General features: G+C 43.7%; 1 protein-coding gene and 1 long non-coding RNA gene across 3 annotated transcripts; both read left to right on the top strand.

Moving 5' to 3' along the window:
- Positions 1-6,197: 6,197 nt before the first annotated feature.
- Positions 6,198-21,582, top strand: LOC140197236 (uncharacterized). The gene is made up of 4 exons (XR_011885885.1): positions 6,198-6,245; positions 7,322-7,481; positions 16,741-16,841; positions 21,056-21,582. It is a non-coding gene; the product is annotated as an uncharacterized lncRNA (long non-coding RNA).
- A 9,780-nt stretch (positions 21,583-31,362) lies between these two features.
- Positions 31,363-59,541, top strand: LOC140197643 (uncharacterized). Of its 2 annotated transcripts, XR_011885984.1 has the most exons (3): positions 31,363-31,403; positions 49,852-49,952; positions 56,298-59,541. XR_011885984.1 is itself a non-coding variant. In XM_072257908.1 (2 exons), the coding sequence occupies exon 2, from the start codon at positions 44,116-44,118 to the stop codon at positions 46,000-46,002; it is 1,887 nt and encodes a 628-aa protein (XP_072114009.1). In that variant the 5' UTR covers positions 31,374-31,403; positions 43,923-44,115; the 3' UTR covers positions 46,003-48,814. The 2 variants fall into 2 exon arrangements, 1 of the variants encoding a protein (XP_072114009.1); XM_072257908.1 differs by lacking the exons at positions 49,852-49,952; positions 56,298-59,541 and adding an exon at positions 43,923-48,814 and having other exon boundaries at positions 31,374-31,403.
- Positions 59,542-72,089: the final 12,548 nt, after the last annotated feature.

Here is a 72,089-nt window from a genome sequence, read left to right on the forward strand (position 1 = left end):
AAAGGAATCCTCCGAAGAGTTTCAACAACTTGGCTCTGAAATTAAACAATTAAATACAAAACTGGATTCTATTCAATACACCTTAACTGAGCACGATAAATGAATAAAAGAGAATGAAGAAATCCTGTTGATTCTGGATCAGAAAATGGACGACCTGCAAAAGCATTATGAAAAACAGGAGGACCGTCCCTGTCTGCCAATGGAGTAGCAGTATTTTTCTGCTGCTCTTAGTTTTCTTTTTTTCCCCCTAGTTTAAGCTTTGAATTTAAAATTTTTATTTGTTGGTTCTTGAGGGGGATCAATATGTCTATGTCTACAAGAACTGGGAAGAATTTACCTGAACCTAGTGAAAAAGGTAATGGGAAGGGAAAGGTGTAAAAGGAAAGATCTGATGAAATGCCACCATAGGCTGAAGATATTGTTCGGACACTGAATTCAATTAAGGATCAGAATGGATCAATTAAAGACCAACTGGGAAAAAATAGTAATGAAATGAAGTCATTTCTGGGAAAACTTAAAGACCTGGAAACTCAAGTTATTTCACACGAAGAGGAATTGAAGGTAACTAAGCAAAAGTTGTCTGAAGCTACAACTCATTTGGAAAGATATCAAAATAAGATTATAGACCTGGAAACTAGGTCTCGACGAAAGAATATAAGAATTGTTGGGCTGCAGGAAGGAGCTGAAGATGGAGATCTAACGGCTTACTTTGGTAAGCTTTTCCACACTTTATTTCTTACCATTCTATCAAAGCCGCCTGCTATAGAAAGGGCACACAGGGCGTTTATCTCGAAATCGAAGGATTCTAGTAAACCAAGATCTGTTCTGGTTTGCTTTCGTCACTTTAAAATTAAAGGTCAAATAATGCGACAGGCAAGAAAACAGAGAGTTTTTAGATTTATGGAATCTGAGCTCCGCTTCTACGAAGATTATCCAAGAGAGATAATGGAAAAAAGATCAAAATTTGCCCTGGTAATGAAACAAGCATATGATAAAAATCTTTTCCCGTCTTTGAGGTACCCGACAAGAATTAAAATTTTCCCTGCTAATTCGCCTCCTTATACTTTTTTTGATCCAAAAGCTGCACTGGATTTTATTCAGGCTTTACCTGCCGCTGCCACCGACGCCGCTGTTGAATGATCCATCTGAAAGGCTGTTTGGCTATTTGTATATTATTCGCATTTTGGAAAGAAGATTTATGAAGGTCACTTGTATATTTCTTCGAGAAACCTATTAAACAAGACAGTGTTGTTGTTTATTGCATATTATTGGTTTTCTTTTGGAAAGATTTATGGTTTAAGTATCTCTGTTCAAATGATCTCTGGACATTCTATGATTGAGGGAAGAAGATAAGGCGATTTGTTCCTTTAATTTAATACTTGGTAGTTAATTAGTAGTTTTTTCCTACTAATAGGGTTTTTTATATATTTTTTTCTGTTTTATAATAACATTTTATAATTGAATTTAAAGCTTTTTTAGGGAATTAATATTAAACTTAAACAATGAGCTGGTTTTTCTCTCTAGGAGATAACATTATTTTGGTTCTTTCTTGTTTATTAGTCAATGGAATGTAAATACCTTTTTTGCTGAGACTTTATTGTCTTTTTCACAAGGTCACTCTACTTTTTTACTAACTGGGGGGAGGGAAAGAAAACACAGACAGAGCAGTCAGCAGCTTTGAATTCTATCGTAGATCGCTTGCCTCTTTCAGGTTTCTGAGTGTGGGTGGGTGGGTTTAGAGTTAGGAGTTTTTTTCCCATTGGGTGGTTCCAGAGTATGCGTGTTTTTTATTTGGTTGTATTCTTCTTCACCACTGTCTTTGATCATCCTGTATTGGTATTTGCTCTGTGCATGTATAAAGTAGAATGAAATTATAGTATGCTGTTCAAACGGATTAATATAATAAGTTGGAATGTACGTGGTTGGAATCATCCTATTAAACGAAAGAAGACTTTTAAAATTATTAACCGATTCCAACCTGATATAAGTTTTGCTCAAGAGACATATATCAGGGCGGGAGATGAAAATAGATTTTTTTAGATGGTGGAATGGTTTGCAATTCCACTCTACTTCTCAGAGTAAAACAAAAGGCGTGTCTATTTTCATTAAACCTAATATATTTATTCAAGAGGATATTGAATTAGATTCTTTTAATTGTTAAAGGAACAATCTGTAACAGAAAAGTTGTTTTGGTTAATTTGTATGGTCCTAACTTAGATGATCCTTCTTTTTTAAAAAGGTATTTGCTTTACTGCCTGACTTAAATGAATATATGCTCATAATGAGTGGGGATTTTAATTGCTGTTTAAATTCTATGATTGATAAGAGCTCAACCAATCAGTGACTTCCAAATCGATCCACGTCACTTATTAATTCCTTTTTGATTGATTTTGGGTTGATTGATTTGTGGAGGTATCTTCATCCTGATAATAGAGAATATTCTTTCTTCTCACATGTTTATAAAAAATATTTGAGGATCGATTATATTATAATCAATCCCCGCTCCTTGCCTAGTGTTAAAACTTGCGAATATGACGCTATTGCTATATCTGATCATGCGCCTCTGAGTTTGTCTTTTGAATTTGATGATGTCATTCTTGCCCGCCCACCTTGGTGCATGACTCAGACATTATTGCAAAACTCTGACTTTGTCAGTTTCATTGAAACCCAGATAAAAGATTTTTTTCTTTTTAATGATATAGGGGGTATGTCTAAACTAGTTATATGGGATACATTTAAAGCATTTTTACGTGGTCAGATTATTTCTTATTCAGTTAAACTTAAAGAACAAACTAAAGCAGAATTAGATAGAACTTCAAAACAAATTAAAGATTTAGATAATATTTATGCAATTTCCCCCAATACTGATTTATTTAAACAAAGGGTGGAACTTCAATCACAATATAAGCTGTTATTAACTCATCCCATTGAAGGTTACTTGCTTAAGTTAAAGAGCCAATTTTATATGTCTGGAGATAAAAATAATAAACTGCTTGCATTGCAATTAAAAATGGCTGCAGCCAAAAGGCAAATCATGAAAATTCGTAGGAAAGATGGTACCTTAGCTCGGGAATATGAAGAAATTAATAAGATTTTTCAAAATTTTTAAGCTGAGCTATAGAAATCTCAATGTCCGTTAGATTCCTCTAAAATGAATGCTTTTTTACGAAAGATTGTTTTTCCTAAAATCTTGGCTGAGGATCAAAAAACTCTCAATGCTCAAATTACCGAAGCCGAAATTCATAAAGCTATTTTTTCAATGCAATCTGGTAAATCCCCAGGATTTGATGGCTACCCGGTAGAATTTTATAAAATATTTGGAAAGTTGCTCTCTCCGTATATGTTGGAAATGTTTAAGGACTCTTTTGTGAAAGGTGACTTACCCTCTACCTTTTATGAGGCCTCTATTTCTTTATTTCTTAAAAAAAATAAAGATCCTACTGACTGTGCTTCATATAGATCTATTTCATTACCGAATGTCGACGCTAAGATTCTGTCAAAGATAATGGCCAATCGGTTGGAGAATATTTTGGGTAAAATTACTTGTAAAGATCAAACAGACTTTATAAAGGGTCGCTATTCCTTTTCAAATGTTCGGAGACTATTTAACATTATATATTCATCCTCTTCTAAAATTTCACAATGTGTGGTATCTTTGGATGCTGAAAAAGCGTTCCACTGAGTCAAATGGAAATATTTATTCAATGTTTTAGAGAAATTTGGCTTTGGTGTTAATTTTAATAATTGGATTAAAATGATATATAAAGCCCCTATTGCTACTGTTGTCACTAACAATCGTAGGTCTCCTTTTTGTCAGCTTTCACAGGGGACAACGCAAGGAGGTCCATTAAGTCCTCTGTTGTTTAATTTAATATTAGAACCCCTTGCCATTGCTCTTCGTGAGGCTAAAAATATCCATGGGATCTTTGTGAATGAGACCATACATAAGGTGTCTCTTTATGCTGATGATTTATTGGTTTACATATCTAACCCTGATGAATCCATTCCTGCCTTGCTAAAATTATTTAATGAATTTGGAGGTTTTTCAGGATATAAAATAAATTTTAGTAAAAGTGAATTGTTTCCTTTAAATGATTCTGTCTCTATATATGATAATACTCCTTAGAAAGTTTCAGACTCTTTTAGATATTTAGGTATTATAATTACTAAAAAATATAAGGATCTTTATAAAGCTAATTTTGTTCCCTTAGTAGACTCTATGAAGTATTTATTTAGTAGATGGAGTCCACTTACATTTTCACTTGTTGGTCATATTCATATAGTTAAAATGATGATTTTACCAAAATTGTTATATTTATTTCACAATATTCCTGTTTTTTTGACTAGGAAGTTTTTTGATCGGATTGATTCTATTATTTTATCTTTTATTTGGAATAATAAAAGACCAAGAATTAGTAAATGTCATTTACAAAAATTGAAAAAGGATGGAGATCTTGCTTTGCCTAATTTTAGAATGTATTATTGAGCTGTTAATCTGTGATATGTGTCTTTTTGGTTATACTGGGTTGATAAGAGTGATCGGCCAATTTGGGTAGATCTGGAACTGAAAGTTGTAAAACAGTTTTATTTAACCTCATTATTGGGAGTTCCTTTACCTATGCAATTAGGTAAAGTTGTTAATTTAAACCTATATCCTGTGATTAAGTATTCTTTACAAATTTGGCTCCAGTTCTGCAATTTTTTTAATCTTGAAAAATTTAAATTTTGTAGTTTAATTTACCAAAATTACTTTTTTAAGCCTTCTTTGAGTGATCCAATTGTTTTACTTTGGAAATATAAAGGTATGAATTCTTTTTTGGATTTATTTAAAGAAGATAGATTGATGTCCTTTGAACAATTAATTCTCTTTCATACTCACACTTGCTGCAATACCTTCAAGTTAGATATTTTTTACAAAAATATTTAAGTAATTTCTCTTACATATTGGAGGCTGACCTGTTAGATACTATTATGAGTATGAATCTTTTGATTAAGGGTTCTATTGGCAGTATTTATAATTTATTATTACAATGGGATAAGCGTCCTTTATCTAAGATTAAACAGGATTCGGAAAAGGAACTTAATTTGACTTTTATGACGGAGGATTGGATGCAGATATTGAAGTTGGTTAACTCTTCTTCAATTTGTGCTAGCCATTCATTGATTCAATTTAAAATTGTACATCGTTATCATTTGACAAAGGAGAGACTTTCTAAAATCTTTCCTAATGTTGATAGTCATTGTGATAGATGTAAAAATGAGATAGCTACACCGACACATATGTTTTGGTCTTGTTCTATATTGGAACAGTTCTGGAAGTCGGTTTTCTCAACAATTTCTAAAGCACTTAAAATTAATTTACAACCTAATAAATTAATTGTGCTTTTGAAATAGTTCCTCAAAATATTTATGGTATTTCTGTGTCTGACCAAAATGTTATTGCATTTGTTACGTTGATAGCTAGGAGGGCCATTTTGTTGAAGTGGAAGGATACATCAGTTCCCACTTTATCACAATGGTTCTCTCAAGTGATGCTATGTCTTAGTCTGGAGAAAATCAGAAGTCCAACCCTTGAATCTTTATTTGATTTTGAGAAAAGATGGGGCTCATTTGCTCGTTATTATCATTTGAGTTAATTGATATAATTTTTCCATGATCTAATTGTAAATTTTTTTTTAGTATATTCTCTTTTCTTGCTGGCGGTTTGATGTTTATTTTTAGAAGCTTTTTGCATGACGTATGGCTCCGGGGTTTTACACCTAATGGGTTCTCTTTTTTTTTTCTCACTTTTCTGCTCAGTAGGTTTTTTTTGTTATCACAAAATTTTGTTTTCAATCTTTAAGATAATGTTTTTTTTGAGGCATTGTAAGTGTTGTTACTTTGATGTACTCATTATTTTTCCTATATATACAATAAAAAGATTTGAAAAGAAAGACATTATGAAAAACAATCCAAGGTTAACAACGAACTAAGACAGAAGATTACTGATTTAGAAAACAGAAGTAGAAGGAATAACGTATGAATTCTTGGTCTCGAAGAGTTAACTGAAGGTGATCGTCCTACGGAATAGTTTGTAAACTTTCTGGTTCAGTTATTTCCTGATATTTTAAAATTGACACAAATGATCGACCAAGCGCACAGAGTACCCGGGAACAGAATGTTTTCAAGCAAACCTCATTCAGTGATAATCGCTTTTCATGAGTTTCAAACAGAGGACCGTATAATTCATGAATCTCGTCAGAAAGGTATGATTAATTTTAGTGGTAAGAAGATTAGAATTGTTAAAGATTTCTCAGCAGAGATTTTGAGGGAGCATGCTGAGTTTAAAAGCATCATGTCAGAGTTCTACAACAAGGATTTTAAACCTTTTCTATGGTATCTGGTGAAGCTCAGAATTACACTGCAGGATGGATCGCAGAAATGGTTCCGTTCGAGTCTCCAGGCCCAGGAATTTTTAGAGTCAGTAAAGTGATTGCTTATTATTCGTTACATGAATAACTGTCTATTTTACCTTTGCTAAACTTTGTACTTAACTCTTTCTTTTTGAACTTTTTAAGGATTTATTTTGAGAATAAGACTTTAATGTGCTATTACTTTGTCTGCTAAGTTTAAAAGTGTCATGTTAGAGCTGTTTAACAAAAACTTACATGAATAATTGTGTATTTTGCCTTTGGTGAATCTTGTAGTCAATTTTCTTTTTGAACTTCTTAAGGTTTACCTTTGAGAATAAGATTTTAATGAGTCAATATTCTGTGTGTCCATATTATTTGATATTATACTTACTTTTCTAGAGTTCTTGATATAAGAATTAACTGTTTCTTTATTATCTGTTGTTCTGACTAGGTTGGAATATTTCTAACTTTGTAATTTATTTGGAGCTGAGCCAGCAGGATTTTTGGGGGGATGTCGCTATTAGTTGTAGGTGTCAACTGTCTTTGGTCGACTTTCCCTCTTTGGGAAGGGGAGGGTGTTTGGGTTATTTTTCTTGGAAGCTGCTTGGGATTCTTAGCCAAACCAGTTGTTTGGTTTCCTTATCTCATAGGTCATTGTTTATGTAGCCCCCCGGCCAACCTCAGGGTCGCTCGGCTCGCTGTCATCTAGGGAAACAGCCCTCGGCCCCGCCAAACTGGGTAATTAGTTTGTGTGGATGCTGTGTGATGTACCCCACCCCGCCCAAATAACAGACAATACACCAGATATGATTAAATGATTTACAGTTTATAGATATTACTGGAACTATATAATTAATAGAGAATAAAATATAAAAAGAAAATAAAAGGTGCCACACTCATCAAAGTTCAACCTCTTCATGCACAAACAGTTGGAGCTCAGGACCCTTCTTCTTCACCCTGTGACCCTTCGGACCACCTCGACCGGCCACCTGGGACCAACACTGGTGGCCGACCAGACGCTCCACACGAGTCCATCTCCGTCTCCTCTCCTCACCCTGGACCTTGGACTTCTGCTCGGGGTCCTACCCGGTTAGTGGATTCACAGCACCTGGTCCATCCCCTGTCTCCCTCTCTCCCTCCTTCTGCCCAAAACCCCGCACATACAATATCTTACAGACACACCAAAAGCATAACAACTATCCCAATTGGTTCGTAATACCTTCTTATCAGTAACGTGTCCAAACAAACTGCTAGCAGGAGGACTTTCCCAGCAGTTAACATAACAAAGAAGCCCTTTCAATTATAACATAACAAAGAAGACATTTTAATTAGACTACGCAGTGACATAAAAAAAGAAACCCCTTACATTTAGTTTTATTAATCTTCTTAAGGATTATCCTTTTAACTTTTATTCTAAATAATAATAAAATGGATTATAATATTAATTGACAGTCTTAACATGAAAGGATTAAATCATTCATTGAAACGAAATAAGATTTTTCCTATATCAAAAAATTTAAGGACCCAATTATTTTTTTACAAGAAATCCACGTACGCAATTCTGGTAACTCACACCTTTTTAGCCGATGGAGACAACTCCACTTTCATTCTAGTTTTCAGGCCAAATCGAGAGGTGTTTCAATTTTTATAGAAAATACAGTTCCCTTTGTTCAACACAAGGTTGTTTCTGATACTAATGGATGATTTGTTATAGTATCAGGGAATTTAGAGAATAAATTGTTGGTATTTGCTAATGTTTATGCCCCAAATATAGACGATCCAGGATTCTTTGAGCGCTTTTTTTTTTCATTTTTACCTGATCTGAGTTTGTATTCATTGGTGATGGCAGGAGACTTTAATTGCTGGTTAGATCCAGTTTTAGATCTTTCTTCTTCTAAACCAATGACAGTTAATATATCAGCTTCATTTATCCATTCATTTCTAATGATAACTGAAGATATGGTAGTCAAATATACTTTGAGGGTTTGGATACAATTTAGAATACATTTTGGTTTATTGAGACTCTCCCTTTCTAGTCCCATTTTTAAAATTATCTTTTTAAGCCTTCTTTGACTGATGTAGTTTTTAAACAATGGGAAGGATTGGGCCTTACATGTTTCTGAGATATGTTTGTTGGAGGAAGTCTTTGTTCGTTCAAACAATTGTCAACTAAATATAGTTTATCAAAAACCCATTTTTTCGGTACTTACAAATTAGACATTTTCTGCGATCTCAATTACATACATTTCCTAATAGTCCTGATAAGAACGTATTAGAAGAAATTCTTAATAGGAAATCATTTTATAATGGTTCAATATCCAATATTTATGACATGTTGTTGGGAATGAGAAATGATCCTTTAGACAAAATCAAAAATCTTTGGGAACAAGATTTACAGACTTCAATTTCTGAAGAAACTTGGAATGAAATTTTTAAATTGGTTAATACTTCATCGTTATGTGCTCGTCATTCCCTCCTACAATTTAAGGTGTTTCATAGGGCTTATATGACCAAGGATAAGTTATCTCGTTTTTATATGGATATATCTCCCTACTGTGATATGTGTAACAATGGAGAAGCTTCATTTATTCATGTTTTGGACATGCCCAAGTTCTGGAAAATATTGGAAAGAAGTATTCCAAACTTTTTCTGTACTCTTTAAAGTAAATTTTAAGCCTAATCCTTTGAATGCCCTATTTGGTATTGTTGGAAGGAAAGATATCATCCTGAAGACATCTGATCTGCACTTTCTGGCTTTTATCTCTCTTATGTCTAGGAGGGTGCTTTTGTTTAAATGGAGGGATACTGTTTCACCTAATCATGCTCAGTGGTTACGGACGGGATGTTATGGCATGCCTAAGTTTAGAAAAGATTCATTGCTCAATTTCTGAATCTGACCAAGATTTTCAAAATTTGTGGGGGCCGTTTTTAAATTATTTTCATTATCTTTGACTTCTCATTAAAGTACAGAAGTTGGTTAATAGCATATTTTATTATCTGATAAGGTGTTTTTCCCAAACAGCTTCGACTTTGGTAGTGGGTGTAGATCTTTTTTTTTATATAAAATTGTTTATATTCTAATATACGAATTAATCTAATCTATGTGAATATAGAGTAAGTAGTTCATTAATGTGATTCAATATACTGCATCTGGTATTATTATATTTTTTCTATTGTTTTATAATATGTATTCTCTTGGACTCTGTACTCTTCTATATAGAAATCAATAAGAATATTGAAAAAGAAAGAAAAGAAGAGAATCAGAGCTGAGGATGCAGAGGAAATGACCAGGTTCTGAAAGCAATCCTCACTGCCCAGTTGAAGGGAAATATGAATCACTCCGCCAGGGATGTCAAAGGCATCCATCTAGTTCAAGTATCCCCTGGATTTAAGTGGAAGCCATTGCTTCCTTCTGCTTGCAGAGTATCATAAGTATCATTTCCAAACACATAGAACATTCTAATGGATGGAGAAAAATTGGCTGTAGACTTGACTCAATTTAATTTTCAGAATCAGAATAACAATAATAGAGCAGAGGAAGTTTGCAGTATATTTCAGGCAACGGTAAAAATACCTTCAATTTTTTACCTGTATAGACATATTGCAACATTAGCATCAAACACTTTCGTTGAGCAGGCTCTACTGACAAATTTCAACTTATGGTTCACTTCCAGCTCACTCTCCTGATTGTTAAGGATTAACATCCAGAGAGTCATTTAGAGATGCAAACAGATTAAAAATGTGTTTCATTTCCTTTATTATAAAGTGACTCACTTCCAAAAAATGCATACATTTGAATGCCGGGCCATTAAATATTCAGAAAATCTTAAATGAGAGAGCATTTTTATCTCTCTGAAATGTATATCAAAGATATATTGAAGTGCTTGGAGCACAGTTTTTACCGTGCATCCAAAGCATACATTATAAATAGGAAACAACAGGAGTTCTGCAGATGCTGGAAATTCAAGCAACACACATCAAAGTGGCTGGTGAACGCAGCAAGCCAGGCAGCATCTCTAGGAAGAGGTGCAGTCGACGTTTCAGGCCGAGACCCTTCATCAGGACTAACTGAAGGAAGAGTGAGTAAGGGATTTGAAAATTGGAGGGGGAGGGGGAGATCCAAAATGATAGGAGAAGACAGGAGGGGGAGGGATAGAGCCAAGAGCTGGACAGGTGATAGGCAAAAGGGGATACGAGAGAGTCATAGGAGATGGTAGAAGACATACAGCATTGCTAAGTGACATTTCATATTTCAATCAATAAATTCTGCTAAATAAATAATATTCACAGTCAGCTTTCAGAGACATAGAACAACATTTTTGTATATAAAAGCTTGCACATGACCAGAAAACAAATGATGTAGTGAGGTACGTGACGAAAAACCAAGTTATCAGAAGATTGATGCTAATGAGAGAGATAAGTGAGACAATAGAGCAGCATTCAAAAATGTTAATGAGAGAGGAGAAAGAGATAACGGAAAGAGACACCAGTCTGAGTATTGACAGACCGTTTGCTTTGAACCTGAACTGTTTGAAGTTTGATGGACAGGTGATACCCCAGCAGGGGGATAAAAAGAACAGGTTCGTGAAGGCAAGACACACACCACGAGATCACGAGATAACAAGACCCTGGAAGTGCGGTGTGCCCCCCCCCCCCCCACAAGTTGGTGGAAGTTTGCAGGTCTGGTCGCGGGACCGACCATAGACGCACAGGGTGTAAAGGTATGATCGGCGGGAACCTGGTGTGTGTGTCCGCCCTTGCCTGGGTGCCGGGTTCACCGTGGAAGAACGATCGTATCCGGAATGGAGGGGTCACAGTCGGTGACCTCCGAGGACAGTAAAAGGGCTCGCCCGAAAGCTAACTGCGGGGAGCATCAAAGGTCTGTTTGAATCAGAATTTGCATATTTGCTCTCTCTCTCTCCAACGGCACAACAGCGATTACTGCGAACTGTACTCAGCTGAACTGAACTCTGCGTCACTTGAGGCTGATCATTTTACCCCTAGACTGCGATAGAGCTTGATTGATTCCTATTATCCTAGTTCTGTGTACATGTGTGTTTTATCATTGCTGACCTGTTGCATTTATATCCTTACGATTAGAGTACTGTGTTACTTATTTCTTTCATAAAACTTTCTTAGTTCCAGTCATCCAGACTCCAACTAAGTGGTCCATTTCTGCTGGTTTGGCAACCCAGTTACGGGGTACGTAACATAAGTGGGGTTCTCGTCCGCGATCTTGAACGCTAAATTTGGGACTGGGTAAATTGATTGGGTTAAAATTCCCAAAAGAAAGAAAGGGCAAACAGCAGAAATGGAGATTGAGGAATTTCTAAAGGCGCCGACCTTGGAGGCATTAGAGGATGCCAGGAAATCAGAATTGGCAACTGTGGCCAAACGGTTGAATCTTTTGAAGGGGAAGTCGACAATGAGGAGAGTGGAGATGCACAGAGCTATCATAGAGCATTATGTATCTAAAGGTGTGTTTCTCCAAGGGGAGCTGGAGGTGGTATCTATGGGCAAACCTGGTGGAGAAGCAGTACAGCTGCAGATTGAAAAATTGAGACTCGAGCACGAGTTCCGGGTAAAACAGTTAGAGCGAGAAGAGAGAATAAAACAGTTGGAGCGAGAAGAGAGGGACAGGCAGTTAGAGCGACAAGAAAGGGAGAAACAGAGGGAAAGGGAATTTGAGCTGGAGAAGTTAAGGATGACACTAGCGCAGGGTCCCATGCCGAACCAAGGTGGAGGGTTCAGGGTGACCCAGGAGGTTAGGCTGGTTCCCCCATTTGAGGAGGCCGATGTTGATCGGTACTTTCTCCATTTTGAAAAAGTTGCTGCAAGTCAGGACTGGCCGAGGGATAAGTGGGCTGTTTTGCTTCAGAGCGTACTTAAAGGGAAGGCTCAACAAGCTTACTCGGCCTTGTCCGCAGAAGATGCCCAGAGGTATGATGTGTGAAAGAGGCGATACTCAGGATTTATGAGTTGGTCCCGGACGCATACCGGCAGAGGTTCCGGAATGCGAGGAAGCAATGGGGCCGCACGTATTTAGAGTTTGCCTATGAGATGCAGATGTATTGTGAGCGTTGGTGCATCTCGAAAGGGGTCAGTGGGGATTATGACAGACTGCTACAGCTAATACTGATTGAGCAGTTTAAAGGTGTGTCCCTGAATGTATGAGACCCTACCTAGATGAGAAAGAGGCAGACACCTTAGCCGCAACTGCTAAGTTAGCGGATGAGTACGCGTTGACACATAAAACGAAGATTATCCCGAGTAAAAGCTACCACAAGGGTAGTCAAGAGGGCGGGGAGAGTCTGCCAGAAAAGTCAGAAAGTAAGCAGGGGACTAGTGAGAAGGATAAGGAAGACCGGGAGCAGTTTGGTAGGTAGTCTTCTGGGGTTGTATGCTATAATTGTGGGGAAGCCGGACACTTTGCGTCCAGGTGCTTTGCCCCAAAGAAGGAGACGGGGAAAGGAAAAACGACTGTTCCGATTGGCTGTATTGAGCTGGTAAACAAACCGCTAGGGGAGAAGAGGTCTGATAAAGTTCAGGAAGGGTGCGAGAGGTTTATCTCAGCCGGATTGGTGTCGGTGAAGGAGGGGTTAAACCCAGTTCCAGTACGGATCTGGAGAGACACTGGAGCTTGTCAGTCATTGATATTAAAGAGCGTGTTAGACTTTAGTTCATAGACCCAGACTTGGGAGGTCAGGGTGATAAAAGGCATTGGGAAAGGGACTGAAGCGGTACCTTTGCACCAGATACACCTAAAATGCGACTTGGTCTCCGGACCAGTCACGATCGGGGTGAGGCCCGAACTACCGATGGAAGACATGGAGGTCTTACTCGGTAATGACCTCGCCGGCGGAAATGTGTTTTCAGCAGTAAAACTGACAAGCCAGCCTGCCAGCATTGAGGCCCCGCCCATGGACTCACAGGCTTATCCCGTTTGCGCAGTGACTTGGCGCATGCCCAGAAAGGCTGCCGAAGTGAATATAGATTTAGCTGAGACGTTTTTAACCAGCCTTGTACCAGGAGGGGTTAGAAAGTGAGAAGCAGTGTAGTGCAACGGAAGTTAAGGTAGACTTATCATTAGCAAGGAAGGAATTTGTACAGGCACAGGAGCGAGACGAGGAGCTGATGGTTTTGGCGGAGACAGCTCTCTTTGAAGCAGAATTAAAAAGGGAGCCAGTGGGCTATTATGTGAAGGAGGGAGTACTAAGGAGGAAATGAAGACCAAGTACCGTGCCTGCAGATGAGGAATGGGGGGTGATAGTGTCAAAAATTTATGGGGTGAGATTTTTAACCTGGCCCACAAGATACCCCTCGGTGGACATTTTGGGGGGAGGAAGACAGTCGATAGAATCATGAAAGAGTTTTACTGGCCGCACAGGAGGAAGGATGCTATTGACTATTGTAGACGTGAGCTAACACAGTTACAGGCTTTTGATATGCTAACAGCTTGCCACGATAGGCCAACAGACCTAGTCGGTGTTATCACGAATATTAATGAGGCTAGGGTGCCACCTGATAAGGGGAAAACTCATTTCGAAAAGATAAGTATGGTGCCGACCAGATGGGAGAACTCTATTGTTTTGGCTAACTTTGCTGATGAGCTCTCTCACTTAACCCCCGAACAGAGCGAGCCGCCAATAAAGCTAATTAAACGGCACGCACACGTATGTCCGGATGTCCCGAGGCGACGCAAAGAGCCAGGACATGGTGTTGTTGTCACATCAGGTCAGCCTAGTGAGCAACACCCCTATAGGATGATTAATTCTGTGACAAAAGGGCTAAAGAACGCAGAAGCGTATACTGGTGATTTAGTGGTCTGGAGTGACACATGGGAGGAGCTGTTTAAAAAGCTGTTTGAAGCCAGCCTGACAGTGAACCTCGCAAAAGGTGAATTCAGCCACGGAAAGATCACTTATCTGGGTTTTGTGGTAAGACAGGGGCAGCTGGCACCGATGCAGGCTAAGGTGCAGGCTATCTCTGAAGCCCCCACCCCGACAGACAAGAGAGCCCTGAGAAGGTTCTTGGGGATGGTGGGGTACTGTCGGAAGTTTTGCAAAAACTTTGCGGATATTACCCCCCCCCCCCCCACTCTGCTCTTGCCAAAGAATGCTAAGCTGGTGTGGGACGACCCTTGTTATCTTTGTCCGGGACGAAAACCACTGAGAAGTTACACTGATCACAACTCATTAGTGTTTTTGGCCACTATGAAGTTTGCTAAGTTGGAGCCTGGTCTTAGAGGATTATTAAAATAACACATATAAAAGGAACGGAAAGGTGATTGCTGACTGTCTGTCAAGGTGTTGACAACTTAAAGTTCTCTGTATTAGCCGAATAGCTGATGACCCTGTATGTTTGTGTGTATCTAATAATGTATTCATGCCTATAATTTTTACCCCGGTAAAAATCCTTTCAAGGATAGGGGTGTGACGAAAAACCAAGTTATCAGAAGATTGATGCTAATGAGAGAGATAAGTGAGACAATAGAGCAGCATTCAAAAATGTTAATGAGAGAGGAGAAAGAGGTAACGGAAAGAGACACCAGTCCGAGTATTGACAGACCGATTGCTTTGAACCTGAACTGTTTGAAGTTTGATGGACAGGCGATACCCCAGCGGGGGATAAAAAGAACAGGTTCGCTAAGGCAAGACACACACCACGAGATCACGAGATAACGAGACCCTGGAAGTGCGGTGTGCCCCCTCCCCCCCACAAGTTGGTGGCAGTTTGGAGGTCTGGTCGCGGGACCGACCATAGACGCACAGGGTGAAAAGGTACGATCGGCGGGAACCTAGTGTGTGTGTCCACCCTTGCCTGGGTGCCGGGTTCACTGCGGAAGAACGATCGTATCCGGAATGGAGGGGTCACAGTCGGTGACCTCCGAGGACAGTAAAAGGGCTCGCCCGAAAGCTAACTGCAGGGAACATCAAAGGTCTGTTTGAATCAGAATTTGCATATTCATTCTCATTCTCTCTCTCTCTCTCTCTCTCTCTCCAACAGTACAACAGCGATTAGTGCGAACTGTACTCAGCTGAACTGAACTCTGCGTCACTTGAAACAGATCATTTTACCTAGACTGCGATAGAGCTTGATTGATTCCTATTATCCTAGTTCTGTGTACGTGTGTGTTTTATCATTGCTAACCTGTTGCATTTACATCCTTATGATTAGAGTACTGTGTTACTTATTTCTTTAATAAAACTTTCTTAGTTCCAGTAATCCAGACTCCAACTAAGTGGTCCATTTCTGCTGGTTTGGCAACCCAGTTACAGGGTACGTAACAGGTATAAGTGGGTTTCCCAGGAATTATTGCTATTAGTTTATCAATGTATTTTCCCCGATTTTCCCTTGTGTCACATATAACCTCAATTTGATGGTGTCTGCATTCTCAATTTGTATTAGCAATTTGTGATTCCAAGTTGTTTTGTGCAATCTCCAATACAGTTTATCACATAACAGAGGGCCAAGTGCCAGGAAAGCTATTGTCAGGAGTATTTTACAGAGGGGAGTGTTTGCAGAAATGTGGGAGTGGAGCACTCATCCAGTCAGTCTGGTTCCAAGTTAATACACTAGTCACTGTGACAAAGATTTCAGACCCTGCAGAAATGTGTATACCATCTCCACATAAAATGTACCTTCCATTTAACTCTTGAGCCTCTGCAGCACTAAAAGGATTCGGATTCAGATCAATTTATTTATCACATGTACATCAAAACATAGAGTAAAATGCATCGTTTGTGTTAACAACCAGCACGACCTAAGGATATGCCGGGCGCAGCCCCTATACATTCCCGCACCTACATAGCATGCCCACAATGCTTGGCAGAACACAACAAGCAATAAAATGACAACAGCAAAACAAGCCCCATTCCTCTCTCCCTTTCACCCACACAGACAGCCCTCCAACCCCAGGACAGGACTCCAGGCTTCCCGCAGACTTGCAGACAATGAGCCTCTGACTTCCCTAGAGGACTAAAGACTCGTAGACCCAGGGCTTCGGCCATTGAGCTTCAGCTTCTGGACTTCTTATTGACCTTTGGGCTTTTATTAAAGTACATGTATGTCACCCTGAGATTCATTTCCTTGCAGGCATTCACTGTAAATTCAAGAAACCCAATAGATTCAATGAAAGACACCACCAATAAAATGGACATCAGCCAACAAACAACAAACTGTGCGAATACAAAACAAGAAAAACAAAACAAAATATTAATAATAAATAACTAAACAATAAATATTGAGAACATAATCTGCAGAGTCCTTGAAAGTGAGTCTGTAGATTGTGGGAACAGTTCAATGTTGGACGAGTAAAAGTGAGTATATTTATCCGCTCTGGTTTAAGATCCAGATGGCTGAGGAGTAATAACTATTCCTGAACCTGGTGGCGTGGGTCCTAAGGCTCCTGTACTTTCTTCCTGATGGCAGCAACAAGAAGAGAGCAAGGTATGGATGCTGCTTTCCTGCAACAGCGCTCTGTAGATGTGGTCAATGGTGGGGAGGGCTTTACCCATGATGGACTGAGCTGTATCCACTACTTTTTGCAGACTTTTAAATTCAAGGGCATTGGTATTTCCATACCAGTCCATGGTACAGTACAACCACTCAATATACTCTCCAGTGCACATCTATGGAAGTTTGCCGGATTTTCAGAAAATTCTTACAAAGTAGGGATGTTCCAATGCTTTCTTCATACTGCCACTTATGTGGTGAATCCAGGACACACCCTCTGAAATGATAACACAGAGGAACTTAGAGTTGCTGACCCTCTCCACCTCTGATCCCCAGATGAGGACTGGGTCATGGACCTCTGGTTTTCTCCTCCTGTAGTCAATAGACATCTCCTTGGTCTTGCTGACAGTGAGTGAGGTGTTGTTGTAGCCAGATTTTCAATCTCTCTCCTACATGCTGATTTGTCACCACCTTTGATTCAGCTGACTGAGGTGTCGGTGAAATTAAATAAGGCTTAGCCTCACAGTCATAAATATAAAGTGAGTAGAGCAGGAGGATAAGCACACAGCCTTGTGGTCTACCCATGCTGATGGAGATTGCGGAGGAGTTATAGTTCCCAATACAAACTGAGTGAAGTCTGCAAGTGAGGAAAGCGAGGATTCAGTTGCACGAGAAGGTATTGAGGACTAGGCCTTGAAATTTATTGATTAGTTTTGAGGAGATGATAGCATTGAATGCCCAGCAGTATTCAATGAAGAGCATCTATGGAGACTCTGTGGGTGGAAGTTAGGAATAGGAAGGGGTCAATCACTCTACTGGGTGCTTTTTATAGACCACCCAATAGTAACAGGGACATCAAGGAGCAGATAGGGAGACAGATTCTGGAAAGGAGCAATAATAATAGGGTTAATAATAATAGGTGGGACATTTTAATTTCCCAAATACTGATTGGTATCTCCATAGAGTGAGGGGTTTAGATGGGGTAGAATTTGTTAGGTGTGTTCAGGAAGGTTTCTTGACACAATATGTAGATAGGCCTACAAAAGAAGAGGCTGTACTTGATCTGGTATTGGGAAATGAACCTGGACAGGTATCAAGTCTCTCAGTGGGAGAGCATTTTGGAGATAGTGATCACAATTCTATCTCCTTTATGATAGCATTGGAGAGGGATAGGAACAGAGAAGTTAGAGAAATGTTTAATTGGAGTAAAGGGAAATATGAGGCTATCCGGCAGGAACTTGGAAGCATAAATTGGAAACAGATGTTCTCAGGGAAACGTACAGAAGAAATATGGCAAATGTTCAGGGGATATTTGCGTGGGGTTCTGAGTAGGTATGTTCCAATGAGACTCGGAAGAAGATCCATGGTGTACAAAGGCATTCCATTGCGATACTATGCATGTGCCCTACGCTTCTCCCTCACAAATTGCAGTAGAATTCAATCACAGTATGATCACTGCCTTCTAATGGTTCCTTTACATTAACCTCCCTAATAAGATCTGGGTTATTACACACACCCAATCTAAGATAGCAGTTCCCCAAGTAGGCTCAACCATCAGCTGCTCTAAAAAGCCATTTTGTAAGCATTCATTACATTCCCTCTCTTGTGATCTCACACCAATCTGACTTTCCCAATCCTGCTGCAGATTGAAGTCACCCACTACAATTGTGTCATTAAATTTATTACATAAGTGCATAATATTCAGGAGTATCTGGGGCAGAAATGAGGATAAATACTTTTACCAAAGAGAGAAGGTGTTTTGGAAGCTGACAGGCCTGAAAGTAGATAAGACTCCTGGACCAGAAGGTCAATACCCCAGGGTTCAGAAAGAGGTAGTTGAAGAGATTGTGAAGGCATTAGAGTCAGAGAACACTACAGCACAGGAAAATGCCATTCGGCCAATCTAGTCTGTGCCAAATCATTAATCTGATGAGTTCCAAAAACTTCCACCTGGACCGTAGCCTTCCATATTCTTCTCATCCATGGACCTAAGCAAACTTCTCTTAAAGGATGAAATCATCCCTGCCACTTGCTCTGGCAGGTTGACTGACATTAAGAAGGCATATAGTGCATTGGGCTTCATCAATCATTGGATTGAGTTTAAGAGCCCAGAGGTAATGTTGCAGCTTTATAGGACCCTGGTCAGACCCCACTTGGAGTACTATGCTCAGTTCTGGTCACCTCACTATAAGAAGGATGTGGGAACCATAAAAACGGTGCCAAGGAGATTTACAAGGATTTTGCCTGGACTGGGGAGCATGCCGTATGAGTATAGGTTGAGTGAACTCTGATTTGCTGTTGGTACCTAATGGTGTTCCGTAGGGGTCAGTATTGAGACTGCATCTTTTCATGTTAAATCTGAATGATATGGATGACGGAATTGATACCTTGATGGCGAACTTTACAGTTGATTCAAAGGTATGTATGGGACAGGTAGTTTTAATCAAAGCCGGAGTCTGCAGAAGGACTTTGATAGATTTGGAAACAGGCAACGAAGTAGCAGATGAAATACAGTGTATTCACGTGTATGGTCATGTCCATTCGCTATAAGGAATAAGGGCGTAGAAAAAAAATTTAAATGGGAGAAAATTCAAAAATCAGAAGTGCATAGGTACTTGGGAGTCCTTGAGCAGGACTCCCTAAAGCTTTGCTTGCAGATTGAGTTGATTAAGGATGACAATTGTAATGTTGGCATATAAGAGTAAAGATGTGACACTGTAGCTTTATAATGCACTAGTCAGATCGCTCTTGGACATAGTGAGCAGTTTCTGACCTGTTATCTGAGAAACAGATGTGCTCGTATTGGAGCAGGTCCAGAGAAGGTTCACGAGAATGATTCCAGGAATGAAAGGGTTAATGTATGAGAAGCGTTAGATGGCTTTCCCCCTGTACTCGCTGGTCCAGAAAAGAGAGAGGGGATCTCATTGAAACCTATTAAATATTGAAAGGCCTTGACAGAGTGGCTATGAAGGAGATGCACCCGATACAGTGTGAGTCTGGGACCAGAGGCCACGGCCTCAGTATAGGGCATCCACTGAAAGCAGAGATGAGGAGGAATTTCTGTAGTTAGGGAGTGGTAAATCCTTGGAATTCATTGCCACGGATGGAGTAGAGGCCAAGTCATTGAGTGTATTTTAAATGGATGTTCAAAGGTTATGGGGAGAAGGCAGGAGAATGGAGTTGAGAGAGATAATTGCACATGAAGGAATGGTGGAACAAACTTGATTGGCTGAGCAGCCCCTGTCTCATATCTCATGGCCTGAAGAAGAGGCTAGTGAGGTTGCATTAGGGTTAGGGTATTGTTAGGGTATCTGTGCCTCGATTATTATATTCAGTTTTGGTCATTCTGCTGTAGGAGAGAGAACGTTAAGCTGGAATGAGTGTAGTGGAGATTTACGGGAATGGTGCCGGTACTCAAGGCACTGAGTTCTGGAGAGAGGTTGGGCAGGTTGGGACTTCACACCTTGAAGTGCAGGAGATTGAGGGTGACATTACGCAGGTGTTCCAAACTCTGAATGTACAGAAACGGGGAATGTGCAGTGTCCTTTTCCCCACTTTTGTGGAATCAACAACCAGAGGACATCGCTTTACTGTGAGAGAGGTTTGATTTTATAGGAATGTCAGGGGAAAATTATTAATCCACTCTCTGTTCTGGTTCATGTATAACTAACACGGTGAGTGCACTCTCAGGTTGGAGGAGCAACAACTCATATTACATCCGTGTAGTTTACAACTCGATGGCATGAACATCGTTATCTTTAACTTCTACCTCCACCTTTTCTTTTCATCGACCCACACGCCCGTCTCCTCCATTCTGTCTCTCCACTTCTCTCTCCTCCACTGCGGATCGTCTCCCTCTGGCTCCTCTTTTACTTCCTTTTTTCCTCATGATCCCCTCACTATCTGATCTGATTCCTCCTTTTCAGTCCTTTGTATTTTCCACCTACCACCTCACAGCGTCTCACACTTCATCTCCCTCCTCCCCCACCCACTCACCTTCACTCTAATCTGGCTTCCACTCTTACACCAGCTTGGACTCTTTCCACTCCCCGCACTAACTTATTCCGGCTTCTCCCCACTTCCAGCCCCGATGGAAGGTCTCGGTAGGAAATCTCTGTTTTGCTTTATCCCCCTCTATAGAAGCTACCTGACCTCCTGACTTCCTGCAACATTTTGTGTATGTTACTCTGCATCTCCTATATCTGCAGAATCCCATCAAGACAGACTGCAGAATGCAGACACTACATCGGATCTCACTAATGTCGAGGAGGCCACACCTGGAAAACTGGAAACAGTAGATGACTCCAACAGGCACGACGTTGAAGCATTGCCTCATATGGAAGGAGTGTTTGGGACGCTGACTATCGGTGAGGAGAGTGGTTTGGGGCAGGTCTGGCACTTCATCCACTTGCAGTTGGCTTCCAGCCCGCTACACCCCTCCTCATCGCTGTAAACCTCTCCCTTTTGTGGACAAACTGATTTGCCACAAGAACAGGGCCCCCCGATTTGTGGACTCCATTGTCACCAGGTGGTGCTGTGCCACAGTAACGCTGAGAGACAGAAATGTGACGTGGGAGCCTGCTGAAATGTTTACTCAAGATTCAAGGTTGTCTAATTCCATTTCCAGCAGACAAATGTAAATGAGATCAAAATAATTATTAGTCCAATGCAACACAAAAACACAACAGTAAAAACATATATCCACAGCTTATATACTGTGCACGGATTGATTGTATGTGCATAAAGTGACGCTCGGCATAGGATGCCTGCATATAAGATGACAGACAGGAAATTATAGAATAGAGGTGTTAGGTGGTGTGGAAGGGTGGGTTAGTGGGTAGAGATATTTATCAGCCTTACTGCTTGGGAGAAGTAGCTGTCCAAGAGGCTGGTGGTCCTGGCGAGGATGCTACGTAGTCTACCCTGGATGGGAGTGGGACAAACAGTCCATGAGCAGGATGGGTGGAGGTACATTATGAAAATCAGGTTGTGTGCTTGATCTCAAGAGAGGGAATTTGGAAAATACCAATGAGATACCTTTTAGAACAGTTTGTAATTGTGCCCACTTCTCAGTCGTAATTTTAACTGAACAAACTTCACTTCCTTGACACTCTACCGTTCCGTCCCACGACCTCACTTCGGAAAATTGGACCATTAGGCTGTACTCCTCCTCCCAGCTTACAGAAACTGAAGTGGGAGGTCATGGTGTCAAAAGTAGTGTTGCGTTGGATGGAGGAAACAGATAAGGTCCTCCATGACTGCTTTGAATCGGTGGACTGGTTAGTATTCAAGGACTCAGCAGCTAAGCTCGATGAGTATGCCTCAGCTGTCACAGACTTTATTTGGAAATGCACGGAGGACTGTGTGTCTCGCAAGACCATCCGGGTATTCCCTAACCGGAAACCTGGGATGAATTATGAGGTCAAGTCCCTTTTAAAGGCTGAGCTTCGGCTTTTAGGTCCGGGGATACCAGTCGCTACATGGAATCCAGTCGCTACACGGAATCCAGGCATGAACTCTGAAAAGCCATTAGGGACACCAAGAGGCAATATCGAGCCAAGTTGGAAGCCCAGGCTAACCAGAGGGATGCCAGTAGACTATGGCAGGGTCTAAATGAGATCACTGAGCACAAAGAAAAGGCTGCAAATATCAATAACTGTGGCGCTTCTCATCCTGACGAACTTAACGTATTCTACGCAAGATTCGAACAGAAGAGGAGCGTCCCGCTCCCTCCGGATGAACCGGATCTGGTGGCATCGAGATTCACTGTCATCAAGGAGGACGTTAGAAGGGCCTTCCTAAAGATAAATCCAAGGAAGGCGATGGGTCCAGATGGCATCCCGGGATGGGTTCTCCGGGCCTGTGCAAGCAATCTAGCTGGAGTGTTTGCTGACATCTTTAACTGCTCCTTGCTTCAGTCTAAGATCCCCTCGTATTCACTAAGGAGAAGGATATTGAATTGTGTGAGGTAAGGGAAACAATTAGGGAAGTTATGGAAACTATGATGATTAAAGAAGAGGAAGTACTGGCACTATTAAGGAATATAAAAGTGGATAAGTCTCCGGGTCCTGACAGGATATTCCCTTGGACCTTCAGGGAAGTTAGTGTAGAAATAGCAGCGGCTCTGACAGAAATATTTCAAATGTCATTAGAAACGTGGATAGTGCCAGAGGATTGGCCTATTGCTCATGTTGTTCCATTGTCTAAAAAGGATTCCAAGAGTAAACCTAGCAATTACCGGCCTGTAAGTTTGATGTCAGTGGTGGGTAAGTTAATGGAAAGTATTGTTAGAGATGGTATATATACTTATCTGGATAGACAGGAGCTCCTGAATAAGATGGGTATGGGCGAATCTCAGACAGGAATACAGCAGCGGGCAATGTTACAGTCCAGGGAACAGACAGAATTTCTGTCAGTATTTCATACATCCTGATGTGGGAAATGCCTCCAACAGCCGGTGAGAGAAACAGATGTTTTCTCTTTTGCAAGGCCAGTGGTGAATGCTCACTCTGAACAGAAATGTGGCCTCCACTTATTGTGAACTCACTGGAGCATCACAAGGTGGGTTAACTGAATGAGTCTCTTGGCACACACGGAGCAGGTTATTTTTTTCCAGATCTGCTGGAAAGTTGCATGCATCATGTTTACAGCATCATCTTTTAAAGTTTTAAACAATTCAACTGGACTCCTGTCACATCCTGCAGCCTTATTATTGGCAATGTTTTCTATCGCCCATTCGAATTCACTTTCCAGAATGTCCGGCTCTAGATTGACGAAGGAGTCTTCACTGTTGGGATGGTTCTGCAATTCTTCTGTGTGGTCCTGCCAACTCCTTTTGATGTCTTCTGCTTCTGTAAGGTCCTTTCCTTCTTTGTCTTTTCCTATCCTCATTTACATGAAATGTTCCTTTGACTTCTCCAATCTTCTTCAACTGAACTCTTGTTTTTTTTCCAATTCTGTTGGCTTCTTCAGCATCAATGCATTGCTCCTTCTTGTTCCAATCTCCATTTACTCCCTGGAATGTAGGAGAGTGAGCAGTGACCTCACAAAAGTGGTTTAAATTATGAAGGGCAGAGTAACTACCTCACTCTTTTATTGATGTAGTGGGAAATTGTGTACGAGGCAAGTTACAGCAGTGGTTTGCCATTGCCTTCTGCTGGCTGAGTTTGTTTTTTTTTAAAAAAAGAGATCACCAGCTCCTAACCAGGGGAGCCGGTTGGATTTGAACTGGGGACCTCCCGCCCCGCAGTACAGCGCTGATGCCACTACGCCACCAGCCAGGTCTATGTCAGTCTATCTACAACACATTACATGCCCTTCAGCCCATGATGTTGTGCCAACCATGTAACCCACTCTAGAACCTGCCTAGAATTACCCTGCCGCATAGCCCTCTATTTTTTAGCTCCATGTGCCAATCTAAGAATCTCTTAGCATACCCTATTGTATTCGCCTCTACCATCATCACCGGCAGTGCATTCTGCACACCCACCACTCTCTAGGTAAAAAAACTTACCTCTGACATCTCCCATGCAACGACTTCCAAGCACTTTAGAACCATGCCACCTCGTGTTAGCCATTTCCGTCCTGGGAAACAGCCTGTGACTATCCACACAACCAATTACTCTCATCATCTTATACACCTGATGAATTCCCTGCATGATTTTTTCCAGGCTGAATAGCATGATGAGCTCACTGTGGTTTTGACATTCCCAGGGCTCTGGACTAAGGTGGTTAAACTCCTTCTTCCCTGCTCTTTTCAATGTTTTGGGTCATTTTCACTAATTTCAAAGGACTGTGCCTCAGACAGCTGGGTGGTTGCAATGCACCTCTAAGGTCTGACAGCAGACTAGTGAGTAAATCTTTGATGGAGCAGAGTCAGAAACCAAAGAGTTGCCAGCCTGAGTCAGGGCTATGGGGCTCCAGAAAGAGATGGGGCCTAGAGTTTACAAGGAGGAGGATGAGGAATCAGACCAGCAGGATGTGGCTACAAGTGAAAGATCAGAAACATTTGGAAACTGGTTGATTGAAAAAAAAGTTGGTTTATTTCTGCAAAATACTTTTGGAAATCAACAGACCAGGCAGCAAATGTAGAGAGGAATAAATGGACAACATTTAGGCCGAGCCCCTTCAGCATGCATAGACTGTGTACTCCTCTGCTCAGTTGCTGCCTGAACTACAGAGTTCCTTCAGCATCTTGTGTGTGTGTGTCTACATTTCCAGCAACAGCAGAATCCCTTGTGTTTTATATCTGCATTTGTAAAAAGGTTCTACTTTGGCATTGGACACGTGAAAAGTTTGCTGTTATTATGTGTATAGTTTATGGGAGATGCTTTCTGCATTAAACACAAAATAATCTGCAGATGCTGGGGTCAAAGCAACACTCACAACACGCTGGAGGAACTCAGCAGGTCGGGAAGCATCCATGGAAAAGATTGGTCGACGTTTCAGGCCAGAACCCTTCGTCAGGACTGAAGAGGGAAAGGGCAGAGGCCCTATAAAGAAGGTGGGGGGAGGGTGGGAAGGAGAAGGCTGGTAGGTTCCAGGTGAAAAACCAGTAAGAGGGAAGATAAAGGGGTGGGGGAAGGGAAGTAGGGAGGTGATAGGCAGGAAAGGTGAAGAAAGAATAGGGGAAAACACAATGGGTAGTAGGAGGCGGAACCAAGAGGGAGGTGGTAGGCAGCTGGGGGAGGGGACAGAGTGACATAGGGATAGGGGAAGGGAGGAGGAGGGAATTACCGGAAGTTGGAGAATTCCGTGTTCATTCCAAGGGGCGAGAGACTACCTAGACGGTATATGAGGTGTTGCTCCTCCAACCTGAGTTTAGCCTCATCATGGCAGTAGAGGAGGCCATGTATGGACATATCTGAATGGGAGTGGGAAGCAGAATTGAAGTGGGTGGCTACTGGGAGATCCTGTCTGTTTTGGCGGACGGAGCGGAGGTGCTCGACGAAGCGGTCCCCCAATCTGCGTCGGGTTTCCCCAACCCTTGCCATGTCTTCACCATCCCCTCTGACCTTCCCCTTTCTGAGGGAGAACGTTCTGTCCTTAGCAAGGGCCTCACTTTTGTCCCCCTCCATCCACACCGCAGTGAGTTCCGTGCCCGCCATGACTCTGAACTCTTCTTCCATCGCCTATGTCTCCAAGCCTACTTCTTTGGCAAGGATTCCCCTCCCCCTACTGATGACCCCTTCTCCTGTCTTCAACCCTCCTCCTCCTCCTGGACACGCCGTCCAGGACTTCTACCTGCACTGGATCTTTTTATCTCCAACTGTCTCTGAGACATCAACCGTCTCAACTTCACCACTCCTCTCTCCTGTTCCAATCTCACTCCCTCCACTCTCTCCGCACTAATCCCAACCTCACCATCAAACCTGCTGACAAAGGTGGTGCTGTAGTAGTCTGGCGGACGGACCTCTACCTCACTGAGGCCAAACGGCAGCTCTCTGACACCTCCTCTTTGGTGGAACAGGACCATACCAAAAACCATCAAACCATTGTCTCCCGTACCATCACTGCCCTTATCAACTCCGGAGACCTTCCATCCTCAGCCACAAAACTCATAATTCCCACACCGCGTACTGCTCGGTTTTACCTCCTCCCCAAGATCCACAAGCCTGACTGTCCCGGCAGACCCATAGTTTCTGCCTGCTCCTGCCCCACCGAACTTGTATCTGCTTACCTGGACTCCATTTTGTCACCCATAGTTCAGTCTCTCCCCACCTACATCCGGGATACATCCCATGCCCTCCACCTCTTCAATAACTTCCAGTTCCCCGGTCCCAACTGCTTCATTTTCACTATGGATGTCCAATCCCTATACACCTCCATTCCCCATGAAGAAGGCCTTAAAGCCCTCCGCTACTTTCTGGATAACAGACCTCACCAGTTCCCCACCACCACTACCCTCCTCCGGTTGGCAGAACTGGTACTCACACTAAATAACTTCTCTTTTGGCTCTTCCCACTTTCTTCAGACTAAGAATGTAGCTATGGGAACTCGCATGGGCCCCAGCTATGCCTGCCTCTTCGTTGGTTATGTGGAACAGTCTGTGCTCCAAACCTATTCTGGTACTGCTCTCCAACTTTTCCTTCGGTACATTGACGACTACACTGGTGCTGCTTCCTGCACCCATGCTGAGCTCGTCAATTTCATCGACTTTACTTCTAACTTCCACCCAGCCCTCAAATTCACTTGGTCTATCTCGGGCACTTCTCTCCCCTTTCTCGATCTCTCGGTCTCCATCTCTGGAGACAAACTGTCCACTGACATATTCCACAAGCCCACTGACTCTCATAACTACCTCAACTATACCTCTTCCCACCCCGCCACATGCAAAAATGCCATTCCCTATTCCCAGTTCCTCCGTCTCCACCGCATCTGCTCCGATGATGAGGTTTTCCATTCCAGGACACCTCAAATGTCCTCTTTCTTTAAGGATCGTGGTTTCTCTTCTGCCATCATCAGTGATGCCCTCACCCGCATCTCCTCCATTTCCCGCACTTCGGCCCTCACCCCATCCTCCCGTCACCACAACAGGGACAGAGTTCCCCTTGTCCTCACCTACCACCCCACTAGCCTCCAGATCCAGCACATTATCCTCCGCAACTTCCGCTACCTTCAATAGGACCCCACCACTAAGCACATCTTTCCCTCTCCACCCCCCTCCACTTCCCGCAGGGATCGGTTCCTCCCCACGGATCTCCCACCTGGCACTTATCCCTGTAAGCACAAGTGCTACACCTGTCCTTACACCTCCTCTCTTGCCACCATTCAGGGCCCCAAACAGTCCTTCCAAGTGAGGCAACACTTCACTTCTGAGTCTGTTGGGGTCATCCATTGCATTTGGTGCTCCCGGTGCAGCCTCCTGTACATCGGTGAAACCCGACGCAGATTGGGGGACCGCTTCTTCGAATACCTCCGCTCCGTCCGCCAAAACAGACAGGATCTCCCAGTAGCCACCCACTTCAACTCTGCTTCCCACTCCCATTCAGGTATGTCCATACATGGCCTCCTCTACTGCCATGATGAGGCTAAACTCAGGTTGGAGGAGCAACACCTCATATACCGTCTAGGTAGTCTCCAGCCCCTTGGTATGAACATAGAATTCTCCAACTTCTGTTAATTCCCTCCCCCTCCCTTCCCCTATCCCTATGTCACTCTGTCCCCTCCCCCAGCTGCCTACCACCTCCCTCTTGGTTACGCCTCCTACTACCCATTGTGTTTTCCCCTATTCCTTCTTCACCTTTCCTGCCTATCACCTCCCTGCTTCCCCTCCCCCACCACTTTATCTTTCCTTTACTGGTTTTTCACCTGGAACCTACCAGCCTTCTCCTTCCCACCCTCCCCCCACCTTCTTTATAGGGCCTCTGCCCCTTCCCTCTTCAGTCCTGACGAAGGGTTCCGGCCCAAAACATCGACTCATCGTTTCCACGGATGCTGCCCGACCTGCTGAGTTCCTCCAGTGTGTTGTGAGTGTTGCTTTCTGCATTAAAAGAGCTGCTGAGTTTTCTACACAAAAAAAAACTGGGGTGTGAACATGGAACCTTCTTCTTTCTTCCTTTTTGTTTTATGGCTGTTGGCAACCAGTTTTCAGTGCATTACCGCCACCTGCTAGACTTCTTGTGTTCCAACCAAATATGTCCTGGAGTTCTCTACTTTAGACAATCTACTTCAGCCTGCAGTTCTCTATTAGCATCACTTTGTAGTTGCAATTCCTCGTGAATGCTTAATGTGCTCATTGGATAATGCCGCAAACTGCTATTCCTCCCTAATTTCGTCACATGTTTTTGTGTAGTTGCATTACCTCAATTGCATTGATTTCATCTACATCACTTGTATGACTAAAATTGTCTCATTAAAGAATAGTGATTATTGCACGTTATACTTTTAAAATTGCTGTTTTTTCCAAGTCCATCTGCTTTTTCAGTTTTTCTTTTCTTGGATCGTAGCCCGCAGTTGTTTGCTGAGAATTCTTCTTCATTTGCTTCTATGTTTTCATTTTATAATCTGAATGTAGATAATTCACTTTGAAACAAATTCCTTTTCCTTTTGTATCCTTGTCATAATTTCCTCCGTTTTCCAATCGCTTTCCAACTCACAGTTGTCCTTGTTGGGGACTTCTATTTGTTGTTGGAGTTCTGCACATTTACCCTGGGCTTCAACCATAAAATCTGAGGATTTTCCTTAAGTTCTGAAACATATTTCTTAAATTCTTGACCATTTGCGATAAATATACTGCCATTAAGATTCCATCTCCCCTGCCTGTGAACTGTTGGATCCTCCATTCAGCATTTCTTTGACTTCTTCCCACCTAATCCCTTTAATACCAAACACGAGGAATTATGCAGGTGCTGGAAATTCAAGCAACAAACATCAAAGTTGCTGGTGAACGCAGCAGGCCTGGCAGCATCGTTGGAAATTCAAGCAACACACATCAAAGTTGCTGGTGAACGCAGCAGGCCAGGCAGCATCACCAGCAACTTTGATGTGTGTCCCTTTAATACCAAGATACTTTTCTGCAGACTAGATGATAATTTTAATTTTCTCAGTTCTTTTGCTTGTTTGAGCTGAACAATTAATTGCATCCACCGCAAGGGAGATGAGGCTGAGTACAGGGCTATGGTAGGAAACTTTGTCACATGGTGTGAGCAGAATTATCTGCAGCTTAATGTGAAAAAGACTAAGGAGCTGGTGGTAGACCTGAGGAGGGCTAAGGTACCAGTGACCCCTGTTTCCATCCAGGGGGTCAGTGTGGACATGGTGGAGGATTACAAATACCTGGGGATATGAATTGACAATAAACTGGACTGGTCAAAGAACACTGAGGCTATCTACAAGAAGGGTCAGAGCCATCTCTATTTCCTGAGGAGACTGAGGTCCTTTAACATCTGCCAGATGATGCTGAGGATGTTCTACAAGTCTGTGGTGGCCAGTGCTATCATGTTTGCTGTTGTGTGCTGGGGCAGCAGGCTGAGGGTGGCAGACACCAACAGAATCAACAAACTCATCCGTAAGGCCAGTGATGTTCACCGAGATGCAACACAGAGCATCATAGGAAGTCATTCCTGCCTGTGGCCATCAAACTTTACAACTCCTCCCTTGGAGGGTCAGACACCCTGAGCCAATAGGCTGGTCCTGGACTTATTTCATAATTTACTGGCATAATTTACATATTACTATTTAACTATTTATGGTTTTTATTACTATTTATTATTTATGGTGCAACTGTAACAAAAACCAATTTCCCCTGGGATCAATAAAGTATGACCATGACTATGACCATAAAAGCACGAAATCCTTTCCACTCAATAATGTACCCTTATTTTTCATATTACAGCTCTCACAATTCACCAGTTTATTATTCCCTGCATTCGTTTGCTTGACAGCCTTTTTTTCAGCAAATTCTTTCACTGCCTCTGCATAACTGATTCCTTGAGTTACTTTTACATATTGTATCTCAGCCGCCTTCTTGCTATAAATGCACCCTCGATAAGCCGCACTGTGTTCCTCACCACAATTGCAGCATTTCAGCCTAGCTCCCGTTTCACATTTCCCATAATCATGTTCTCCAGCGCATCTCCCACATCTTTGTTTTCCTCTGCAGACCACCGCAATCTGCCCGAATTTCTGACATTTATAGCATCTTAAAGGCGGTGGTATATATATTCTAACCGCATAACACATATACCCTAAGTAAACGTTAGTCAGCAAACTCTCTTCATCAAAGTTAATCATTACCGATATACTATCACACTTTTTTCCCGTTTCTTGTAACTTTCAAACGTTTGACCTCAATAATTTTTGCTCCTTTTATGTTCTGTTTAATCTCATCCATAGTAACGTTTTTTGGTATCCCCGAAATAACTCCTCTAGTCCACTTTTTATTGTTAGGTATTGAGCATTGCACTACTTTGCCGTCTATTTTACATAATCTTATCACTTTGCCTCGCTGAGCACTATCCTGACATATCACTAATAGAGATCATTTCGTAAAATATTTGCTCCTTTAATCTCGCCTATAATTTTGTTGAGCACCTTCGTCAAACAAATCGGGTTCCAATCACCAAAAGACTTCTCTTAGCTTTATAATTGCTTTAATCTCATCTTCTTTCCATTGTTTTGCTGTCCTGTTTTGATCATCCGCTGACTCCTCAGAGTTTAATATCCCGTACCTCTGCTTTATTTTCTTCCTCTTTCTATTCCGTTCCTCTTTCCCGCCGACCTCCATCTCCAGTTCACTTCCACTCTCGCCAAAAACTTCCTTCAACAACTTGGCTCTTTCCTTGATGTTCTCTCTTTCCGCCATTTTCCAGTCACAACTCCAGCCTTTTCCCTGCTCAATCTCTCAATGACCGAAAACCAGCAGCAACCAAACCCCGCCATGGACCTAGTGGTTGCAGGAACTTTTAATGGCACCGTAATTACCCAGAAAGCTCTGCGTAACAATTATCGCCATCGCTGAAGCACCGATGGAATGCGCAGGCGTCAGGGTTGCGAATGTGCCCGAATATTGCGCATGCGCACAGTACTCAAAAGGCCTCGAGAAATTGGCTCCAGGTAAGAGATGGTTTGCGGGCGGACTTTTTCAACACCGAATTCGGGACAATTGCTGCGAGCTCCGAACAGCATAGCCCGTAATCCCGGGACAGACCTGTTCTCCTCCCTCTCTCTCAGCCCCACGATCCGTACACGGCCCCGGGGAGCTTCAGGCTGATGAGGGAATGGGAAATGATGGATCTCTCAGACAGAGCTGAGCGCCAGCTGTCTAACTACAAGGATTAGGAACTCGGAGAAAGGGAACAAAATCTTTTACATCAGCTGTTAAGAAAATCACCTTTGTTGTACCAATCACAAACCAGAAAATCTGCAGATGTTGGCAAACAGGAACTCAGCATTAGTACCCTTTTTCCATAGATCATTAGCACAAAGAGAAACCAGTGAGGACGCTCTCTCTGTCACTTTCTCGCTACGTCTGTCTCTCTCCCTGCCCTTCCCCCTCACCGTCTCACTCTCGCTCGCTTGCACTCCAAAAAATCGATTTCCGGGATATTATATATAATTTGCAGGCATCAGGGAGCCGCTATCAATATGTGGGAGACTCCCAAAACTTCCAGGAGAGGTGGGATGTCTGACAATGATATCGCACACCTTTGTCCTGGGCAACAAGTAGCTTTCACATCACAAATGTGCCGGATTTCAATGAGACAGATTACTGCCCTTCCCTTCATATTCATTGGCATTAACATCAATAAATTCACCACCGTCAGTCACTTGGGGGGGGGGTTCAGGGGGAATAGAAACATAGAAAATAGGTGCAGGAGTAGGCCATTCAGTACGATCATAGCTGATCATCCAACTCAGAACCCTATACCTGCCTTCTCTCCATACCCCCTGATCCCTTTAGCCACAAGGGCCTTATCTAACTCCCTCTTAAATATAGCCAGTGAACTGGCCTCAACTGTTTCCTGTGGCAGAGAATTCCACAGATTCACCACTCTCTGTGTGAAGAAGTTTTTCCTCATCTCAGTCCTAAAAGGCTTCCCCTTTATCCTCAAACTGTGACCCCTCGTTCTGGCCTTCCCCAACATTGGGAACAATCTTCCTGCATCTAGCCTGTTCAATCCCTTTAGAATTTTATACATTTCAATCAGATCCCCCCTCAATCTTCTAAATTCCAGAGAGTATAAGCCTAGTCGATCCAGTCTTTCATTATATGAAAGTCCTGCCATCCCAGGAATCAATCCGGTGAACCTCCTTTGTACCCCCTCTATGGCAAGAATGTATTTCCTCAGATTAGGGGACCAAAACTGCACACAATACTCTAGTTGTGCTCTGACCAAGGCCTTGTACAACTGCAGTAGTACCTCCCTGCTCCTGTACTCGAATCCTCTTGCTATAAATGCCAGCATACCATTTGCCTTTTTCACCACCTGCTGTACCTGCATGCCCACTTTCCAACGACTGGTGTACAATGACACCCAGGTCTCGTTGCACCTCCCCTTTTCCTAATCGGCCACCATTCAGATAATAATCCGTTTTCCTGTTTTTGCCACCAAAGTGGATACCCTCACACTTATCCACATTATATTGCATCTGCCATGAATTTGCCCACTCACCTAACCTATCCAAGTCACCCTGCATCCTCTTAGCATCCTCTTCACAGCTAACACTGCTGCCCAGCTTCGTGTCATCCGCAAACTTGGAGATGCTGCATTTAATTCCCTCGTCTAAGTCATTAATGTATTTATGTACAATACAAAAACGTGTTACCTGTGTGTATTGCGGCAATGAAAAAGTTGCTGGAGAATTTGCAAGTGGGAGGAAGTGGAGTGATATTTGGAAATCTGACTTTTTAAAGCGTCATTTAGCAAGGAAATCAGATATGGACGGCGTGCAAAAGCTGGAATGAGAAAATCCTTCATAACCCTCTACAGGCCTGCTACATAGGTTGTGTGAGCATGCAGATGAATTTGATCAAACCCAGAGAATATCAAAGTTCTTATCAACAGTGATTTGCTAGCTGTTAAAATAAATACCTCTCTATTTAAATTGGGTAAAAATTGCACAGCACAAGATTTTTCGGCACACCCATCATTACAAATTAGAGGGAACATTGGTGGGAAAGTGGGGAGACTTCTAGTGTCTCTGACACCCTCACCTACAAGATGTGCATCCGGCTGCAGCTTGTAATCCTGCACATTAGGGAGTTGGAGCTGGAAATGGATGAATTCCAGATCATTTGGGAGTCGAAGGGGGTGATAGATATGACATGAAGAGAGGTGAGTTGCACCCAAGGTGCAGGACACAGGAAACAGGGTAAGAGTCAGGAAGGGGAATGAGGTTAAATAGCCATCGCAGAGTACTCTTGTAGCCATCCCACACAACAACAGCCAGACCACTTTAGAAACTGTTAGCGGGGTTACCTTGCAGAGGAATGTCAAAGGGCCGATAGGGGATATGTTAGTTAGGGAATTAAAACTAGCAGAGGTCTAATATCCTCATGGTAAGGATTGCTAGTGCTGGTGTGTGGCGGGGGGGGGGGGGGCGTTGGGAAGTGGTTAAACTAAAGTTGCCAAGGATTGGAGTCAGAACGCAAGAACAGATAGTGGAGAGGGTGAATTGAAATGACTTGTATCCTTCATATACATGAGGAATAGAAATCTTTACATTACTTCTCCATCTAGATATGCAATGTAACACACATCAAAGTTGCTGGTGAACGCAGCAGGCCAGGCAGCATCTCTAGGAAGAGGTGCAGTCGACGTTTCAGGCCGAGACCCTTCGTCAGGACTAACTGAAGGAAGAGTGAGTAAGGGATTTGAAAGTTGGAGGGGGAGGGGGAGATCCAAAATGATAGGAGAAGACAGGAGGGGGAGGGATGGAGCCAAGAGCTGGACAGGTGATAGGCAAAAGGGATACGAGAGGATCATGGGACAGGAGGTCCGGGAAGAAAGACGGTGGGGGGGGGGGGACCCAGAGGATGGGCAAGAGGTATATTCAGAGGGACAGAGGGAGAAAAAGGAGAGTGAGAGAAAGAATGTGTGTATAAAAATAAGTAACTGATGGGGTACGAGGGGGAGGTGGGGCATTAGCGGAAGTTAGAGAAGTGGATGTTCATGCCATCAGGTTGGAGGCTACCCAGACGGAATATAAGGTGTTGTTCCTCCAACCTGAGTGTGGCTTCATCTTTACAGTAGAGGAGGCCGTGGATAGACATGTCAGAATGGGAATGGGATGTGGAATTAAAATGTGTGGCCACTGGGAGATCCTGCTTTCTCTGGCGGACAGAGCGTAGATGTTCAGCAAAGCGGTCTCCCAGTCTGCGTCGGGTCTTGCCAATATATAAAAGGCCACATTGGGAGCACGGGACGCAGTATATCACCCCAGCCGACTCACAGGTGAAGTGTTGCCTCACCTGGAAGGACTATTTGGGGCCCTGAATGGTGGTAAGGGAGGAAGTGTAAGGGCATGTGTAGCACTTGTTCCGCTTACACGGATAAGTGCCAGGAGGGAGATCAGTGGGGAGGGATGGGGGGGACGAATGGACAAGGGAGTTGCGTAGGGAGCGATCCCTGCGGAATGCGGGGGGGGGGGAGGGAAAGATGTGCTTAGTGGTGGGATCCCGTTGGAGGTGGCGGAAGTTACGGAGAATAATATGTTGGACCCGGAGGCTGGTGGGGTGGTAGGTGAGGATCAGGGGAACCTTATTTTAATTCCACATCCCATTCCCATTCTGACATGTCTATCCACGGCCTCCTCTACTGTAAAGATGAAGCCACACTCAGGTTGGAGGAACAACACCTTATATTCCGTCTGGGTAGCCTCCAACCTGATGGCATGAACATCGACTTCTCTAACTTCCGCTAATGCCCCACCTCCCCCTCGTACCCCATCTGTTACTTATTTTTATACACACATTCTTTCTCTCACTCTCCTTTTTCTCCCTCTGTCCCTCTGAATATACCTCTTGCCCATCCTCTGGGCCCCCCCCCCCTGTCTTTCTTCCCAGACCTCCTGTCCCATGATCCTCTCATATCCCTTTTGCCTATCACCTGTCCAGCTCTTGGCTCCATCCCTCCCCCTCCTGTCTTCTCCTATCATTTTGGATCTCCCCCTCCCCCTCCAACTTTCAAATCCCTTACTCACTCTTCCTTCAGTTAGTCCTGACGAAGGGTCTCGGCCTGAAGCGTCGACTGCACCACTTCCTAGAGATACTGCCTGGCCTGCTGCATTCACCAGCAACTTTTATGTGTGTTGCTTGAATTTCCAGCATCTGCAGAATTCCTGTTGTTTAGATATGCAATGTGTAATTTCTAGTAGATTTATAATAAATAGTACATAGGACAGTCATTATAACATAGAAATATAGTTGTATCAGCATGAATTAATCAATCTGATGGGCTGGTGGAAGAAGCTGTCCAGGAGCCTGTTGGGCCTGGCTTTTATGCTGTGGTACCGTTTCCTGGATGGTAGCAGCTGGAACAGTTTATGGTTGGGGTGACTCAGGTCCCCAGTGATCCTTTGGGCCTTTTTACGCACCTGTCTTTGTAAATGTCCTGAATAGTGGGAAGTTCACATCTACAGATGTGCTGGGCTGTCCGCACCACTCTCTGCAGAGTCCTGCGATTGAGGGAAGTACAGTTCCCATACCAGGCAGTGATGCAGCCGGTCAAGATGCTCTCAATTGTGCCCCTGTAGAAAGTTCTTAGGATTTGGGACCCATACCAAACTTCTTCAACCATCTGAGGTGAAAGGGGCGCATAGCCACATACCACACAGCCGGTATATACAGACCACGTGAGATCCTCGGTGATGTTTATGCCGAGAAACTTAAAGCTGTTCACTTTCTCAACCCCCAGGTCCATTGATGTCAATAGGGATTAGCCTGTCTCCATTCCTTCAGTAGTCCACAACCAGTTCCCTTGTTTTTGTGACATTGAGGGAGAGGTTGCTTTCTTGACACCCAGTCAGATGTTGTTCAGACAAAGTCAGCAATCTGAAGGTTGAGCATGGTGCGATGAATGTGCTGGGCGTGTATATCTCAATGCATGAACCATCATAAGGAAAGCCAGGTGAGCTCAGGGCATGGAATCATGATATTCTCACCATTAGTGGGACTTGGTTGCACCCAACAGTCTGAGGGATTTAGAGGAACAAATTTGTAGGGAGATTGCAGACTATGCCAAGAAACAAATGTTGATATAGTAAGTGATTTTAACTTTGCAAATATTGACTGGGTCTCCCATGCTGTAAAAGGACTAGCTGGGGTAGAGTTTGTCAAGTGTGTCCTTAATCAGCATGTAGAATTCCCAATGTAGAAGTGTGCAATAAGAGATTAGGAAATGATCCAGGGCTAGTGACAGAAATTAGTGTGTGGGAACACTTTGTATCTCGTGATCATAATGCCATCAGTTTCAAACTAAATATGGGAAAAGAGAGGTCTGGAACACAGGTTGAGATTCTAACTTGGAGAAAGGTCAATTTTGATGTTATCAGAAAGGATTTGGCAAGTGTGAATTGGGACAGGATGTTTTCTGGCAAAGGAGTACCCCTGACATCACCTCTGTACCTACTCCCCAGCACCTTAAACCTGTACCCTCTTGTGGCAACCATTTCAGCCCAAGGAAGAAGCCTCCGACTATCCACACGATCAATGCCTCTTATCATCATATACACCTCTATGAGGTCACCTCTCATTCCCCATCGTTCCAAGGAAAAAAGGCCGAGTTCACTCAACCTGTTTTCATAAGGCATGCTCCCCAATCCAGGGAACATCCTTGTAAATCTCCTCTGCACCCTTTCTATGGCTTCCAGATCCTTCCTGTAGTGAGGCGACCAGAACTGAGCACAGTACTCTCTCTGGGGTCTGACCAGGGTCCAATATAGCTGCAACATTACCTCTTGGCTCCTAAATTCAATTCCAGGATTAATGAAGGCCAATACACTGTATGCCTTCTTAACCACAGTGTCAACCTGCGCAGCTGCTTTGTGTGTCCTATGGACTCGAACCCCAAGATCCCTCTGATTCTCCACACTGCCAAGAGTCTTACCATTAATACTATATTCTGCCATCATATTTGTCCTACCAAAATGAACCACTTCACATTTACCTGGGTTGAACTCTATCTGCCACTTCTCAGCTCAGTTTTGCATCCTATCAATGTCCTTCTGTAACCTCTGACAGCCCTCCACACTATCCACAACACCTCCAACCTTTGTGTCATCAGCAATCATATTAACCCATCCCTCCACTTCCTCATCCAGGTCATTTATAAAAATCATGAAGAGAAAGGGTCTCAGAACAGATCCCTGAGGCACACCACTGGTCACCGAACTCCATGCAGAATATGACCGGTCTACAACCAATCTTTGCCTCCTGTGGGCAAGCCAGTTGTGGATCCACAGAGCAATGTCCCCTTGGATCCTGTGCCTCCTTACTTTCTCAATAAGCCTTGCGTGGGGTACCTTATCAAATGCCTTGCTGAAATCCATATACACTACATCTACTGCTCTTCCTTCATCAATGTAGTTAGTCACATCCTCAAAAAATTCAATCAGGCTCATAATGCACCACCTGCCCTTGACAAAGCCATGCTGACTATTCCTAATCATATTATACCTCTCCAAGTGTTCATAAATCCTGCATCTCAAGATCTTCTCCATCAACTTACCAACCGCTGAGGTAAGACTCACTGGTCTGTAATTTCCTGGGCTATCCCTACTCCCTTTCTTGAATAAAGGAACAACATCCGCAACCCTCCAATCGTCCAGAACCTCTCCTGTCCCCATTGATGATTCAAAGATCATCGCCAGAGGCTCAGCAATCTCCTCCCTTGCCTCCCACAGTATCCTGGGGTACATCTCATCTGGTCCCGGCAACTTATCCCACTTGATGCTTTCCCAAAGCCCCAGCGCATCTTCTTTCTTAATATCTACATGCTCAATCTTTTCAGTCTGCTGCAAGTTTGCACTACAATCTCCAAGATCCTTTTCCATAGTGAATACTGAAGTAAAGTATTCATTAAGTACCCGTGCTATTTCCTCCGGATCCATACACACTTTCCCACTGTGACATTTGAAAGGTCCTATTCTTTTACGTCTTATCCTCTTGCTCTTCACATACTTGTAGAATGCCTTGGGGTTTTCCTTATTCCTGCCCGCCAAGGCCTTCTTATGGCCCCTTCTGGCTTTCCTAATTTCCTTTTTAAGCTCCTTCCTGTTAGCCTTATAATCTTCTAGATCCCTAACATTACCTATCTCTCTGAACCTTTTGACTAGATTTATTACAACCTTTGTACACCACGGTTCCTGTACCCTACCATAACTTCCCTGTCGCATTGGAACATACCAATGCAGAACTCCTCACAATTATCCCCTGAACAGTTGCCACATTTCTTCCATATTTTTCCCTGAGAACATTTATTCCCAATTTAAGCTTCCAATTTCCTGCCTGATAGCCTCATATTTCCCCTTACTCCAATTAAACGCTTTTCTAACTTGTCTGTTCCTATCCCTCTCCAATGCTATGGTAAAGGAGATAGAATCGTGATCTCTATCTCCAAAATGCTCTCCCACTGTGGGATCTGGCACCTGACCAGGTTCATTTCCCAATACCAAATCAAGTACAGCCTCTCCTCTTGTAGGCTTATCTACATATTGCGTCAAGAAACCTTCCTGAATACACCTAACAAACTCCACCCCATCTAATCCCCTTGCTCTAGGGAGATGCCAGTCGATATTTGGGAAATTAAAATCTCCCATCACGACAACTCTGTTATTATTACACCTTTCCAGGATCTGTTTCCCTATCTGCTCCTCGATAACCCTGTTACTATTGGGCGACCTATAAAAAACACCCAGTAAAGTTATTGACTCCTTCCTGTTCCTAACCTCCACCCACAGAGATTCCGTAGACAATCCCTCCATGACGTCCACCTTTTCTGCAGCCGTGACACTATCTCTGATTAACAGTGCCATGCCTTCCTCCCTTGTCTTTTCTGAAACATCTAAAACCCGGCTTTTGGTAACCATTCCTGTCCCTGAGCCATCCAAGTCTTTGTAATGGCCACCACATCATAGCTCCAAGTACTGATCCATGCTCTAAGCTGTTCCGCTTTGTGCACGATATTCCTTGTGTTAAAATAGACACATTTCAAACCATCTGTCTGAGCGCGTCCCTTCTCTATCACCTGCCTATCCTCCCTCAGACACTGTCTCCAAGCTTTCTCTGTTTGTGAGCCAACTGGCTCTTCGCCAGTCTCTTCAGTTTGGTTCCCAACCCCCAACAATTCTAGTTTAAACTCTCCCCAGTAGCCTTAGCAAACCTCCCCGCCAGGATATTGGTCCCCCTGGGATTCAAGTGCAACCCGTCCTTTTTGTACAGGTCACACCTGCCCCAAAAGAGGTCCCAATGATCCAGAAATCTGAACCCCTGCTCCCTGCTCCAATCCCTCAGCCACGCATTTATCCGCTACCTCATTCTATTCCTATACTCACTGTCGCGTGGCACCAGGCAGTAATCCCAAGATTACTACCTTTGCGGTCCTGCTTCTCAGCTTGCTTCCGAACTCCCTGTAGTCTTGTTTCAGGACCTCTTCCCCTTTCCTACCTATGTCATTGGTACCAATATATACCACGACCTCTGGCTGTTCTCCCTCCCACTGCAGGATATCATGGACACGATTTGAAACATCCTGGACCCTGGCACCTGGGAGGCAAACTACCATCCGAATTTCTTTCCTGCATCCACAGAATCACCTGTCTGAGCCCCTAACTATAGAGTCCCCTACCACGGCTTCCATCCTCTTCTTTTCCCTACCTTTCTGTGCCAGAGGCGCGGCCACTGTTGCTCCCCCAGGTAGGCTGTCGCCACCCCCCCCCACTCGTACTCAAACAGGAGTACTTATTGTCAAGGGGTACTCTCAAGTACCTGACTCTTCCCCTTCCCTCTCCTGACTGTGACCCACTGGTCTGTCTCCCATGGCCCCGGTGTGACCACCTGCCTAAAACTCCTTTCTATCACCTCCTTGCTCTCCGTGACCAAACGAAGGTCATCAAGCTGCATCTCCAGTTCCCTAACTGGGTCCCTTAGGAGCTGCAGCTTGACACACTGGGTGCAGATATGGCTGTACGGGAGGCTGGGAGACTCCAAGACTTCCCACATCTGACACCGAGCACAGAAGACCGGCCTCACGCGCATACTACTTCCTTTCCTCAATAAACACAAATAAACCTACCTTGTCTCGTTATAGCCTAAGCCTGTTGAGCCAAACCCCTATCACTGTGCTACCCTCTCACTCCGCTGCCTGCTCCGACCACCTCCTGCTGGATATGGGGGTCTTTTTAAACTTTTCCCACTATACTGGCTGACATCATATGCCTGCGCAGTCGCCTGTCTTTTACCCCGAGTAGTTAAACTGCCTTCTCTCCAAAATTCCTTAGTCTTTCATCCACAGCCTTCTTGCTCCGAATCTGTTGTCTTCTGTTGGTTTCTAAAAACTTTCCAATAGTTTTTGTTCTATTATTTGCCCTCTCTTTGGCTCTTATGTTTGCTTTGGCTTCTCATTTCAGCCATGGTTGTGTCCTGCTGCCTTTCCAATGCTTCCACTTCTTTGGGATGTATCTATCACTCACCTCCTGAATTGCTCCCAGAAACTCCAGCCATTGATGTCCCATCGTCATTCCTACCAGTCTCCCCTCCCAATCAAGTTTGGCCAGCTTCTCTGTCATAGGGACATGGAGATGTTCTGTGAAACAGGCCATTCGGCCCATCTAGACAATGACGAAAATATTTAAACTCTCTAATGCAACTTCCTGCACTGGGACCACAGCCCTCCATACCCCTACCATCCAGGTACCTATCCAGACTTCTCTTAAATGGTGAAATTGAGCTGGCTTGAACCACTTGTGCTGGCATCTCATTCCACACTGTCACGACCATTTCAGTGAAGAGTTTCTTCACATGTTCCCCTTAAATTTTCACCTTCCCCACTTACCCATGCCCTCTGGTTGTTGTCCCACCCAACCTCAGTGGAAAAAGCCTGTTTGCATTTACCCTATCTATAGCCTCATTATTGCATATATTTAGAACAAATTCTCAAATCAATGTATAATTTCCTTGTTTATGTTTAGAGCCTTTTTTAGGCGTATAAGATGATGAGGGGCATTGATCATTTGGATAGCCAGAGGCTTTTTCCCAGGGCTGAAATGGCTAACACGAGGGGGCACAGTTTTAAGGTGCTTGAAAATGTGTACCAAGGGGATATCAGGGGTAAGTTTTTCACACGGAGAGGGTTGGATGCATGGAATGGACTGCCAGTGGCAGTGGTAGAGGCAGATACAATAGGGTCTTTTAAGGGAATCTTAGACAGGTACGTGGAGCTTAGAAAAATAGAGCACTATGCGTTAGGGAAATTCTAGGCAGTTTCTAGAGTAGGTTACATGGTTGGCACAACTTTGTGGGCTGAAGGGCCTGTAATATGTTGTGGGTTTCTATGGTTTATGTTCTATGTTAAACAGCGAAATAACATTGGGTGTTCTCCAATCCTTTGTTACCTTCCCCTGTCACCAAGGGTAATTGAATTATCTCTGCTAGGGGCCCGACAATTTCTGCACTGACCTCCCGTAGGGTCCGAGGGAGCACCTTGTCATGCCCTGGAGATTTATCCACCCTAATCTGCTTCGGATAGTAAACATCTCCTCTTCTTTAATCTGTACAGGATCCACGATGTTAATGCCGCTTTTCCACACTCCCATAGACCCTGTGTCCATCTCCTGAGTAAATAGAGATGAAAAGAGTATTTCAGGTCTTGCCCGTCTTTGGATGGATGTGGACTGATTAAGGATAGACAGCATGGCTTTGAGCACATCTAACAGATCTTACAAAGTCTCTCCAGGAAGTTGTCAGGAAAGTGGATGAAGGCAATACAGTGGATGTTGTCTATATGGGCTTTAGCAAGGCATTTGACAAAGTCTCATGGGAGTTTGGTCAAGAAGGTTCAGTCACTCAGCATTCAAGATGAGATAGTAAATTGGATGAGACACTGTTATTGGGAGAAGCCAGATTGTTGTAGTAGATGGTCGCCTCTCTGACTGTAGGCCTGTGACTAGTGGTGTGCCACAGGGATCAGTGCTGGATCTGTTGTGGTTTGTCATCTGTATCAGTACTCTGGATGACAGTGTGGTTAACTGGATCAGCAAATTTGTGGCTGACACCAAGACTGGGGGTGTAGTGGACAGTGAGGAAGACTATCATGGCTGGCAGTGCGATCTGGACCGGCTGGGAAAACGGTTTGAGAAATGGAAAATGGAATTTAATGCAGACAAGTGTGAGTTGTTGAATTTTGGTATGACCGACCAAGGGAGGTCTTTCACAGTGACTGGTTGGGTACGGAGGAGTGTTGTAGAAGAAAGGGACCCGGGAATACAGGTCCTTAATTCACTGAAAGTGGTATCACAGTTAGATAGGGACGGAAAGAAAGATTTTAGCCCATTGGCCTTCATGAACCAAAGTACTGACAACAATAGATGGATGTTATGTTGACTTGTAGAAGACATTGGCGAGGCCTAATTTGGAGTATTGTGTGCAGTTTTGGTCACCTACCTACAGGAAACATGTAAAAGAGGTTGAAAGAGTTCAGAGAAAATTCATAAGGATGTTGCCAGGTCTGGAAGACTTGGGTTATAAGGAAAGATTAAACAGGTTAGGACTTTATTTCTTGGAATATAGAAGATTGTGGGGAGATTTGATTGTGATAGAGGGGCATAGATAAGGGAACTGCAAGCTGTCTTTCTCCACTGAGATTGGGTGGGACTACAACCAGAGGCCATGGGTTAAGGATGAAAGGTGAAACGTTAAGGGGAACATGAGGGGAAACTTCTTCACACAGACCATCATCCAGGTGTGGAATGAGCAGCCAGCACAAGTGGTGCATGCGAACTCGATTTCAACATTTAAAGGTTTGTAAAAGTACCTGGATGGTAGGGGTATGGGAGTGGGCAGTTTAAATAGTTCAGCACAAAATAGATGGCCCAAAGGGCCTGTTTCTGTGTTGTAATTTTCTAGAACTGTGACAAAAACCTGAAATAATACAAAAATTCAAAAATAATACCAGAAAGTCCTTTTAACAGCTGTGCGCACCAACCATTCATCTCAGCAGGAATTCTTTATATGACGTTAAAACTGTGGCACTTTAAGTTGATAATACATAAAAGAAAATCCCAGCTGCACGTCAAGAAACACTATTTACGTGAGATTGTTTCAATTACTGTGGGGCCAGGCACCCATGCTGCTCAGCAGGAACAGAGAATAATACCAATAGAGAGAGTCAAACTGAGCCAAGGCACAAATTGGAGACAGCAGAAATGCCCCATTCTGATAGAGACAGGAAGAGCATCAGGGAATTGATGGTCATTCCAAATACCAGCACTGTGCCCAGTTACAAGATAATTTCTCTCTCCAGCTTGGGTGAACCTCACTGTAACAGAGTGATGCCGCATCAAACCTTGGCAACTCAAGTAATCTCATCTGAAATGTTGTCCTACACACCTTGATGGATTTTGTAAATCTTTTTACAGGTTAAAAATGAGAAGGAATTTGTCTCCAGGAATCTCAAACACCGCACGCCAGTTTTGTTGTCTCTGTCTAGATATTTAAGTGGAGCAAAGGATTTAATCGACCATCCTGTGGACACACCAGTCAGTTCACACTGGGCAGAGGCTGGTCATCTGCTGAATTTCTAGGAAAGGGTTCACTCAGTCATCTGACCTAATGGCTCACCAGCGAGTTCACACTGGGGAGAGGCCGTTCACCTGCTCAGACTGTGGGAAGGGATTCGCTTGCTCATCTAAGCTTAAGGTACATCAGCGAGTTCACACTGGAGAGAGGCCATTCACCTGCTCAGACTGTGGGAAGGGATTCACTTGCTCATCTAAGCTTAAGGTACATCAGCGAGTTCACACTGGAGAGAGGCCATTCACCTGCTCAGACTGTGGGAAGGGATTCAGTCAGTCATCTCAACTACTGACCCACCAGCGAATTCACACTGGGGAGAAGCTGTTCTCCTGCTCAGAATGTGGGAAGGGATTCACTCAGTCATCCGACCGACGGAGTCATCAGCGAATTCACACTGGGGAGAAGCCGTTCACCTGCTCAGTCTGTGGAAAGAGATTCACTCAATCATCCGCCCTACAGAGTCATCAGCGAGTTCACACTGGAGAGAGGCCGTTCACCTGCTCAGAATGTGGGAAAGGATTCACTCAGTCATCCCAACTACTGGCACACCAGTCAGTTCACAGTGGGGAGTGGCTATTCACCTGCTCAGAATGTGGGAAAGGATTCACTAAGTCATCCCAACTACTGGTACACCAGTCAGTTCACAGTGGGGAGTGGCCGTTCACATGCTCAGAATGTGGGAAAGGATTCACTCAGTCATCCCAACTACTGACACACCAGTCAGTTCACACCGGGGAGAGGCCATTCACCTGCTCAGACTGTGGGAAGGGATTCACTCAGTTATCCCACCTGCAGAGTCATCAGCGAATTCACACTGGGGAGAAGCCGTTCACCTGCTCAGACTGCGGGAAGAGATTCACTCAGTCATCCAACCTACAGAGTCATCAGCGAGTTCACACTGGGGAGAAGCCGTTCACCTGCTCAGAATGTGGGAAAGGATTCACTCAGTCATCCCAACTACTGGCACACCAGTCAGTTCACACAGGGAAGAGGCCGTTCACCTGCTCAGTCTGTGAGAAGAGATTCACTCAGTCATCCCACTTGCAGAGTCATCAGCGAGTTCACACTGGGGAGAAGCCATTCACCTGCTCAGAATGTGGGAAGAGATTCACTCGATCATCCACCCTACAGAGTCATCAGCGAGTTCACACTGGGGAGAAGCCGTTCACCTGCTCAGAATGTGGGAAGGGATTCACTCAGTCATCCGACCTACGGAGTCATCAGCGAATTCACACTGGGGAGAAGCCATTCACCTGCTCAGTCTGTGGAAAGAGATTCATTCAATCATCTGCCCTACAGAGTCATCAGCGAGTTCACACTGGAGAGAGGCCGTTCACCTGCTCAGAATGTGGGAAAGGATTCACTCAGTCATCCCAACTACTGGCACACCAATCAGTTCACAGTGGGGAGTGGCCGTTCACCTGCTCAGAATGTGGGAAAGGATTCACTAAGTCATCCCAACTACTGGTACACCAGTCAGTTCACAGTGGGGAGTGGCCGTTCACCTGCTCAGAATGTGGGAAAGGATTCACTAAGTCATCCCAACTACTGACACACCAGTCAGTTCACACCAGGGAGAGGCCATTCACCTGCTCAGACTGTGGGAAGGGATTCACTCAGTTAGCCCACCTGCAGAGTCATCAGCGAATTCACACTGGGGAGAAGCCGTTCACCTGCTCAGAATGTGGGAAGAGATTCACTCAGTCATCCAACCTACAGAGTCATCAGCGAGTTCACACTGGGGAGAAGCCATTCACCTGCTCAGAATGTGGGAAGAGATTCACTCGATCATCCAACCTACAGAGTCATCAGCGAGTTCACGCTGGGGAGAAGCCATTCACCTGCTCAGAATGTGGGAAGGGATTCACTCAGTCATCCCAACTACTGGCACACCAGTCAGTTCACACCAGTCAATTGTTATGAATCCCTAGGTTTTGTTTGCTGTGGACTGTCATTTTAAGAGAGAGAGAGAGAGAGAGAGAGAGATTAAGAAGGCAAATCAGTCTGCCTTGCAGCTTGTTTACATCGCTCGCAGCTAGTTTAGTTTTAACCGAGGATACAGACACTCAGAGTCAGACAGAGACGAAAGAGGAAAAATGGAAGGATCGAAACAAGGGAACTAGTGGCCAAGGGTCACTGTTTAGAATTTTCCTTTCTCCTTGGTTATGTAGAATTTTTAAGGATGCCTTATTTGTAGGTAAATTACCAGAATTTTTTTATGAAGCATCTATTTCTTTAATTCCTAAAAAAGATAAAGACCCCACTGAATGTGCATCATATAGACCTATATCCTTGTTAAATGTGGACTCCAAAATTTTTTCCAAAATATTAGCAATTAGATTGGAAAATGTATTGCCATAAATTGTCTCTGACGACCAGACAGTATTTATTAAAAATGATTATTCGTATTTTAATGTTAGGAGGTTGATGAATATTGTATATACTTCTTCATCTAAAACTCCAGAATGTGTTATTTTGCTTGATGCCGAGAAGGTGTTTGATAGAGTTGAATGGGAATGTTTATTTAAAACCTTGAGAAATTTAATTTTAGCCCAAAATTCATATCTTGGAGTAAATTGCTGTATCATACACCTTTGGCTTCTGTACTTACTAATAATCAGAGATTCCCCCTTTGTTAGGCTTTTTCGAGGTACTAGACAGGGCTGTCCTTTAAGCCCTTTACTATTTGATATTGCCTTGGAGCCCTTGGCAATCGCTCTTCGTGATTCACCCGATATATTTGGCATTATTCCTGGGAATGAGACTCATAAGGTATCATTATATGCAGATGATCTGTTACTATATATCTCTAATCCAGAGAAATCCATCCCTGCAGTAATATTACTACTTGCTCAGTTTAGTAGTTTTTCTGGTTATAAATTGAATCATAATAAGAGTGAGCTTCTTCCATTAAATATGCAAGTTTCAGTCTATAGACAATCACCATTTAGACTGGTTACTGATTATTTTACTTATTTGGGTGCTAACATTACTAAGAAGCGTAAGGATCTATTTAAAGTTAACTTTTTACCCTTAATTGATCATGTTAAACAACTGCTTACTAAATGGTCCCCATTGTCCCTCTCATTGATTGGTCGAATCAATGGTATTAAGATGACTTTTACCGAAATTTCTCTATCTATTTCAGATGGTACCAATCTTCATCTCTAACTCCTTTTTTGATATTATCGATTCTAAAATGTCTTCATATATATGGCAGAATAAAAATCCTAGATTGAGTAAGAAATATTTACAGAAATTACAAAAGGATGGAGGTTTGGCATTCTACTATTGGGCAATTAATGTTCAATATCTAACATTCTGGACACTTGATTTGGATGAAATTCAATGTCCACAACAGGTGAACCTCGAGTGTGAGTCTGTACAAGGGTTCTCGTTGGCTTCTATTTTAGGGGCTTCGCTTCCCTTTGCACTTACTAAACTGAACAAAATGATTACTCCAATAATTAAACATACAATACGAATATGATTTCAATTTTGTAAATTTTCTGGATTGAATAAATTTATCCTATCAAGTCTTATTATATCCAATTTTTTCTTCCAACCATGCAGAACAGATCAAGCTTTTCTTTTATGGAAAATGAAAGGAATAATATGTTTTTGTGATTTATTCAGGGATAATTGTCTCATGTCCTTTGAACGGTTGTCTAATAAATATAATTTGTCTAGATCACATTTTTTCAGATGTTTACAGTTTAGAAACTCTTCGAAGGTTATTTTACCTACTTTTCTGATATCGCATCAAACTGAAATTACAGAAAATATTTTAGGTTTAAACCCTGTCAGAAGAGTTTAATAGCAATTGTTTGTGATTTAGTTATGAAAATACGTTTAGGTATGTCTGATAAGATTAAGAATGAATGGGAAAGAGTACTTCAGGTATCTTTACCCATAGAGAAATGGGAGAAAATTCTCCAACTAGTTAACATTTCTTCAATGTGTGCTAGACACGCTTTGATACAATTTAAGGTGGTTCATAGGGCCCGTATGTCCAAGGATAAGTTAGCTCGTTTTTATGGTCATATAAATCCTGTCTGTCACAGATGTAATTCTGAGGTAGCTTCCTTGACACATATGTTCTGGTCTTGCCCTCTCTTGGAAAAATATTGGAAAGACATTTTTGAGATTATTTCAGTAGTTTTGCGTATTGATTTACAACCTCATCCTATTACTTTAGTTTTTGGACTACCAATGATAGGCTTTAGTCATTTATCCCCTTCAGCTTGTCGTTTGATTGCATTTGTTACATTAATAGCCAGAAGATCCATTTTATTTAAATGGAAAGATTCTAATCCCCCTACTACATTTCAATGGTTTTCCCAAACTATAACATGTTTAAACTTGGAAAAAATTAAGAGTGGTACCACTGATCCTTCAGATAAATTTGGAGGCCATTTATTCAACATTTTCATATGATGTAAGCTGACCTTTTCCAAATCATTTTTAGTAACTTTTTGTTTGTGTGTAGAGGAGCGGAGTTAATGACAAATAATGATCTTAACTGATGAAATATGGCAGCCCAGTCTTTGTTCTGTGTTTTTTTTTAGTGTAGGGGGTAAAAACTTTTTTGAATCTTTTTCATTTTCAGTTATTAAGAGATTGGGAGGTTTAAATTAAATACGTTACTCGGAGTCTGTGTCTGTATACGTTAACCATTAGTAATGTAATCCCGATCTCTTGGTATCGTTATCATTGTTATGTTTATCAATTTGGAATGCAATAAAGAAGATTGAAAAAGAAAGACTTATATGGAATTTGCTTATGAGAAGTTTGTGTGTTTTAACCGCTGGTGCACATCTAAAAACATAAATGATGATTTTAACAGCTTGAAAGAGTTGGTTTTAATTGAAGAATTCAAAAAGTGCGTCCCTGATGACATAAAGACGTATTTAGATGAAAAGGATGCTGCCACTTTGCAGGAGTCTGCTAGATTAGCAGATGAGTTTGCTTTAACTCATAACGTTAAATTTACCCCGAATAAGAGCTTCCAAAGGATTAGATTAGATTATGAGGACACTCAGTCCTCGTTTATTGTCATTTAGAAATGCATGCAGGCATTAAGAAATGATACAATGTTCCTCCAGAGTGATATCACAAAAAAAAAGGACAAACCAAAGACTAACACTGACAAGACCACATAATTATTACATATAGTTACAGCAGTGCAAAACAAAACCATAAACTCCGACACTGGCTGCGATGTGCAGACCTCCGGCCACGGGTGGTGCTGCCGCAAACCTCCTGCTAAACGCAGACGCGGTGCCGACCACAGCTGTCGCTGGCGGTTCTCCTATTCGGGCGTGGTGAGGAAGGGTCTGATCCCAGGATTGTGTAAATTGGGGGCATGCTGCAGTTGGATGAAGGCTCCGGGCTCTCCAGTCCAGCAGCCCCGGTTTTAGCTTTGTACCCAAGCCCGGACTGTGGGATTCGTTAGTTGTGGTTCCCAAGCTGGGAGGGGGTTTGGGGTGAAGGGGATCTGTCTGTGTGTGGGTAAAGGTTATGGGTGTGGGGTGAGTGGAGGGAAGGGTGTGGGACTGTAGTCGGTGGGGGGGTGCGGTGGAGGGTGGGGAGGTCTGTTGTGAGAAAGTGGGATGATTGGACATTCCGTGACCCGGGCAAGTGAAGTTATGAACAGGGGCGGATCTGCTCCGTTCCGTTGTATCGAACGCTGTGTGTCCTTTCAGTGAGCAACAATTCTCTCTTCAAATTAATTACTGTCTAATCTTGCTGTTAACATTGTGTTTGTTACAGAACCCCAGAGTCTGGGAAGAGCTGTCACCGTGATGGGCTGTCGGTGCAGATTGGGAAGTGGGATGGGGTGTCAGTGACCTCTGTACCAGAGAACGTCACGGGTTTGTACATCTTTCTGTGAGATATAAATGTCCTTACAGTGGGTTCGGATCTGATGGCATATCTGGAGTTTGCAAAGGGAAAAGGAAAACTGAAGGGGCTGAGGAGAAGAGTTTTAACCAGCAAAGCATAGTCAGGGGTGGAGGGGTACAGCACAGGAGCTGTCTGATAGATATTTTAATTGTATTTTTATATAATCTTACAGATGGTGACTGAGGAAGGAGCTTGTTGAGGGAAGATACCCGGAGGAGAGCAGGTCAGACAGGGTATCAGGAGAGTGACAGTGATGTGATTTTCTGTGTGACGGGTATAGACAGTCGTCTCAAGTGAGGAGTTTGTGTGGAGATGCAGCTTCCTTGGAGGTGGAGGAAAGAGGACACACCAACAGGTGGAACCAGCTGTGGGAAGACATGGTTTGTCAGGTCTGACGATGATCTGAATGTACCATAACCTTCAGACTGAATGAGAAAACCATTCTGAGGGTATTTGAAATGTCAGAAGTAGGGGAGATGTGATCACATGTGCAGAGGGCAGGCGCTGTGTCTCCATCAGACCCTCAGTGAGATGGTTCAAGATACAATGTGCAGGGATGAAAGCACAGTGTTTGGGGCTGGATTTACTCACTGATTCTGACACAGTGAGAGGGTTAGTTTTACTGTAAGGGAGCAATATTAATGGAAGAAGACAGAGAAACTTCATCATTGCCAACTGTATCTTGGCAGTTTCAATGCTCATCCACTTCGTAAATGATGTGAAGTGAGCTCCCTCCACCACCACCCTGGGCAGTTCATTCCAGATTTCAACTAACCTCTGAGTGAAAAATCTCTTCTAAACCTCTCACCCCTCTTCTTAAGTCAATGCCCTCTGATGTGTGACACCTCTGTCCCAGGATCGTGGTCCATATGGGCATCAGTGAGGCCTTTGATAAGGTTCAGCATGGTAAGCTGCTGTGGAAAATTAGATCACATGGGATCCAGGGAGAGCTGGCTAACTGGGTGCACAGTTGTCTTGATGGTAGGAAGCAGAGAGTGAAGGTGGGAGGCTGTTTCTCGGACTCAAGGCCCATGCCTAGTAATGCTCCCCAGGGTTATGCCAATTGCTACTTGTAATCTATACCAATAACTTGGTTGAAAATGTGCAGGGTATGCAAAGTAAATTTGCAGCAAATAAGTTCAAACAATTCCTTTTATTCAAAGATAGTAAGGGTCTGACATACTGTGATACCCCATGCACCACTGGCAGGGTCCTGACACACTGGGAGACCCCACACACTCCAGCATGTCCTGATAATCTGTGAGACCCTACAACACCGACAGGTTCCTGAGACACAGTGAGACCCCACATTCCCCTGGCAGTGTCCTGACACACCAAGAGAGACCCAACACGTCCCTGGTAGGGGTCTAACGCACTGTGAGACCTCAGATGCCCCTGGAAGGATCCTGATACACTGTGAGACCACACACTCGCTGCGAGGGTCCAGACACACTGTGAGACACCACAAACCCTAGACACTGTTCTAAAAAACCGAGAGACCCCACAAACCTGCTTCAGTATTCACTAGGGAAAAGGACCTTGGTGATTTAACGATCGCATGGATGAACTACAACAATTGTTCATCCCAGTTTGGCAAAAGAATAAATCAGGGAAGGTAGTGCACCCGTGGCTGACAAGGGAAATTAGGGATAGTATCAATTCCAAAGAAGAAGCATACAAATTAGCCAGAAAAAGTGGCTCACCTGAGGACTGGGAGAAATTCAGAGTCCAGCAGAGGAGGACAAAGGGCTTAATTAGGAAAGGGAAAAAAGATTATGAGAGAAAACTGGCAGGGAACATAAAAATTGACTGTAAAAGCTTTTATAGATATGTGAAAAGAAAACGATTGCTAAGACAAATGTAGGTCCCCTATAGACAGAAACAGGTGAATTGATTATGGGGAGCAAGGACATGGCAGACCAATTGAATAACTACTTTGGTTCTGTCTTCACTAAGGAGGACATAAATAATCTTCCAGAAATAGTAAGGGACAGAGGGTCCAGTGAGATGGAGGAACTGAGGGAAATACACATTAGTAGGGAAGTAGTGTTAGGTAAATTGAAGGGATTAAAGGCAGATAAATCCCCAGGGCCAGATGGTCTGCATCCCAGAGTGCTTAAGGAAGTAGCCCAAAAAATAGTGGATGTATTAGTGATAATTTTTCAAAACCCTTTAGATTCTGGACTAGTTCCTGAGGATTGGAGGGTGGCTAATGTAACCCCGCTTTTTAAAACAGGAGGGAGAGAGAAACCGGGGAATTATAGACCGGTTAGCCTAACATCGGTGGTGGGGAAAATGCTAGAGTCAGTTATCAAAGATGTGATAACAGCACATTTGGAAAGCGGTGAAATCATCGGACAAAGTCAGCATGGATTTGTGAAAGGAAAATCATGTCTGACGAATCTCATAGAATTTTTTGAGGATGTAACTAGTAGAGTGGATAGGGGAGCACCAGTGGATGTGGTATATTTGGATTTTCAAAAGTCTTTTGACAAGGTCCCACACAGGAGATTAGTGTGCAAACTTAAAGCACATGGTATTGGGGGTAAGGTATTGATGTGGATAGAGAATTAGCTGGCAGACAGGAAGCAAAGAGTGGGAATAAACGGAACCTTTTCAGAATAGCAGGCAGTGACTAGTGGGGTACCGCAAGGCTCAATGCTGGGACCCCAATTGTTCACAATATATATCAATGACTTAGATGAGGGAATTAAATGCAGCATCTCCAAGTTTGCAAATGACACGAAGCTGGGCGGCAGTGTTAGCTGTGAGGAGGATGCTAAGAGGATGCAGGGTGACTTGGATAGGTTAGGTGAGTGGGCAAATTCATGGCAGATGCAATTTAATGTGGATAAATGTGAGGTTATCCACTTTGGTGGGAAAAACAGGAAAACAGATTATTATTTGAATGGTGGCCGATTAGGAAAAGGGGAGGTGCAATGAGACCTGGGTGTCATTGTACACCAGTCATTGAAAGTGGGCATGCAGGTACAGCAGGCAGTGAAAAAGGCGAATGGTATGCTGGCATTCATAGCAAGAGGATTCGAGTACAGGAACAGGGAGGTACTACTGCAGTTGTACAAGGCCTTGGTGAGACCACACCTGGAGTATTGTGTGCAGTTTTGGTCCCCTAATCTGAGGAAAGGCATTCTTGCCATAGAGGGAGTACAAAGAAGGTTCACCAGATTGATTCCTGGGATGGCAGGACTTTCATATGAGGAAAGACTGGATCGACTAGGCCTATACTAGTTGGAATTTAGAAGATTGAGGGGGGATCTTATTGAAACGTATAAAATCCTAAAGGGATTGGACAGGCTAGATGCAGGAAGGTTGTTCCCGATGTTGGGGAAGTCCAGAACGAGGGGTCACAGTTTGAGGATAAAGGGGAAGCCTTTTAGGACCGAGATGAGGAAAAACTTCTTCACACAGAGAGTGGTGAATCTGTGGAATTCTCTGCCACAGGAAACAGTTGAGGCCAGTTCATTGGCTATATATAAGAGGGAGTTAGATATGGCCCTTGTGGCTAAAGGGATCAGGGGGTATGGAGGGAAGGCTGGTACAGGGTTCTGAGTTGGATGATCAGCCATGATCATACTGAATGGCGGTGCAGGCTCGAAGGGCTGAATGGCCTACTCCACCTATTTTCTATGTTTCTATTGTAGGGATGACTTACAGCAGACTGAAAAGCTTGAGCATATAGACATTAAGAAAGAGGATGTGCTGGAGCTTTTGGAAAGCATCAAGTTGGATAAGTGACTGGGACCGGACAAGATACCCTCCAGACTACTGTGGGAGGCAATGGATTAGACTGCTGAGCCCCTGGCAATGATCTCTGCATCATCAATGGGGATAATGAGAGGTTCTGGAGGATTGGAGGGCTGCAGACGCTCCCGTATTCAAGAAAGGGAGTTGAGATAGCCCAGGAAATTATAGACCAGTGAGTCTTAGTTCAGTAGTTGGTATGTTGATGGAGAAGATCCTGAAAAGCAGGATTTATGAACATTTGGAGAGGCATAATATTATTAGGAATAGTCAGCATGGCTTTGTCAAAGGCAGGTCGTGCCATTTGAGCCTGATTGTATTTTTTGAGGTTGTGACTAAACACATTGATGAAGGTAAAGCTGTAGATGTAGTATATATGGATTTCAGAAAGGCATTTGATAAGGTAGCCCATGCAAGACTTATTGAGAAAGTAAGGAGGCATGGGATCGAAGGGAACCTTGCTTTGTGGATCCAGAATTGGCTTGCCCACAGAGAGCAAAGAGTGGTTGTAGACAGGTCATATTCTGAATGAAGTTGGTTCTGGCACCCCTTCTCTTCATGATTTTTATAAGAGACCTGGATGAGGGAGTGAAGGAATGGGGTAGTAAATTTGCTGATGACACAAAGGTTCGGGGTGTTGTGGATAGTGTGGGGGGCTGTCAGAGGTTATAGCAGGACATCGACAGGATGCAGAATTGAGCTGAGAAGTGGCAGATGCAGTTCAACAAAGTGTGAGGTGGTTCATTTTCGTAGGTCAAAAATGATGGCAGAATATAGTATTAATGGTAAGACTCTTGGCAGTGTGGAAGATCAGAGGGACCTTAGGGCCAAGTCCACAGGACACTCAAAGCTGCTGCGCAGGTTGATTGTGTGGTTAAGAAGGCATATGGTCTATTGGCCTTCATCAACTGTGGGATTGGGTTCAAGAGCCAAGAGATAATGTTACAGCTATATAGGGCCCTGGTCAGACCCCATTTGGAGTACTCTGCTCAGTTCTGGTCACCTCACTAAGGAAGGATGTGGAAAATATAGAAAGGGTGCAGAGGAGATTTATAAGAATGTTGCCTGGATTGGAAAACATGCCTTATGAGAATAGGTTGAGTGAATTTGGCCTTTTCTCCTTTGAGCGACGGAGGATGAGAGGTTACCTGGTAGAGGTGTATAAGATGATGAGAGGCATTGATCGTGTGGATAGTCAGAGGCATTTTCCCAGGGCTGAAATGGCTAACACAAGAGGGCAGTTTTCAGGTGCTTGGAAGTAGGTACAGAGGAGATGTCAGGGGTTAGTTTTTTTACGCAGAGAGTGGTGAGTATGTGGAATGGGCTGCTGGCGACAGTGGTGGAGGCAAATACAGTAGGGACAGGTACATGGGGCTTAGAAAAATAGAGGTTTATGGGTAACCTGAGGTAATTTCTAAAGTAAGTATGAGGGATGATTGATAAGTTCGTGGCCTAAGGTAGAAGGAGTCAATTTTAGAAAACCTAGCACATTTATTTTTTCTTCATTTACATACTTACTCCAGCGGTGGTGGAGCACACGGATCCCTTCTTTGTAGAAGTTGGCGTCTTGGACCTCCAGAAGTGGTCCACAGCAGGGGTGATTGATAAGTTTGTGGCCTAAGGTAGAAAAAGATGAGTTATTAACTTCATACTTTCTGCATAATCACTTAAAGAGTTGCACTGCACGAGTATGTAACGAGAGCTGTATAACTTATCTCCTTCTACCTTACGCCACAAACTTATCAATCACCCCTGCTGTGGACCACTTCTACAAAGAAGGGATCCGTATGCTCCATGACAGCTGGACGAAGTGTGTACATGTAGGAGGGGACTATGTTGAAAAATAAATTTGCTAGGTTTTCTGAAATTGACTCCTTCTACCTTAGGCCATGAACTGATCAATAACCCCTGGTACAGGTTCGGCACAGCATTGTGGGATGAAGTACCTGTATTGTGCTGTAGGTTTTCTGTGTTTCTACAAACACTCTACATTTCCTTCTCCCATTTGATCTTCCCATACCACAACAGCTTTCTCCCTCCTCCCACACCTTCCTCATCCTCAACCAGCTTCCCTCTCTGTGCAGGTTTTCCCCGATCCACCAGAGGTCATAGGTTAAGGGTGAGAGGTGAAATATTTTAGGGAAACCTGAGGGAGGAGCTTCTTCACTCAGCAGTTGGTGAGAGTGTGGAACGAGCTGCCATCGGAAGTGGCAGACGCAGCTTTGATTTCAACATACAAGTACAGAATGGGAGGTGCAGATGGCTATGATGCATGCAGTTGGAACGATACATAAAAATCAGTTGGGCTTGGACTAGATGGACCGAAGGGCCTATTTCTCTGTTTTGTTCTCTGTGACTCCAAAATCTGTAATTTCCACAGTCAGTGCTTTGCTGCTAATGACTGAACCTCAGAAACTTACAGAATGGGTGAAGAGGCTGCCCAGTGACTGTTCCTGTGCTCAGTGTCACTGGGACGTCCCATCACTGAGCTGATATGGTCTTCTCCATTCTCTTTCACTCAGTCTGTCACTCAACACGTTCATTGTTTACAGGAAATCACAGAACTCACAGAGAAGGGAACCCCGACAGAGGATTCCCCGCTCTTCCTCAGCCTGGTGATGGAGAAAGGCTCCCAGTCCCAGGGAGTGTTTTGGGAATCCTCTGTGGAAATGAGGAATGGATTGGCAAAGATGGACAAAATGCTGAAAGAAGTTCTGGAGCTCGGTATGGTAAAACAACACACTGAACTGAAAATCACATTGAAACATTGTAGACTGAAAAGTGTTACAGAACATAGACCCAGAACATAGATCAGTACAGCACAGGAACAGGCCCTTCAGCCCTCAGTGTTCTTAGCTCATTAAATGTGGCCACAGGAGTTAATAATCAAATGGCCGACTAAACGAATCCAATATTCAGAAGCAATATCAATATCCCTCCATTTTCCTCACACTCATGTGCCCGCCTAAGAGTCCCTTAAAAGTCCCTACTGTATCTGCCTCTACCAAACCCCAGGTGCTCATTCCAGGCTCCAACAAATCGATGTAAAAGAACTTGCCTTTCACACAGAGGTTGCCTTTCTCCTTTGAACTTACCCCCTCTCCTCCTCTGGCATTAGACATTTCAAACCCTCAAAACAGATACTGTCTGCCTACTCTATCTATACCACTCATAATCTTATAAACCTCTACCAGATTTCCTCTCTGTTGTCTCCACCGTTCCAGAGAAAACAACTGGTTTATCCAAACACAAGCCCTCTAATCTTGGCAACATCCTCGTAAACTCTTCTACACTCTCTTCAACTCTTTAACATCCTTCCTAGAATAGGGCAACCAGACCTGTATGAAATGCTCCACATGCAGTTGAATGAGAGTTTTATAAGTTGCAACATAACCACCTGACTTTTGAACTCAGTACCTCAGCTAATAACGTCAAGCATGCCATTTGCTTTCTTAACCCCCCCTGTCAATCTGTGTAGCCACTTTCAGGGACTGATGAATTTGGACTCCAAAATCCACCTGCTGATCGACACTGTTGGATTGAATAGTGTACCGTCTGTTTACATTTGTCCTAGCGAGGTCCACAACTTCACGTTTGGCCTGTTTAAAACTCCATCTGCCATTTCTCTGCCCATATCTGCAACTGATCGACAAGATATCCCATTGTATTCTTTTATCTAGTCTATCCACACCCATGGACATTTTCATCCGGGTTGTTTACATACATCACAGACGGCAGAGGTCCCAGTACAGATCCCCGCAGAACACCACTAACCCAGACCTCTGGTTGGAATAGCTCCCTTCAACCACCACCCTCTGTCTTCAATGGGTAACCCGGTTCTCAATCCAATTCACCATGGATCCCATACATCTTAATCTTTTGGATGAGCTTCCCATGTGGGACATTGTCAAAGGCCTCAGAAAAGTGTGTGAAAACAACTTCCTGAGCTTGACTTTCATCAATCATCCTCGTAACATCATCTATAATATCAATCAAGTTAGTAAGACACAATTTGCTCCAAACAAAGCCATGTTGGCTCCCATAATAAAGCTATGGTTTTACAAATACTCATAAATCCTATCCCTACCACTGACAGTCTACAAATTCCAGGATTATCCCTGGTTCCCTTCTTGAATAATAGATCAACATTGGCTGCTCACCAGTCCTCCAGGACATCGCCAGTGGCTAGGGAGGGCACAAAGATACTGGCCAAGGCCCCAGCAATCTCTTCACTAATAATCTGTGGTGTATCCCATCAGGCCCTGGAGTTTATCCACCTTAATGCTATTTAAAAGCCCAAAGCTACCTCCTCAATTACTTCAAAATACCCGAGCATATGAATACTCTTCGCCTTGATCTGCACATGCTCCACGTCCTTGTTGTTGTAAATATTGATGTACAGTACTCCTTATAAACCTCAGCCACATCCTGTGTATCCAAGCAAATATGTCCCTCCCTCTTTGTCCTTGACTGGTCCCACCCTCTCCCTTGTTATCCTCTTGCTCCTGATGTATGTACAGAATGCTTTGAGATTCTCTTTAGTCATACTTGCCAAGCTGTTTTTGTGGGCTTTCCTAATTCTCCTCGAGTTTTTTTTTTATTTCTTGGAGTTCTTTTCTGGCTTCATATTAATCCTTGAAGTCCCTGTTTGATTCTAGCTTCCTAAGCTTTACCTACTTTCCGTTTTATTCTGGACTACGTTCATGACATCCCTCAACATCCCTGGTTCTCTTACCTTGCCATCCTTGTCCTTCCTTCTGATTGGAACATACCTATCCTGTACTCTGTGTAGTTAGACTTCAAACACCCTCCACATGTTGGATGTGAACTTGCCCAAAAACAGCTGTTCCCTGTTAACTCTCCCTCCTTCCTGCCTAATCTCTCGCAATTTGCCCTGCTCCACTTAATACTCACCCGTAAGGTCTATGCTTATTCCCCAATACCTTTCATTTTCCCCATACTTTCCTCCATTCACCATAAAATTATTTCCAGTCATAACCACCATTTCTGCCCTGGAGAAAAGTCTCTAGCTGTCCACTCGATCTACTGTATGCCTCTGATCATCTTGTACACCTCTATCAAGTCAGCTCCCATCCACCTTTGCTCCAAAAAGAAACCCCCTCACTCGCTCAAAGTATCATCAGAGCACATGCTCTCTAATCCAGGCAGCATCCAGGCTTGCGCGGCCACTCCAGTGAATGATATCTGCAATCTGTCAAGTAGGGTGCCGTGCACAATCCTGATTTGATGGAGACAGACGTGAGAGAACGGAGGAACATCTGGAGAAACTTCTGAAATGCCTTTTTCGCTGCCGCTGTTGCTGTGTGATCCGGAATCTCCAGAGGGGAAGGCCCCGAATCCTCGGCTTTGCTTGTTGCTCAGCGGCCGGGACAGGGTCAAGGCACTCGCAGAGATGGTGTGCGGTGCTCAGTGTCGAAGGGCTGGTCGGAGGCTCGAAGTTTTCATACGGACTCAGGGTCGACTGTGGTCAGGTGCTTCCAATGCATCGACAGTTGTCAGTGCCTGGAGGTTTATGGCAGAGGGAGTTTCTCCCTTCTGCCGCCTGCTATTGGGGACTATCGGGAGTCGATCGGAACCTTGAGAGTTTTTTTTACAGTTCCCATGGTCTGCTCTTTATCAAATTATGATATTGCTTTGCACAGCTGTAACTATATGTTATAATTATGTGGTCTTGTCAGTGTTAGTCTTTGGTTTGTCTTTTTTTGTGCTATCACTCTGGAGGAACATTGTATCATTTCTTAATGCATGCATGCATTTTCTATATGGCAATAAACGAGGACTGAGTGTCCTCATAATCTAATCTAATCTAATCTAACCTCCTCTGCACCCTTTCTATCGTTTCCACATCCTTCCCACAATGAGGCGCTCGGAACCGAACACAATATTTCAAGTGTGGTCTAACCAGGATTTTTAGAGTTAAAATATGACCTCATGGCTCCTGAACTCAATCCCCTAACTAATGTGGCTGACACCCAATTCGTCTTCTTAGAAGTGCCTATCAATGTGTGAAGAGAAATTGCAGGATCAGTGGATGTGGACCCAAACATCCCCCGTTCCACCACACTGCTAACAATCCTGCTGTTAACCCTGTACTCTGCCTTCAAATTCGTCTTTCAAAAGTGAATCACTTCGAACTTTTCCGTGTTGAACTTCATCTGGCATTACTCATCCCTGTTGTGCATCCTGTCAATGTCCTGTTGTAACCTACGACAATCTTCTACACTGACCACAACTCTAGCAATCTCCATATTATCTGGAAACTTACGAATTTCACACTTCCACTTCCTCAAACAAATCATTTCTAAAAAAACCCACTAAAAACAGATCACAGAACAGATCCCTGCACGTCACCACTGGTTACCAACCTCCAGGCAGAAAACACTCTCTGGATTATTATCTTCTGCCTTCTCTGGATAAAAAAAACAACTTTGCATACACCAGACAACTTTCCCTGGATACTGAAATAGCCTATCATGGTGAAACCTATCAAATGCCTTATTAAAATCCATTTTTACCAGATCAACATGTCTCCCTTTATCAATGTGCTTTGTCATATCCTCAAAATACAACACGGCTTCTGAGACATGACCTGCCCCTCTGAAAGCCAGAATGACTATTTCAAATAGGTATCCACATTCTCATAAATAATGTCTCAAAGAATCTTTTCCAATAGTTTGCACACAGAGGTAAGACTCACTAGACTCTAATTTTCAGAGTTATCTCTACTTTTTTTAAACAGGAATAATATTTTCCACATTTGAAAGCTCTGGCACTACTTCTCTGGCCAGTGATAAAGCCAGGGTGCAGCAATCTCTAATCCACGCTTCCCGCAGTGACCTGGGGTATATTGCGACTACACCAGAGCACTTATCTATCCTAATGATTTTCAAAAGTTCCAGCACATCCTCACTCTTAACCTCGACATGTTGTCTCACATCAGCCCATTTAACGCTGTCCTCATAAACGTCACCATCCCACTTGCTGGTAAATACTGAAGTAAAGTCTTCATTCAGGACCAGCCCTACCTTCCTGAACCCCAGCGCATGTTTCACTTTCTATCCCAGACCAGTTCCTATCTTCAAACTGGTCATCCTTTTGTTCTTCACATAAATTAACAATGTCTTGGGAGCTTCCTTAATCTTAGTAGTTAAGTCCTTTCTAGCTCTCCCAACTCCATTCTTCTGTTCGTCCTTGTTTACCATGTAACTCTCTACAGCCCTGTCTGAGCCTTGCTTCCGAAACCTTAAATCGGCCTCTTGACGAGATGTTCCACATCTCTTGGGAACCATGGTCCCTTCACCCTACCATCCTTTCCCTGCCTCAATGGGACAAGCCTATCCAGGACTCCAGGCAAGTGCTGCCACATTTCTGTTGTGCATTTCCCAGAGTGCATCCATTCCTGATTTATTCTCCAAGGTTCCAGCCTGGGAGCATTTTAATTCCACTTCCCACAATCAATTACTGCGGGGAGAGACCGGGACTGTGGGATTCTTTTGGGGCTGACACGGGCTGTTAGATCATAAGACCATAAGATATAGGAGCAGAAGTAGGCCATTTGGCCCATCGAGTCTGCTCCACCATTCAAGCATGGGCTGATCCACTTCATCCGGTCATCCCCAGTCCCCTGCTTTCACCCCATACCCTTTGATGCCCTGGCTAATCAAGAACCTATCTACCTCTGCCTTAAATACAACCAATGACTTGGCCTTCACAGCCACTCATGGTAACAAATTCCACACATTTACCGCCCTCTGACGAAAGTAATTTCTCTGCATCAGAGTTCTAAAAGGATGTCCTTCAATCCTGAAGTCGCGCCCTCTTGTCCTAGAATCCCCTACCATGGGAAATAACTTTGCCAAATCCAATCTGTTCAGGCCTTTTAACATTTGGAATGTTTCTATGAGATCCCCCTTCATTCTCCCAAACTCCAGGGAATACAGCCCAAGGGCTGCCAGACATTCCTCATATGGTAATCCTCTCATTCCTGGAATAATTCTCGTGAATCCTCTCTGAACCCTCTCCAATGTCAGTATATTCTTTCTAAAATAAGCCCAAAACTGCACGCAATACTCCAAATGTGGTCTCACAAGTGCCTTATAAAGCCTTAACATCACATCCCTGCTTTTATATTCTATACCTCGATAAATGAATGCCAACGTTGCATTCACTTTCATCACATCTGGATCAACCTGGAGGTTAACCTTTTGGGGTATCTTGCACAAGGATTCCCAAGTCCCTTTGCATCTCTACATTTTGAATTCTATCCCCATCTAAATAATAGTCTGCCCGTTTATTTTTCCACCAAAGTGCATGACCATACACTTTCCAACATTGTATTTCACTTGCCACTTCTTTGCCCATCACCCTAAACTATCAAAGTCTCTCTGCAGGTTCTCTGTGTCCTCAACACTACTTGCTCCTCCACCTATCTTTGTATCACCGGCAAATTTAGCCACAAATCCATTAATACCTTAGTCCAAATCATAGACATACATCGTAAAAAGTAACGGTCCCAACGCTGACTCCTGTGAAACTCCACTGGTAACTGGCAGCCAGCCAGAATAGGATCCCCTTATTTCCACTCTCTGTTTTCTGCCAACCAGCCAATGCTCCACCCATGCTAGTAACTTCCCTGTAATTCAATGGGCTCTTATCTTGCTAAGCAGCCTCATGCGCGGCACCTTGTCAAAGGCCTTCTGAAAATCCAAGTATACCACGTTAACTGCATCTCCTTTGTCTACCCTACTTGGAATTTCCTCAAAGAATTGCAGTTGGTTTGTCAAGCAGAATTTTCCTTTCAGGAAACCATGCTGGCTTTGGCCTATCTTATCATGTGCCTCCAGGTACTACATCATCTCATCCTTAACAATCGATTCCAACAACTTCCTAACCACTGATGTCAGGCTAACAGGTCTTGCAGGGCGGATGACTGAGTGAACCCCTTCCCACAGACTGAGCGGGTGAATGGCTTCTCCCCAGTGTGAACTGTCTGATGTACCTTTAGTTGAGATGACCGAGTGAATCCCCTCCCACAGTCTAAGCAGGTGAACAGCTTCTCCCCAGTGTGAACGTGTTGGTGACTCTGCAGGTAGGATGACTGAGTGAATGGCTTCCCACAGACTGAGCAGGTGAATGGCCTCTCACCAGTGTGAACTGACTGGTGTCTCTGTAGGCTGGAAGAGTGAGGGAATCTGTTCCCACAATTTGAGCAGGTGAAATCCCTCTCTGCAGTGTGAACTGACTGATGTTTCAGTAGGTGAGATGCCTGAGTGAATCCCTTCCCACAGTCCGAGCAGGTGAATGGCCTCTCTCTAGTGTGAGATCGCTGATGTACCTTCAGTTTAGATAAGCAAGTGAATCCATTCCCACAGTCCAAGCAGGTGAACGGCCGCTCCCCGGCGTGAACTTGCTGGTGAGCCTTTAGGTCACATGACCAAGTGAATCCTTCCCCACAAATTCAGCAGATGACCAGCCTCTGCCCTGTGTGAACTGACTGGTGTGTCCACAGATGCAAAGACCAACTGGATCCCTTCTCATCCACAGAACAGGTGAATGGCTTTCTCCCAGTGGGAACTTGCTGATATACCTTCAGTTGAAATGACCGAGTGAGTCCATTCCCACAGTCTGAGCAGGAAGGTTGATCGAGTGAATCCCTTGCTCCACTTCTTAAATATCTGCGCAGAGACAGCAAAACTGGCATGTTATTCTAGAGATTCCCGCAGACAAATTCCTTGTCATTTTTAACCTGTAAAAAGATTTACAAAATCCATGTGTAGGATAACATTTCAGATGAGATCATTTGAGTTGTCAAGTTGAGATCTGGCATCACACTGTTACAGTGAAGTTCAACCCAAGTTGGAGAGAGAAATCATCTTCTAACTGGGCACAGTGCTGGTATCTGGAATGACCATCAAATTCTCTGATGCTGTTCCTGTCTCTATAAGAACAGGGCATTTCTGCCATCTCCAATCTGTGACCTGGCTCAGATTGACTCTCTCCATTGGTATTATTCCCTGTTCCCACTGAGCTGCATGGGTGACTGGCCCCACAGGAACTGAAACATTCTAATACAAATAGCCAGCAGTGCATTCCACGCACCCACCACTCTCTGTGTAAAAAACTTACCCCGACATCCCCTCGGTATCTATTTCAAAGCACCTTAAAACTATGCCCCCTCCTGTTAGCAATTTCAGCCCTGGGAAAAAAAAACCTCTGCTATCCACATGATCAATGCCCCTCATCATCTTATACACCTAAAACGGCTCTAAACATAAACAAGGAAATTATACATCGCTTTGAGGATTTGTTAGAAGTATACAAAATTATGAGGGTATAGATAGGGTAAATGCAAGCAGCTTTTTCCACTGAGGTTGGGTGGGATGACAACCAGAGGTCATGGGTAAGTGGGGAATGTGAAAATTCAACGGGAACATGTGGAAAAGCTCTTTACTGAAATGGTCGTGAGAATGTGGAATGAGATGTCAGAAAAGTGGTGAATATGAGCACAGTTTCTTCATTTCAAAGAAGTTTGGATGGGAGCCTGGATGGTAGGAGTATGGAGGGCAATGGTCTCGGTGCAGGTAGTTGCATTAGACAGATTAAATGTTTGTTCAACATTGACTAGATGGGCCAAATAGCCTGTTTCCGAACTGAACTTCTCCATGTTTCTATGACAGAGAAGCTGGCCAAACTTGTTTGGAAGGGAAAACTGGTAGGAGTGACAATAGAGTGGCAGTGGCTGGAGTTTCTGAGAGCAATTCGGGAGCTGAGTGATAGATACATCCCAAAGAAGTAGAAGCATTGGAAAGGCAGGAGGACACAACCGTGGCTGAAATGAGAAGCCAAAACCAACACAAAAGCCAACAAGAGGGCAAACAAAAGAGCGAAAACTATTGGGAAGCTTTCAGAAACCAACAGAAGATGACTAAAAAAAAAGTCAGATGAGCTCAGGGTGTGAAATTATGCTATTGTAGTTATCAATGAGTCTTGGTAGCACCCAACAGTCTGCAGCATTTAGAGGAACAAAATATCCGGGGCCTCAATGTCTCTTGAAAACCCAAGTTCCCTGCACCAGTTACATTTCAACTTTTATTTTGACAAGCACATACAAACTCTACCCCCTCAAAATTTCACTTCTGAAGGCCTCCCAGTTACCAAGCACTCCTTTGCCAGAAAACAGCCTGTCCCAATCCACACTTGTCAGATCCTTTCTAATAACATCAAAATTGACCTCTCTCCAACTTAGAATCACACCCATGGTCCTGACCTCTCTTTTTCCAAAGTTACTTGGAACTTCATGGCATTATGATCACTAGATACAAAGTGTTCCCATATACTAATTTCTGTTGCTAGCGCTGGATCATTTCCTAATAGCGTATTGCACACTTCTATGTCAGAAATTCTATGTACTGATTAAGGGCACATTTGACAAACTCTACCCCATCTTGTCCTTTTACAGTATGGGAGTCCCAGTGAATATATGGAACATTTAAAATCACTTACAATATCAAACTTTGTTTCTTGGTATAGTCCGCGATCTCTCTACAAATTTGTTCCTCTCAATCCCTCACTGTTGGCTGCAACCAAGTCCCAGTAATGGCTACAATATCATAATTCCCTGTCCTGAGCTTATCTGGTTTTCCTACGAATCTTCTTGCATTATGATATACACAGCTCACGACAGTCGTCACACCATGCTCAACCTTTTGATTGCTGATTTTGTCTGAGGTCTGAACAACATCTGTCTGGTGTCAATAAAACAACCTCTGTGGGGCAGCTTCTTCCACCAGTCCATCAGACTGATTAATTCAACGCTGAAACAATTATATTTCTATGTTATATTGACTGTCCTGTTGTACATACAACTTATAAATTACTATAAATTGCACAATGCACATTTAGATGGAGATGTAACGTAAAGATTATTACTCCTCACGTATATGAAGAATATAAGTAATAAAGTTAATTCAATTCAATTCACCTTCTCCACTATCTGTTCTGGCATTGTGACCTCCATTACCCCCTGAGACTTTAGTTTAACCCCCTCCCCCCCCACTAGCACTAGCAAGTTTTACCACTAGAATATTAGTCCCCTTCTAGTTCTGTTCCCCTAACTAACAAATCCTGTATCACCCCTTTAACTTTCCACTGCCAGCTAATTCTCCCCAACAGTTTCTAAAGTGGACTACCTGTTGTTGTGTGGGACGGCCACAAGAGTACTCTGCAATGGCTGTTTAACCTCAATCCCCTTCCTGACTCTCACCCTGATTCCTGTGTCCTGCACCTTGGATGTAACTCACCTCTCTTCATGTCATATCTATCACCCCCTCCAGTTTCTTGCCAGAGCATTTGCACACCGTCCATATGTGATTTGCTTGCTAAATGACGCTTTAAAAAGTCAAATTTCCAAATGTCACTCCACTTCTTCCCACTTGCATCTTCTCCAGCAACTTTTGCATTGCCACAATACACACAGGTAACAGGTATTGTACACAAATATTTCCCCTGAACCCTCCCCCAGGTGACTGATGGTGGTGAACTCATTGATGGCAATGCCAATAAATATGAAAGGAAGGGCAGTAGTCTGTCTTATTGGAGTCTGGCACATTTGTGATGCGAAAGCTACTTGTTGCCCAGGGAAAAGGTGTATGTACCCAGAGAGAATGGGACAAAACATGTTCGCACGGGTAGAAAAATTCAGAACAGGAAGAGGTGGAAAAACCAACGTACACAAAATGCTGGAGGAACTCAGCAGGCCAGGCAGCATCTATAGAAAAGAATACTAATGCTGAATTCCTCTGGCATTTTGTATGTGTTGCTTGGCTTTCCAGCATCTGCCGGTGTACAAGATGATGAGAGGCATTGGTTGTGTGGATAGCCACAAGCTTTTCTTCAGGGCTGAAACTGCTAACACGAGGGGGCATTCTTTTATGGTGCTTGGAAGTAGTTGTAAGTTTTTTACACAAAGAGTGGTGTGTGTGTGTGGAATGCACTGCTGGTGATGGTGGTAGAGGCAGATACAATAGTGTCTTTTAAGAGAATCTTAGATAGGTATATGGAGCTTAGTAAAATAGAGGGCGATACGGTAGGGTAATTCTTGGCAATTTCTCGAATAGGTTACATGGTCGGCACAACATTGTGGGCCAAAGGGTCTTGAATATGCTGCAGCTTTCTATGATTCTATGAAACTCAAGGGAAATATCTTCTCCCCCGGAGTATAACTAGTTGCAACTCGTCATCATAGGGAGAGTGAGAGGGGAATGGCAGGGATAGATTGTAAAATACTGATATGGAACAGAGACTGGGCAGGGACCGGATGGACTAGTGTACACTGTGAGTGTGGTAGAGACATTGAGTACCTGCGACATGGCAGTTGATACAGAACTGATGGATCTTTCACAGATCCACAATAGTAAACACCAGTCTAGTTTAAAGCTAACATCAGCAGACCAGACTCCTCCAATGCTCAGTGACCAGGGTTCGGTCCTGGGTGCAATGAGCAGCCGCAAGAACTTCAGAATCTGACAGTAACAGTCCCTCATGATCCTGCAGCTGCCTTCAGTCACCATGATGGTTAAACATTTAACACAGAGCTGATTTGAACTTCCTCCCTGTTGTGAAGTTTCTGGTGCTGCAGCAGCTGGGATGATTGAGTAAAGCTCTTTGCTAACTCCAGACGGAAATGTGGCCTCTACTTACCGTGAACTCATCGGAGCATCACAAGGTAGGTTAACTGAATGAGTCTCTTTGCACACACGGAGCAGGTGAACAGCCGCTTCCCAGTGCAAAGCTGTTGATGTATGTGCGATGGCCGACTGAATCGCTTCCAAAATGAGAGCCAGTGAATGACATCTCACTGCTATCAACATCACGGCAATGTATCCAATCAGATCACGGCCACGGACATGTGTTCGGGCTCTCCTTGTAGAGAGTGGGACGCTGTCTTCTCCAGCATCTCCACCTCCATATTCAAGCATCGGCAGCATTCAAGCGCTGGTGAACTGACAGATACAGCGGAACTAACGTGATGTTGTGTTTGAGATTCCCATACACAGATCCTTTGACTTTTCTACACTGTTAAAAGTTTACAAAACACGTCAGTGGGTGAAGGACAACATTTCAACTCAGATAATTTTAGTCTCCATGGTGCCTTCTGATAAAAACACTGTCACAGCTCAAAACAATTAGTGGGAACAAGACTTCATCTTCTAACTGGCTACAGTTCCGGCATCAGGGACAATATCAAACTCTCCGTTTCCCTCTCTGTATCAAAATGGATTAATCCTACTGTGTTGCCCTTAAGGCATTTATTTGACTTTGTTGGGTCTACGCTTTAAATGATTTGTTTGTAAATTTTCTCGTTAAAGTTAAAGGTTGATAATTAAGTTACAGTTTAACAAAGGTAAATTCATTGTCTACGGTGCAGCGCGGCATGTGATGACGTCATCTCCGGTTTCGCCGCGTCTTGTCTGGTTCGGAGAAGGTGTGAAGGTGGATGCCATGTGTGCGGCATGATCGTGAAGAGCTCCGTTTCTACCCACAAAGAAACATTATAGAAGCAACGCCGTAAGTTCATAGGAATGTATTTGAAGTAAAAATATTAACGCGGTTTCTGTTAAGGAAGCGGCGGTTGGGGCGGCGCGCGTGCCGGCTTTTCAATTTCAAACGCGGGGTGGGCTCGAGCCCGATGGCGGTTTGACGCGACCCCCCTCGCCCGCTACTCGGGGCGGCTGGAGACACTCGCTAAAAGGAGACAGCACGCCTGGTCTCCAGAATGAAACAGACGCTGTATATGTTTGTATTTTCTATCAACCGTTTTCACCATACGATGTTAATGTGGAAGAGTGCACAGTAAATGGTTAACCTTACTACGACTCTGTCTTCATTGGCTCCGGTTTAACTTGGTGTTTGGTCACAGTTTCAACACACTGCATGAGAACACTACACCTACCCTTCATCAGCCTGTGACTTGGCTCAGTTTGTCTGACTCCTTCACATTCTGAACGTGCGCCACACACCTACTAAGCTCACATCTTACTTACACGGCTGCGACGAGAGACTTTCTGATTATTATATCCTCTTGGCATTTGACTGTGGTAAACCCAGAGTTAGCAATGGTATTGAACCTCAAGAGTAGCTGATTAGGCTTTTTCGTTGGAGATCAATAAACTGCTGGTAGTGTGTGGCTGGATGAGTGCAGAGTGGAAGTAGGTAGCGTTTGGAGTACCCCAGAGATCAGTCCTTCACCACAGTTGTTCACAGTTTAATGGCCTGGTGGAGGCAGCAAGATGTGAGACGTCCCAGTCTGCTGATGATGCAGAAACAGTGGAGGTGGGGGAGAGGAGGCTATTCACATGCAATTTCATAGCTTTGCAATCAGTACATAGTGCACTGTGGGGCTGCAGTGGCGGGTTCCATTACTGGAATCAGTGCACAGTCACTGTGGGCTATGAGGAGTTTGTGAATAAAGCACCATTCTCCAATTTAGAATCTCAAGCTGTGGAGCAAGCCTATCATTTGTATGTTTAAGTTATATTTATGGCATTGTGATAACCAGATACTTTAGCCCTCCACAACCTCTCTATCCAGTCCTTTCAATATTCGACTGCATGCGTAAATTTGGCCACAGGGCCATCAATACTGTCATTCGATGCATTAACATGTTGTTGTTCGTCCTTCATAGTCGAAGATGACCATGGCTTCAAAGTCAAATGGGAGATTGGTGGCTGTGGGTCCGGAGGTGACTGATGAGGCCAATCTGGGCCCTGAAGGCTCACCCACATGTGGGACATAAGTGAGTGGGTGCTGCATTGGCAGTGGATGCTGCATGGGCCTTGTGCACAGCACGCTTTCGTTGCGCCTGATGATGCGCCTGACTTCAGCTGCACGGGCTCCTGTGGTGATCTTGCTGCGCCAAGCTGGACGGTCGAGGGCAAGCGTCTCCCACGTGTTGATGTCGACACCTAGGCCTTTGAGGGAGGCTTTGAGGCAGTCTTTGTAACGTTTCTTCTGCCCCCCGACTGAGCGCTTGCCCTGACACAGTTCTCCGTACAGCAGCTGCTTAGGTAATCGGCTGTCTGGCATTCTGACCACATGTCCAGCCCACCTGGCTTGGGCTTTCAGCAGGAGGGTGTAGACGCTGCAGAGCTGACTGTACTCTTCCAGTCCATGTGGAAAAAGGGACGGGTCCCGCAACAGCTGAAAGATGCCAGCATAGTCCACATCTACAAGAGGAAAGGCAACCGCCACTCTTGCGACAACCACCGAGGCATCTCCCTCTTGTCCATTGCGGCGAAGATTCTGGCCTGCGTCCTGCTCAACCGCCTTCTCCAACATCTTGAGCAAGGTCTGCTCCCAGAAAGCCAGTGCAGCTTCCGTGCTGAACGTGGGACCGCGGACATGATTTTTGCTGCGCGCCAACTCCAGGAAAAATGCCAGGAGCAACACAGCGACCTCTTTGTGACCTTTGTCAACCTAACCACGGCTTTCAATACGGTCAGCAGAGAAGGCTTGTGGAAGATCATGGAGAAGTTTGGCTGCCCCAGCAAGTTCATCACAATCGTCTGGCAGTTCCACGACGGTATGATGGTGAAAGTTCTGGATGACGGCATTAACATAGAATGTAAAAAGAAACGTTGCCAACACAGACCCCTGTGGATCTCTGGGGTAGTGATCTCAGAATTGCTGCCTGCGCCACCTGCTAGCGATGAAAGAATAGCATGATCAGATGTATTAATGTGTGCCTGGGAAACTTGTGTAGGGGGCAGGGCTTCAGATTCCTGGATCACTGGGGCCTCTTCCGGGGGAAGTACGACCGGTACAAAAAGGACGGGTTACACCTGAACCCAAAGGGGTCCAATATCCCAGCGGGCACATTTAATAAAGCTGTTAGTGAGGGTTGAAACAAATTTGGCAGGGGGATGGGAACTGGAGTGTTTGGGCTGAAGAAGGGGAAAACAGAAATAAATCAAATATAGCATGCAACAGATTATAGAAAGAACAGGCAAGAGATGAGGCTTAATCAAATCCAGTGGCATGAGTTACAGGGCAATAAAGGTGTGGTGCAATTAAAACAGAAAGCAACGAATACTAGACTGAGAGTGTTGTATTTGAATGCAGGCAGCATAAGGAATAAAATGGACAATCTTGAAATTCAGCTACAGATTGGCAAGTATGACATTGTGGCCGTCTGTGAAACTTGGCTAAAGGATGGCTGCCATTGAGAGCTGAACGCCCAAGGATATACGGTGCATCGGAAAGACAGGTTAATAAGCAGTGGGGGAGGGGGGGTTGTAGCCTTGTGTATAAAAAATGATATTAAATCATTAGAAAGGGATGACATAGGATTGGAAGGTGTAGAGTATCTATGGGTTGAGTTAAGAAATGACAAGGGTAAAAGTACCCTAATGGCAGTTGTATACAGGCCTCCAAATAGCAGCCAGGATGTGGATTACAAATTACAGCAGGAGATAGAAAAGGCATTTCAGAAGGTCAATGCCATGATAATCGTTAGAGATTTTAACATGATAGTGGATTAGGAAAAACAGGCCACTAGGGCCACTAGGCCACAAGACCTGACAGGGTATTCCCTCGGACCTTGAAGGAGACTAGTGCTGAAATTGCAGGGGCCCTGGCAGATATTTTTAAAATGTCAGTATCTATGGGTGAGGTGCCGGAGGATTGGAGGATAGCTCATGTTGTTCCGTTGTTTAAAAAAGGCTCTAAAAGTAATCTGGGAAATTTTAGGCCGGTAAATTTGATATTGGTAGTAGGTAAATTATTGGAAGCAGTGCTAAGAAATAGGATCTACAAGTATTTCGATAGACAGGGACTTATTAGGGAGCGTCAACATGGCTTTGTGCGTAGTAGGTCATGTTTAACCAATCTATTAGAGTTTTTCGAGGAGGCGACCAGGAAAGTGGATGAAGAGAAGGCAGTGGATGTTGTCTACATGGACTTCAATAAGGCCTTTTGACAACATCCTGCATGGGAGGTTAGTTAGGAAGATTCAGTTGCTAGGTATACATGGAGAGATAGTAAATTGGATTAGATATTGGCTCAATGGAAGAAGCCAGAGAGTGGTAGTGCAGGATTGCTTCTCTGAGTGGAGGCCTGTGACTAGTGGTGTGCCACAGCGATCAGTGCTGGGTCCATTGTTATTTGTCATCTATATCAGTGATCTGGATGATAATGTGGTAAATTGGATCAGTAAATTTGCTGATGATACAAAGATTGGAGGTGGAGTGGACAGTGAGGAAGGTTTTCAAAGCTTGCAGAGGGATTTGGACTAGCTGGAAAAATGGGCTGAAAAATAGCAGATGGAG

The sequence above is a fragment of the Mobula birostris genome, chromosome 5, assembly GCF_030028105.1.
Source record: "Mobula birostris isolate sMobBir1 chromosome 5, sMobBir1.hap1, whole genome shotgun sequence".
In the NCBI taxonomy this organism is placed as follows: domain Eukaryota; kingdom Metazoa; phylum Chordata; class Chondrichthyes; order Myliobatiformes; family Myliobatidae; genus Mobula; species Mobula birostris.

Excerpts from the sequence above, each read along its gene's own strand:
- LOC140197643 (XM_072257908.1), top strand. The coding sequence starts at position 44,116 with ATGGCTCACCAGCGAGTTCACACTGGGGAGAGGCCGTTCACCTGCTCA.